A 60,948-nucleotide genomic window follows, 5' to 3' on the forward strand; every position below is an offset into this window, starting at 1 on the left:
CTCTGCTTTGTTTGCAGAAGACACATTTAGGAGGTGAATTCCACAGTGGTTGCTCCATGGGAAGAAAGCATCTGAGAGTAGAGAGCTCTGCAATCTATCAGGCAAAGCCTACTAAAAGATCCACTGGCTGGAGACTGAGGCCAAAAAACCTCAAATGGGAATGAGATACATGTTTCTAAGAGTAAGATTATTTCTTGTAACATCTTTCTAAGGGACTTTAAACCAGGACAAAATGTCCTTCTGAACAACCTGTGTCAACTCCACCAGTTATGAGGCTCAGCACAGAATCACTACGTGAGACTCTGTCCTGTGTTGCACAGAAAATCAGACTGAAAATGGTCACAACAATCCCTGTTGGCCTTTCACTTTGTCAACATATGGCAGCATGGGTCAAGTTTGAGAATGTCATATCCCCAGTAGCAGTGGTCAGAGTGGAAAAAATGTGGCTTTACTGTGTTTTGCACGCTCCACCCACGGTAACAAACTTTGGTTACAATTCTGAAGAATGTTTCTGACAAAACTATCAGCAGAGAACTCGCCACGCTTGGTGCACAGACTGTTCTCAAGATGCAAAAAAAGCACCCAGAAGCAGAAGGGGATGGTGGTGTCTCACCCCACTAGTAGGTCCAAATTCAGCAAAATGTTTGAGCATATGCTTAACTCTGGGTATGGAGAGATGTAACACTTAAACCAGTTTAAACTTGAAAGAGACAGACAGACAAGCCTATTAAATCAGCTCAAAGCTACCTAGCACGGTTTAAAAGTGTGCCTGGAATATTAAAGGTTTTTTTAAGTGAGAGCAGTGTGAACCAAGTTAGTGTGATGTGTGGACTCCAACCATTTTGTGATATGGCTCTGGCCAGTCCTGCTCATGTATAGGCACCGTTAGTTCTTAAATTTCACCCAATTACCAGGTGACCTTCCCCTTACCATCCATGCCCCAGCCCCTAACAACAAGAGTTTCTTAGACAAAATTGTTGTAAGAATTCTCAGTGTGTTTCCATTGTTGTTTCAGATGTTAGCCATGTTGCACAATATTTAACATATTAGTATAAATACTGGCTCTTGCAAATGTGAACAATTTCTGACTTGGCAAAACCGGCTGAACCTAAAACAAAACCCCACCAAGTATATATGCAGATTTGGCTGTGTTCTATCAAAACTCTCTCCAGGCTATCCCTTTCTCTTGTTCCCTGTTTGATGCTCAAAACCCCGGAGAAACTGGGAAGATCTGAATGGGGAAAAGAATGCCTTCCCTGGACATTCAACAACAGGTTTTGCTTTTATAGGTTTCCCCTCCCCTCCTTAGAAACTGAACATTGCACCCTCCCCATCATTCCCACCCATGTGATGCTTCCTGTGCCCCAAGTCAGTTCTTTTGAGGGTACTCAAAGTGGTTTTGCTGAAATTTAGGCAAAATCAAGTAAACCTCAAGACATCTTGCCTTAGAACTGTGTACCAGATTTCCATCTGAAGAAAGGGTGTGCATCTGAGTTACAAAGGCCAGGGAAAGGGGCTTTATTTTAGAGTATTTTTACTTTTATGCTACTATATGCTGCTATAATAGAGCCGGTCGAGATCCCACTGGAATTCAGTGGGAGTTTTGCCATTATTTTCAAGAAGAGAAGAAGCAGGCCTGTAATCAGTTACATCCTGTAATCCTTTTCATTTTACACACATGGAAGTTATCAGAACATGTGCACATCAATGCACGGAATAAGCCCTCATTGATTCTGCTCTGCGTAGGCTTCACTATAAAAAGAGCAAACATCTTAATTAAACAAGCAAGACTCGGTTTCTTTGTAAGCCCCACACTGGTCCTGATTCTGTAAGGAGATCCACCTGGACCAGAGCTACTTCAGAGCTCTTCAAAAAGTTTTGGGCCGCAAATGCTGGAAGTAAAGACTTGCATGCTCATTTCAGTATTGCCAGTATTGATGGCATTTGCTGTTCTACTTAAAGGCCCTTTCTCCTGGAATCCTGTGATCCTGGAAAAATCTAAGCTTTTGTTTAAATACTAAACATTTTCTAGCCCTCATGATGGTAAAGTTTTAAAAAATGCAATTGCATGAAGTCTAAAAGATCGAGACATAGACGTTCTCTCTTCAAGGATTTTTAAGTTACTCATGATTTTGGAATGGGGTGTTGACTCACGATTTTTTTGCACACTTTGGGTTGGCAGTATTGTTAGCCCTGTACCTGAGCTTTTCCAGTGGGGCAATTCATGTGAGTCAAAATTAAGGGAGTGCATATGTTTGCAAAATCTAGGCCTTAGTAAATGAACTTACCAGTGGTGCTAGAAATGATACTTCCATTTCTCTCTCTCATATACGGATCAAAAATGGGTTTATGAAAAAAGAAATAAATATACCGGATACTTATTTATGTCACTTTTTACAGTAATACACATTCCTATAGCAATTAATTTAAAAGCTTCCTACAATTCCTAAACATTCTGCATCTGTTAATATTAATATCTAAATACTGTAATATATATCCCACTATAAAATGCAAATAGATATTTTAAAATATTTAAGTATTTTTTAAAGATGCATGGAACAGAATATTTAAGAACAGGGCTGAAATAAGATCCGGTTATCAACAGTCAGATGCTTTTTCTATTTTCTTCTTGCAGCTCATTTTGGTTTGTGTGTGGGTGGTTCATGTGAACAGCAAAGTAACTGTAAATGTTTTGTGAGCCTAAAGCAGGTTGTCCATTAAAAATCAAAAGTTAAGTCTGACTGAATGCCAGATACAATAGTTAGCTTCTTTTTAAATTTGCTCTCAAGTACTGGACAGTATTTCTCCTTGAAGTCATGGCTAGAAGCTATGGTGGGGGGCATGTTCTTCCCTAAAGAGGATATTGTCACACATTTTGCATGGGAGCCCTCCCACTGGCCATTTGCGGAAGTCTCTCCTAGAATTCCTCCCTTGGGATAGGGGGTCCTTTGTCCTATCCCTAACGTCCCCCATCAGAAAAAGGCAGTGACTCTCCTTCTGCTAGGATCTCCTAATATCTGCACATCTTGAAGGACATACTGGAAAAAAGAATCATCATCCCTCTAGGCTACCTCCCAGCAGGGCCAGATTAATGCATAGGCAAACTAGGCACATGCCTATGGCCCTGAGCTGCAGGAGGGGCCTGGTCCTTCTCTCTGCAGCAGCGGCACAGTGTGAATGGCCTGGTCTGCCTCCCTTCGCTTCGCTTCGCTTCCCCTCCCCTCCACCAGCCTTGCTGCTGTCGTGGCTGCTTCCTAGTGGCAGCTCTGAGCCCCACTCCCCACAGGTGGCAGCGCTGTGGTGGGAAGGGGAGTCTTTTGCTTAGGGCCCCACTAATGGGTTAATCCAGCCCTGCCTCCCAAATTCCTTTACCTCTCCTGCAGCTCTCTGCACTCCCTGGCTCCCATGAGACTCCTCATTCATCCCTGATCATGCCTGTGCTTCAAGCATTCTCAAGGAGAGAGACTAAGTTAGAGGAGATCATGTGTTTGTTACTGAAGACTGTTTACAGCAGCTCATTCCTCTTTGTCCCATGGATTTGGGTATAGGATTAAAATGGAGGCACATGTTTAATCCCTCCCCACCAACTGGTTCCTTGCATGGCTCTTACAGAAGAATTCTGTCATAGCTTGAGGAAATACAAGAATATGTCCCTGACTTGGCCCTTCCTACTCCCCTCCTTCTCCAGGTTGGTCCACTATATTTGGCTTTTCTTCATTTGCACTAAGCAAGGGGAGCCTGGAGCCCCAAGTATTCTGGGGTAAAAATTATCTGCCAGGCCAGGGAGCCAGCACAATGACTATGCACCAGGAAGCTCAGGAGGATGCGAGGGGTAGGCTTTGTGCACATGAGAATTTCACTCCTCCCGAATTGTGAGAGCAGAAATTGTTCTGATGTCACTTTTCTCACATCTGCAGTCTGTATGTACTGAGTTGTGATAACCGTCTGTTTAAACTTCTCATTCTTAAATCACATTTTTCCTTGGTGAATCACAGTAACTTTTCTCTTAGAACAAATCTGTTTCGACTCTGTCCTCATCTCTATTGTTGTAAGCTATTTCAGATATTAAATTATGTTTATTTTGAAGCCTGATCTCAAAGGTCATATAACTTAAGCCATCAAGTTTTAACTGATTCAACATAATACTTATTAGGGGTGCTCAACCCATGGCCCATGGGCCTGATCTGGTCCATGAAATCATGTCATCTGCCTGCAGGGCTCTCCATGAGCCTGAAAATTTGATGTTGGGGAACTGGTGGCAGTGTTAATTGCTACACCCTGCTACCAAATTTCCATACCCATGAAGAGCCCTGAAGGCCGGATAGTGTGGCCCTGCATGCTTGATTGGGTGCATGGGGCCTGATCTGAGTAGTATGGGGTGGCATCTGGGTGGCATGTGGAGCCCAATCCAGGTGGTGAAGTAGAATCCAGGTGGCATGCAGGGCCTAATCCAGGTGACACATAGGACCCAATCCAGACTAATGCAGACCAGCCTAGGCCACTCACCCAGCTAGTGAGGCCAAAAGGTTGAGCATCACTGATTCTTATCAGCAAACAAAAAGCAGAGCCTTCATTGACTCTATTGTAGACTGAATACATTGATCTCAACTGAGCTAACAGACCAGCTCCATTGCCTTGGAGGTGACATGCATTTAGCTTCTGCCACTGTTACTTATCCCTGTGTGTCACAGGCCAAATAGCTCCCAAACTGCAGTGTATATTTATCACTGGGAGTAATGTACTTCTGAATTTGGCATCCCACTGTGTATGTATTCAGAGCCCATTCTGTGTTTACAACATTGCCCTGGCAGCTTTGTTTTTTCACCATAACCCCCAAGTTTTTTCTGTTACTGCTTTCCAAGTTATAAACCATAGTCCCAAAATGCAGTCCACCTTGTTTGACCTTACCTGACTTTTTATTAGGCTATATCGAATGTATTTCATTTAATTATGTTCAGTTTATCATGCCATCTAAATCTCTGTGCTAATCACCTACTTTCATTATCATTTGCTATCTTTTATACAGCTAACAAATTTGAAGAAGATATAACATCACTGTCATTACATATCTTTGACAAAGTATAAAAAATAGTCTTGGGACAAGAGCTCCCTTCTAGAGATCAGAATAAGAGCTAGGCACTGAGGGGAGGTAGGCTCTAAATTTCACTGTTAACAGCCTGCAAGATTTTGAGGGAGTAAAACTTATATCATAATAATAAGACTTTTCCCCGAATAATTAAAAGGCCACAAAAATTGAAGCCATCTTGCAATCTCTGAAATGCTTCCAATTCTTATGTATATCTATGATGCATCATTGAAAAGAAGGTGTACAGAAGAGGGGTTTAAATTTAGTAGGCTCTGGGGAACATTGTGGGGAAAGGGAAGTAACTTGCAAGGGAAGGGCTCCACTTTAATCAAAGTAGCAAAAACAAGATGTTGAAAGAAAGTTTAAGCTAAGAGGTGGGAAAACTGGCAGAAGCCAAAGAACACATCAGTCAACCAGAAATGGCTGTTAAAGTTGCTGGTATTGTATATCTATCTTTTATATATCTTTTTAAATTCAGGATGCAAATAATAAAGGGGCTGAGAACAAAAAAATGAATTAAAAACAGACTCTTGGTCAAGAATCAGAACTAAGTATCTATACACAAGTGCTAGAAGTTAAAAAACAAACAAAAGTGAAGTAGTGTTCCTGCAACAGACAAGGACTGTAATAAAAGAGGCATCACAGAAACATGGCAGAATGAAGGGGGTGGAGGTGGGGGATATTATACTTGCCTACAAACTGTAAAGAAGAGAGACAAGCCCAAAGATGTGAGGGTACAGTGCTGTATCTAAAGGATCTCACAGAATACAAAGAGGGAATAATTATGATGCCACAGTAGTATCTACACAAATACACATCCCAAGCTATAAATGGACAGAGAGCAGATTCAGATTAGACATCAGGAAGAACTTCTTTATGGTAAGGGTTGCCAGAATCTGGGATGGGCTTCCAAGGGAGGTGGTGCTCTCCCCTACCTTAAGAGGAGACTGGACAAGCACCTGGCTGGGGTCATCTGACCCCAGCACTCTTTCCTGCCTGGGGCAGGGGATCAGACTCAATGATCTGCTGAGGTCCCTTCCGACCCTAGCATCTATGAATCTATAAAAATGCAAAGATATCAGCAAGACTTTGGCCCCAGATCTTGACCAAGAAAAGAAAATTGAGTGAAATGTTAAGTAAGATCAAAAAAGCAGCACAACCCAGCAAAAATTATAACAGTGAACTTTTAAGTTGGCCAACAAGAAACTGAACCAATGGTCCAAACAGACACTGGAGAAATGATTGTGTGACACTGCCAGGCCTTGTTGGAAACTCCAGGAGTACTTCTGGAGCACCCCACAGAGAGTCAATTCCTGCCTTAATCTTCAGTGACATCCAAAAACTAGAATGCCAGTGACTGAGGCACCATACATCTACATAATTGAGTGAATTATCCCATATCTAGTGTGAGTTGCTTATCCCTTCCTTTGTAGTTGCCAGCGCAGGTTGCTGTTGGAGATGGGGCAAAGGGAAAGATAGGTGTGATCTAGTCTGACAATTCCTAGTGTCCCCAATTCAAAAACAGAAGCTAGTGCTAAGAATATGGTTTCCATTTCTGGTTACGCAGTAAGGGGAGGGTGAGCAAGCCAAAGATTAGGCTCTGTCCCTGCTCTATGCAACCATACCTCTGGGAAAAAAAAGCATTTTTTTTCAATATGCCTTCCTCAAAACAATAGGCTTGTTTTATTTGGAGGAGTGTGATGTGCAAGAAAATATGGTGTATGCATGCATATAAATGTGTGTGTATAAAGAGAGATAGTTAGCAGTGTTAATCTTAAGTCAGGCAGAAGGCAAGTTGATTTGCACTTTACAGACTAACTAAATCATTGATGTGCAGCATAAGCTTTGCTGATCCCAAGCTCACTTCATTAGATGCTACACACACGCACGTGCACATGCACGCACACATGCATAACCCCATCATCTTTGCCTGCCACCAACTAATACATTGGTGGACATAGGAGTAAAATGGGAATAGAATTCAGAAGGATTTTGATACATTAGAAATCTGGGCTAGAGATTACAGGATGAAGTTCAGTGCAGACTAAAGCAGGTGTCACTCCTCTGGAAGAACAATCAAAGGCGCAAATGCAAAACAAGTGACAACAGGCTGGGTGGCAGTACTGCTGGGAAGTATCTAGAGCACTGATTCTCAACCATGGTGCCACAGCATCCTAGGGTGCCATATAACCTTTTTAAGCGTGTTGCAGCATACTCAATATTAGCACTGTTAAGTGTGCAAACACCTAAAAATGATTCACAAGATAAACCTAGAGATTTCAAATAGGAATCCACAGTGTCAAAAATGTGATGCAGACTCGTTGTGGTCTTTCTGAGACTTTGCAACAAAATAGTTGCTCTATTACTTTTCTGTAGTTAAGAAATGAGTTAAAGTTAAGAGCTGGCATTTCCTGAAGGGTCCCTTGAGTCTAATGAGGAATGCCTTGAATCTAAAAAGGATGACAATCACTGATCTAAGGTTTTTGACATAGCACAGACTCAGTACAATTCAGCAATGATACAGGTGCAAAAAAAAGCAACTTCAACTTTGTGTTTCAGCTTCAGGAGTATTATGTATTAGACACTTGAGGTGATAGTGCCACTGTACTTGATACTAATTAGCGTCGACAGTACTGTGTGGAGTTCTAGGCTCCACTTTTTAAGAACCATGTGGAGAAGTTATAGAAGGTTCAGAGATAGGGAATAAAAATGATAAAAGGGTTGGAAGCAAAGCCATTTAAGGAAAGGGTCAGATAACCAGGCATGGTTAGCTTGCAGAAAAGGAGATTCAGGGGAAACATGAGAACAGTTTTCAGATGAAAGGCTGTCATAAAGTTCTCTTCTTCATAAGTCCATTGCAGTTGAGGATGACTGTCTTCCATGATTGTCTTATCTGTGGGTCTAAAGAGCACTGATGAGACTCTGCTGCAACTTAGGCATGTATTTCCATGTTGGATGCATGGCTCGATTCTTGATTTGGTCTGCAACACACTAGTTCTGCCACTCCTGCTTTTCCATCTCCTGTTCTCATCATAAGGTTTCAAAGTATGGAGATCTTTGCAGCAGACTCTTCCTCCATTTGAGGTGGTCCTGGGTGAGAGTCTCCCATCAGTTGAAGTCAATGTTGCATTTTTTCAAGTTGGCCTCAAGGACATCCTTGAAGTGTTTTCTCTGCCCTCCTCTTGAGCATACACCTTGACTGAGCTGGGAGAATAAAACTTGCTTCAGGAGTCTGGAGTTGGACATACAGATGACATAGGCAGCCCAACTAAATTGATGTGGGATGATTGTGATACAGGCAACCCCCACTTTATGTGTTTCACTTAGCACTGTTTCGCTATAACGCTCATTTGAAATTGATACCTAATTTCACTTAGTGCTCGGTGAGTTTTGTTATAATGCTTGCAGTCACTATCTTGGGTCATTAAAAACAATTGCGGTCCCCATCTTGGGTTGTCAAATACTTTGGGTTTCACTTAATGCTTGTTTCAATTGATGCTCAGTTTTTCAGTAACCAATTAAGAGTGCTAAGCGGGGGTTACCTGTACTCATTATGTTTGCTCGCAAGAGGAGGCTGATGTCTGTCTTCCTACTGGATTCAAATGATCTTTCACAGGCAGCATTGATGTACTTCTCCAATGACTTGAGGTGTTTCCTGTACATTGTCTATGTCTCAGCTCCATACAGTAAGATAGGGATCACAACTGCTTGATAAACCATGACTTGGTTTAAGATCTGATGTCATGATCTTCAAACACCCATTTCCTCAGGTGTCCAAAGGCTGCACTTGTGCATTTGAGGCAATGTTGGATTTCTTTGTCAATGTCATCCTTTGATGAGATTTGGCTTCCAAGGTACAGGAAATACTCAGTGTTCTCCAAAACCTCATCATGAATCCAAATTACCAGAGCTGGGGACTGCTCATTAAGAGGTTGTTGATGGAAAACCTTAGTCTTCTGAATATTAAGTGTCAGTCCCATTTTCTTGCATGCCTTGGCAAAGATATCAATGATTGCCTGAAAGTCTGCTTCCAAGCAGGCACAGACTACAGCATCATCAGTGTACTGAAGCTCAATGACTGAGGTTGCAGTGATCTTGGTTTTGGCTCAGAGTTGGCTGAGATTAAATAGCTTACCACCCATTTGATAGTTTAGCTCCACTCTGGCTGGAAGCTTGTTGATGATCAGATGTAGCATTGTGGTAAGGAGTATCAAGAAGAGTGTTGAAGCAATGACGTAGCCCTGCTTAACTCCTTTTTTAACCCCAAAGGGATCTGTGATAGATCTGCTAGTGAGAACCATTGCTCACATACTGTCATGAAGCAGGAAAAGAATGGTGACGAATTTAGGTGGGCATCCATACTTCAGAAGGATCTTCCACAGCACTTCTTGGTTGGCAGTCAAAGGCTTTCATGAGGTCAAAGAAGGCTATGTAGAGCGGTTTATATTATTCCCCACATTTTTCCTGCAGCTGGCGAGCTGTGAAGATCACGTCAGTTGTGCTTCTTGATGTCCTAAGCCTACATTGAGATTCCAGGAACCGCTCTTCAGCAAGTGGAAGTAGATGGGTCAGGAGGGTTCTTGCAACTATCTTTCCTTTTCACAAGAAAACCACTCTCTCTCCAATCTCTCAGTCCTGATCCTCAAAGGAAACTTACAAAACACTTCCCAGAGACAAGCCTATGAACTCCACTTCATCAACCTCCTGGATACTAAAAATCATAGACTAAATATAGACATTGGATTTATGACGCATTATAACCTGCCTAACATCTGACTCCCCAGGTATCTCTCCCCTTTCATCCCCCTTCTCTCTCTCCTCCTCCCCTCCCCTGCCTGTCTCTCACCCATTGACTCCTCAATCTACATTTTCACTGACTACCTGTGTTGTATGCATACCAGCCCAGCCGCTGGCTTCTTTACTTTTCATTCCATCCAGGAAGAGCACACACCAACTGCAGAAACTTCCTTAGCCTGATGAAGGGTTTTTGAACCCGAAAGCTTGCTTAATAATTATTTTCCAACTATTTGGGTTGGTCTAATAAAAGATATCAGATTCACCCAAGGAACCTTGTCTACAAGTACGTCAGTAAGAAGAGGAAGGTCAGGGAAAGTGTTGGTCCCTTACAGAATGAGGGAGGCAACCTAGTGACAAAGGATGCATAAAAGGCTGAAGTACTCAATGCCTTTTTCACCTTAGTCTTCACAGGCAAAGTCAGATCCCAGACTGCTGCACCTGGCAGCACAGTTTGGGGATGTGGTGAACAGCCAACAGTGGTGAAATAACAGGTTAGAGACTATTTAGAAAAAATGAACATATATAAATCCATGGGGCCAGACGGGATGCACCCAAGGGTGCTGATGAGATTGCAGAGCCGCTGGCCATCATCTTTCAAAACTCATGGTGATCGGAAGAGGTCCCAGATGATTGGAAAAGGGCATTTGGGATTTCCTCATCATTCCAAATCCTTAAGATGAGGACACAGAGCTGTGATGTGAGTTCCTCTACTTTGCTTGAAGGTTTTGTCAGGGATTCCATCAGCTCTAGATGCCGTTTCATTCTTCATCTGCCTGATGGTTTTCCTCACCTTTTCAAGGTTTGGTAGGATGCCAACATTGTCTCTGACTGGATGTTGCAGGATAGAATTGAGAACACTCTCATCAACAACAGATTCTCTATTGAGATGGCTCCCCTTTCGTTGATCAGCTCACCTCCATCCTTATGTCTCAAGGGGGTTGGTCCCTGAGTGCTTGTGCTGTAGATGGCTTTGGCGGTATTGAAAAAAACCATGCATAGTGTGGATGTAAACGAAATGTTGAATCTGCTTCACCTTATCTTCCCACCATCTGTTCTTCATATGACGGGTCCCCCTTTGGACCTGTGCCTTGGCTTATTGGAGATTCAATATCTTTTGCTTCGAGTTGATATTGTTTGCCAAGCATAAAAGGCTCTGTGCTTGTGATCATTGAACTCTTGGATCTCCCAGTCATTCTCATCAAACCAGTCTTGATGTTTCCTGGTAGAGAATCCAAGTGTCTCTTCGGAGGCACTCATGATGGTGGACTTAAAGGCAACTCAAGTGCTGCTGACATTCTCCCATTGTTGTTGATTGAAATTTGACAGTTTTTCATTGAAGCACTGGTGGAAGAGGTCTCACTTGACTGGGTTCTTGAATCTTTCAACATTGATCTTCTTTGGGCTTTGCTTCTGTTGCAGCTGTTGTTTGGGAGCCAGTCTGAGTGACATAACTGAGTAGAAGAGTCAGTGATCAGTCCAGTAATCATCAGCTCCTAGCATGGCTTGGGTGACACAGACATTTTTGTGATCCTGGGCACAAACAATGATGTAGTCAATCGGGTGCCGCTGCTTAGATCGTGGGTGTGGCCATGATATTTTGTGACTGTTTTTCTGGCAGAACATGGTGTTGGTAATGGAGAGTCCATGTTCCATCCATTTGGTCAGGAGGAGGATTCTGTTGGAGTTGACTTTTCCCACTCCTTCTTTGCTGATGGTTCCGTTCCAGAGGTTTAAGTCCCTTCTGATTCTGGTATTGAAATTGTCAAGAAGAATAAGTCTGTCTCCCTCCAGAATATCAGAAAGGCTTGGTCAGGGTTGGCATAGAATTCCTCCTTGGTTTCATCAGCAACATCAAGAGTCAGAGCATATGCGCTGATGACAGTGGTGTATTGGTGCCCCACCAGTTTAAGATGGAGAGTCATGAGGCACTCATTAACTCCAATATGATGCTCATTGAGTTGGTTTATGAGTTCATTCTTGATAGCAAGGCCAACTTCTTGAAGCCAGCAGTCTCCTTCCTGTCTACCCTTCTAGAGGAAGGTATAGCCACTTTCATAGTCTTTGAGCTGCCCATCTCCCACTGGGTCTCATTCAGTGCAGCAATGTCGATGTTGTGTTGCCTGAGGTCTCGAGCCATGATTATGGTGTGGTGCTCTGGATGTTCACTATTAGGATTTCCCATGAGGGTCCTGATCTTTCAGGTCCCTGATGTTTCAGGTCTTCATTGATTTTGACCACAGTAAGGATGATCCTACTGGAAGCACTTATCCAGTCAGGGAAAAGGTAGACAAGCTATGTTTAGGGCATCTTTTCTAACCTTGTCCCCATGCCGGTTGAACAGAGTGGATCTTGAAGAGGGTTGTTCAATTGCAGTTACAGTTGCTGAATCGTATTCAGCCTCATCCAAGTGCTAGATGACCTTCTTGTAACTACCACCTTCATACTAGTTCATGACTAGGAGCTTCCAGACCTCACAATTGGGATCTTTGGAATTCATGCCAGAAGTGCACAGTGTGCAAGCTTCTTTAATCTTGCAGTTTTCTCTATGTACCCCCTGCCCACCTCCCCCCCCCACCAACTGTGATTGGCAGAGGGGCCCTGTTGCTTGCCAGTCACACCTAATGGCCAGGATGTGAAAAACTGCAGTTTTAAATATGCAGTGGAAGTTCTAAAGACGGAGAGAGTGTCTGAGTGTGGGAACTAGAGGTTCAGGAGCCAGGGATTGGCTGACAGTCAGGCCAGAGGGTCCACAAGCCAAGAGGAGGGGCAAGAGCTGAACTATGATCCATGAGTCTGAGAGGGGTTGCAAGCTGGACCAGGGGTCTGGGAACCCAGAGAGAGGGGCAGTGCATGGCACCAGGGGTCTGGGAGCCCAGAGAGGGCCAAACATGGGATACCAAAGGGGTCCAAGAACTCAGGGAAAAGGTTGAATGAGGGACCTGGGGGTCCAAGGGCCCAAGGGCCCAAGGGGGGCAAGTGTGTGAACTTAACGTCATAGTGATAACACCCATGAGGCTTGGGATGTGGTGTAGGGGAGGAACAGAGCCACACAATTTGCCCTTAAGGCTACAGGTGCCCTACAGGTGCGTAGTCAGGCCAAGAGGAACCTGTCAGACCTGAGGGCTGGATTGAGACTAGTGGGATCCAGGAGAAACCCAGAGTGGGAACTGTTGGGATTAAGGCTCACTCTAAGGCCTTTGGGCAGCCTCCCTTACTCAGTTTTCAAAAGAACAAGGTGTGGCAGGAAAGCAATCTAGGGAGGGCAACAGTTGACTCAGAGCCGAGCAGGACCCACACAGCCACAGGGGGTGTCACAGCGCCCCTGTGACCACAAGCCTGCTATGCCACCGTTAAGGATTTATAGACCTATGGCTGAGGGCTGGGCAGGTTTAGTATAATGGCAACCTGTAGTCACTGTGTCACAGCACTGTCAAAGGATATATGTGGCTTTTCAAGAGGGAAAGCATTGCCATCCCCCTCCCCTACCATGTCCTACTACTGTTGCCACTGTGTGGTCCACAACTGGTTATTCATCAGAGTTACCCCTGCTTATTTTGCAGTTAACCTTCCCTGAAGGTCATGCCTTCACCTGCCACCTGTGGACTTCACCTGCCACCTGTGCCTTCACCTGCCACCTGTGGACACACTAGGTAGCAGTACAGCTCTGATGCCAGTGTCATAAAGTAGAGGGAGAGTGACTGTTCTTTCTTGTTGCAGAATGCAGGATATAAAGTAATGTCTTTAAATTGCAGCAAAGTAGATTTAGATTAGATCTCAGGAAAAATTTCCTACTGTTAGAACAGTGAGTCAGTGGAATAAAGTACCCAGGAAAGTTGCAAATTTTCAAGAAGAAGCTGGATAAGCACTAGATAGAGATGATTTAGAAGTTACCTTCCTGTATTCATGCAGTGGCTTGGACCAAATGACCCTTGAGGTCCCTTCCAACTCTTTGGAAATATGCATATACATAGACACACACACACACGGATTTTATCAGCCATCACATTAGCATGACCCCCACATGGAAAGGGGAGAGAATGATGCGTGTCATAGCCAGCTGGAATTACGTGACCCACTATGTCATCAATTAAAAATAAAGCATGAAGGAGGCCTCAGCTGGATACTCCTGGGACAGCCCTCCTGCATATCCACTCCTTCCTTTGAAACCCTCCTGGACACTTTGTTAAGAATTCCACATTGCAGCTTCCCACATCCCACCTAGTAATACTGACCTGAGGGCAACCACCAATATTGCTGCTGAGTTTTGATGAAGACAGCCTTGACATGTCCAGCAAATTTCAAGGTAAGATAATGAAAAATACAGACTAATGGCCAATTAGAAGTGTATCTGCTAGACACAGAAGTAGCCAAGCTACTCCTATCAAAGGGAATTTAACAAGCCATGGTTGTTCACTAAAGAGGTTTCTCTGAACTACAAATGACACATTCTTGTACGTAGTTTGTAGAGGCAGGTGTAAATGGAACACTTGGGAAGCTAGGAGAAAACCAGCCTAAAGCTAGCTGAATAGTAGCCATGGGACTTGGAACTTCAGGAAGACCCTTCAGAGAAATGTGATAAGAAAAGCAGTGAAACCTGGGAAAGAAGAGAGCTGTCAGTAAGCATTAAAGTGAAGGACCTGCTAACATTTGGGTCAGACTGACTTTGTGAGCTGTCCCCTGTACACAGGCTTGTTCTAATATGTAACTCAGCCATCATGGGACTTACCATTAGCACGCTGCCTAATGGCTATACCTAGGGTTGCTTGATATATGCAACTTCGAATGTGTTTCGTTTTCTCACTCCAATGTTTTAACTGATGCAGCAAAGATGGCTTCTCTTGACAGGGGTGACTTTTCTTCTGGGCTAAGAATCCCAGCTATTGCATGTTACAAGAAAGTACAAATGATACTGTGCATAGTGATTTGTAACTGGAATCAGTAAGGGAGATGCTGTTAAGAGCAGGCATGTCTATACAGCTCTAATTAGAAGCTTGTAAGATGGAGCCAGCTGGTGCCCAGGAGAAGGCCTGCCAGGGAAAAGTCATTCAAGAAAGTTTCATGGCAGGTGAGAGAAAGAAACTGTCAATTAGGAGGGAGCCTTGAGACTAAGCTGCAGCTGTAAGGACACAGGTGCCTACAGCTCCAACAAAAAGGTCTGGGTATAATAATCAACTTGTGTATGTTGTCATGGTGTTAGCAATTCCAGAGTATCTGCACCACTTGCCTGGTAAGTGCTTCAGCCTTGTGCCAACACACACACACACACCACAGCTGTGGTCACCCTAGCCATCCTGGCCTTGAAGATACATGTATTTATGAGCAATATCTCCACTAAGGAGAAGCACTTCACATACTCCAGCTGAATCAGGTGAACCTCCTCCATGGTTGCTGACCACTGTTCACATCCAGTCAGGATGCAGATGGATGGCATTACATAACATTCACGTATTGCAGAAGCCCAAGGCTCAGATCCAGATCAAAAATAGGCAATTTTTCTTGCTGCCTCAGACACAAAAAATGGAAATGGTCTTTTTGTGAGTCTTCCCCTCCAGCCTCTTAAGGATTCTCCATTCTGAACCCACAAGATAAAATCCCAACCACTTTATAACCAGCCAGTGGTTTGCCATGGGTGTCAGCATTGCTTGGGTTTCACCCACCCCATGCAAATACTGAGGAGCTCCATTAAACTATTAAAAATTAATTGTCTTAGATAATTCATTTCACCTACCTACACACTCTCACACCAGCATTTCATTTTGCTAAATCAGCCCACAGAAAGCTATACTATCTATGCTCTGACTAACAAAAAGCAAGTGTTTCCCTCCTTTTAAAACCTCAAAGCCTTGGCTTCAGCTCTGTTATCTGTCATGAGATATAACATTTGATAAATATCAAAGGCCTCATATATATTCTGAAGTGTGCATCTGCCTTCATATCTGGCAAATTTCTACATATTTGACTTGCATAAAGCATAGAAAACTCCATGCTCTACTACTACTCTCATCTAATAGTTATCCAAAAAATAATGTTTGAGCAGCAGTAATATACTAGGAAATAAGATTAATATAATTTCTTACATTAAAGATGACAACTGCACTAAGACAGAACCCTTTTTACCAAAAGTTAATTTTAAGTCTAGAAGTAGATACATAGGCATCTCACAGGAAAAGAGTCTGCTTTTTCAATTCTGATGCCTTCCCCCCACCAGTTTGGTTTGGGATTTTTTTTTTTAGAATGTACTCCAAAATTCTTTACTTTTCATTCCATCTAGGAAGAGCACACACCAACTGCTGAAACTTTCTTAGCCTGACAAAGGGTTTTTGAATCCGAAAGCTTGCTTAATAACTATTCTCCAACTATTTGGGTTGGTCTAATAAAAGATATCAAATTCACCCAAGGAACCTTGTCCCCAAAATTCATGCACTTGAAAAACCCAAGTCCCTTCCAACACCCCAGAGCTTCAGTACAGTGCAATTGTGCGTCTGTGAAAATGCCTGTATAGTTTCCCTGTTTGCCAAAATGGTCATATTTTAGACCCATGGACTCCCAACTCCCTCCAGTGGAGCCCCAATCCTCCAGTCTACACTAGCAGAGGCCCTGAATTACTGCCTGGACAATTCAGTCTGACTGAAAGGTGGGACGTCTGTTTGATAACAGAGCAGCACATAGATTCCCTAGGTGCAACGTAGGTCTACCCAGACATCAGTGGCCCTTAGTGCTATGTCAAAGGAGAGTTTCCCAGGGGCTACACCCTTCCTTCCCCAAACATTTAGGCTAAGAAAGAGAGCATGCACCGAGCAGCATACTAGAACCCTGAAGCTGTGGATTGGAAATTAGAAGGAATTTTCTAGCGATAAGAGGAATGAAGTTGTACAATAGCCTTCTAAGCAAAATGGTGTGGGCAAGGAAACTGCATCTCTAACACTCATTTGGACAAGTTTGTGGAAGGTAGAAGAGCACAGAGAGTTCTGACATAACAATCAGCATGTGGAGGATATGTGGAGTCTTGTCTATGGTTCCCAGATTGGGGTAAAAAGTAGATCATGTAGCATGAAAGGCATTTGCTAATTCTTTGCCTAAGGGTTTTTGCTAGTTACCAGTTGGGGCCAGGAGCACATTGATGCTCCTGCCGGCTTTTAGAAAACCTGTAGGTTCTTAGCTAATGGGTCTTGCCCTTCCACTCAGGGTCACATAAATCACCATATTTGGGCTCAGGAGGAATTTTACATCAGGATCAGGTTGGCACAGATTGTTTGTTTGTGTGCAGGGGGCTTGCTTTCCTCTGTAGTGTGGGAAGGGTCCTCTTCCTAGGACCTTCTGAGCATAACCAAGTGCTGACCTGTGATTGAAGGGAGAGGGCATTGGCAGTGCCCTCATCTCCCTTGCTTTTACCTATGGCATGAAAGGGTATTGTTGGTGCTTTAACAAGAAAAGTAAATGATATAACTTTTGGATATTTTGCTTCTTGCAGTTGTGTGTGAGAGAGGGGATTTTGGGGACTCTTATATCAGGGTGTTAAATTCATTTGGGTTGGCAGGCTAAATCCAGACCACTGGGCTTCTTGTGGGCTAGACAACCTATCTACTGCAGTGAGAAAGGCAGCATTAGCATTAACCCCCCTGTGTTCATTGCACTGACACAGAGGCTCAGGCGTTAATCCCTATGGCTGCTTGAGCTGCTGTCTCAATGCAAGAGTTAACACTGCCATTACTGACCCTGTTGCTGCATTCCCAATAGGGATCACAATCCAGAAATTTGGTGATGGGCAGCCAGAACCCAGTGGCTAATGCCTCCACTTCTACTCAACCCAGAAATTCTGCTGTGAGGTAATTCCCAGTCACCTTCAGCTGCTTCCCTGTGACCTAGGCTTATTGAACTTAGCTGAAGTGCCATTTCTATCTTGTGATACCTAGGACAAGGTGGTTCCATGTAACCTCCACAAATGACCCTGATTTTGTACAATCCCCTTGCACAAGCCTGGAGAATTTGGGTCAAAGGTCCAGGGCTGGGGGAAAGTAATGTTGCTGTTTTACTGGGGGAAAATAAAGAAATCCCCAAAGATTTCAGGAGAGCAGTCTTCTGGGTCTCTGTGCATCAAATGGGAAAGAAGGGACTGGATCTCTTGCCTCTTCTAACCCTGTGGCTTTTCTCAGTCAGCACACAGGCAGACTCTGCAGAAGGACTGGTGTAGCCCTATCCAGTCGCTACGTGGAGGACCTTCCTCACAGTTGCTGGCCACTGGCATTGGTGGTTGGGGAAATAGTCCCTGGCAAGCACAATGGTTACAGCTCTGTCCACTGTCCACTTCCTGTAAAGAGGCCTCTGACTTGTAGCTTTCAAGGGAAGACCAAGCTCTGGGAAAGGGCTGCCCAAGCTCTTGTGCCACCCCACTCAGAGCAGTCAGGGATGCTTTATTCCATTGGTCTGATCAGGAGCATGCGCCCCTGCAGCATGTGCCCTGTGACCCTAGCTCCATCCATGACTGATAGCTCACTGTCCCCTGAGCTTGTCATGAGCCTTTTGTGACCATGGGTACCTCCCCTATGCTGACAGGGCACAGTCTCTGCAAAAGAGCTGGGTGACACCCATCCACTCAAAGGAAGCAATCCCAGACAAAGCTGAGGGACTGCCATTTCCTATGGGCAATGGGGTCAGGCACTGGCATGTTATGGGTACCCCTTCCCTCCAAACCACACAGCTGGGAAAGGAGAAAGCCTAATAGAGCACCCTCAGAAAGGCCCAGGAAGTCCTGGGTCTTACCACGGTTCTTACAGAAGGGAGGGCAAGGTGACACTTTAGAAAATAACTGGTTCAGAAAGCCATGAGCTTTTGTAGGCAACAACCTACTTCATCATATGTTGAATCCGTTCATAGACCCGACAAAGTGGGTTGTTGCCTATAATAGTGTTGCCAACTCTCAAGATTTTTGGTGTTGTTCTTAAAGTCTATGCTTCAGGAATATGAAAAATGTATCTATTTCTTTTTATAGATTTATATTTAAATATATAGATAAAAGAAAGAGCTAAGTTTTTCACGTTCTCGAAGCATAGACGTCAAGAACAATGCCAAAAATCATGAGAATTGGCAATACTACTACAAAAGCTCATGCCTCTGAACCAGGCAACCTCTAAGGAGCCTTTTGCCCGACTTGGGCTGCGCAAAACTTTGGTAGCCGATTAGACTCAGAGAAGATTTGGCCCGATTCGGGGATCGAATCCAAATTGAATTGGGAGACCAAGTAAAAGCTCTGAATTGATTCGAAGCCTCCGAATCTTTTCTGAAGCTTTTCCGAATCGATTCAGCCAATTCAGAAATTCAGTCATAGACTAAACAGGCAGCTGACAGCTGCCTTCATCTGGTAAGTCTGTTGGAGTTGTGGAAGGAGGGTTTGGGGCTGAGGCAGGGACAAGCTGCCCAGCCGGGGCAGGGGGGTGCGAGATGTGGGCACAGCAGCGCTCTGAGCGGAGGCTCTGCCCTGCAGCCGCTTGTCCAGCTGGATCCTGATGTAGCTCACTCCAGGCAGAAAGGGGCAAGTATCAGCAAGGCATAGCCCCCAGTACTGCCATGCTGGCATCCTGCGCCCCCCTGCCCCAGCTGGCAAGTGGCAGTAGCACCTGCCCCCCTGCCCCAGCTGGCAAACAGCAGCAGGTCAGAGCCTCTGCTCCCAGTGCTGATGCAGACGCGGCAGTGCTGGGAGCGGGGGCTATGCCCTGCTGCTGCTTGCCCCCTTCTGCCTGGAGTGAGCCCACATCAGCGCTGGGAGTGGGGGCTTTGCCCTGTCGCCGCTTGCAAGCTGGGGCGTGGGAACAGACGCTGCCACCGCTTGCCAACCAGGATGGGGGAGCGCGGGATGCAGGTGCATCAGTGTAGGGGGCAGGGGCTATGCCCTGCTGCTACTTGCCCCCTTCCACTAGGAGCGAACCACGCCCACATCCTCCCCCCCCCCCAACATGCCCTGGCTGGGCAAGCGTTAGCAGGGCAGAACCTCTGCTCCCAGAGCTGCCATACCCGCATCCTGCATCCCCTGCCTCCCTCCGAGTCCTACGTTCCCTGCCCTGGCTGGGCAGCTTGTCCCAGCCCCAATCCCTCCCTCCCCCACATCCCCTCTCCTTTCCTTCCCCAACCCCAACACACTTACCAGCTGGAGGCAACTGTCAGATGCCTGTTTAGTCTATGGTTAAATCTCCGAAGCGGCATTGAATCTTCCAGATCCGATTCAGCCTAATTGAATCATGACAGTGATCCAAATGTCCGAATCAAATCACTGTCCTCCGAATTGGCTGAATCCAAATCAAATACTTGCTGTTTTGCACAGGCCTAGTGGCTATCTACCTCAGGGAATCACAGTACATGGTGAGATTGACAGAGGCAGAATAGTGGAGGCACAGACTGGGAGATGTCCCCACTGCCTTTCAGCTCTGTGTAATGGTTTAGGCATGACATGGCAGTGCATGGCCAGTCCAGATTGCACCAAAGAAGAAGCAGTGCAGCACTGTGGATTAGGAGGCTTTGTATTCACCCAGGCAGCAGCTAAAATGGAAGGATCTCCCCTTGGGTTACTGGGCTGGCAATGATTCCTGATAACAACTAGGATAGACTCACTTCAAAGCCCAGGGAGAGAAATACAGGTGGAGTGGGATAAACAAAACCCCTTGCATCACGAAAGCCTAGAGGCACCTCTCCCTGTCCTTGAGGACAGCTTGTTCCTCACCCAGGTGAGCTGGGTCTCCTGTTGCCCCAGAGCCTGTATCACATTGTGCTTCAGAGATAGCCTCTGTCACCCAGTATGAACTGTCCTCAGTTGGGAATTTGGATGTGGGCTTTGCCTTGGCTCCAGAAATCACCTCAGCTACTATCTTGCTCCACTGAAGCAGTGGAGGCTCCTTGCCAGGAGGGAAGAAATTTCTGTGATTCCAGCAAAAATGTACTGCTGGAGGAGATGCTGCTGAATGGCTTCCATCTTTCTTCAAGATACAAACAGCACCAGCTGTGGCTGGAGGAGCAGCTGTCCTGATGGTTGCTGCCAGGTATTGAAACAGAGGAGGGGAATAGAAGGCAAGAAAATCCTGAATTGGCAATTGGTCAGATTGGGCATGTGGGTGACAGTAATTTCATCTCAGTGCTGGCTCAGGTATGGTCCCAGGCACAAAGTTCTATAAATCTTGCAGGACACTATAATACCCACCTACGCATTACATTTTTAGCTATATGAAATAAAGGTCTGAAAAAGGGGACTTTTGCTTCACACTTCACAAACTCATTGTGACAGCACTAACATTTCACTTGAGTCTAACTGCAGATAAAATCAGTTTAAGCCACACATCTTAAGTATGATGCTTTATCTGAATCAGTTTTGGAACCTGACCTTTGTTGTAGTACAGCAACAGAGCCATGCAGTTTATGATAAATACTGTAATTTTTCTACATGCAAAAGTATAAACAAATACAGAGCTGTTCATGAATCATGTGGAACACCTTAGAGATATCACAGGAGCAAATATGAATTTAAAAAAATGAGATCATTATCTGAAAAGGAGAACATTTTTCTGATGTGTTTAAAGAAGAGAGAGCTTAAAAGGAGAAAACTGAGACAGTGTCTGTATATCTGCCCCTCTGATATGCTGATGCAAGTATGCTTACACTATTCCCCATAGCCATATAATGAGGCAAAGTAGGAAAAACACATTTTTAAAATGTCTTTTTGCTGCTTTGGATATGCTGGTTAAAAACATCCTTCACACGAGCTTTCTGGTTAATATGCTCCTCACAGTTGAGTACAGATGTGGCTAACAACATCTTGTGAAATACAATGTTAAACTGCAGACCTCCACCACAAGGCTCAGACACCTGCAGATGACATCACCCATTATCTCTCTCATACCAGAAGTCTATTAACATGCTGCAACAGGTGCCACAAACCCCAGAACTCTTAGAAAGCGTATGTTTCTTCTTAATAAAATGATGTGTACAATTGATACGATTCTGCCAGCCACTTTCTTTTTGAAAGAGGTCTGCATTAGCAAAGAATTTTTAAAAAGTCTTTCTGCTGAGCCTCCTGTGAATAGACACACAGATTTCATGTAGACATGTATGTGTACAGAGGGGCCTGATTCTCATTAACTGATTTGAAGTAAGTGTTGCTTTAAATGGACACTAGATTACTGAAGGAGTATGTTTACTTTTTGATGGAAGTCATTGGTTAGGGTTGTATGAACAGCTGAGTTTTTAGCCTGCACCAAAAAGAATTTTTTTTTTAAATCCAATTTGGATAATTCCCAAATCAGTCCTATTAACCTAGCAATTAGAGCTAAGTATAAACCCTTATCTTCCCTCTCTTCTAAAGATGGGCCCAAATCACCAGGCTGCAGGGTCTTTCATACAGTCTCTTCCTGACCTAATGAATATTCAGATAACTCAAGTAACTCATGCAAAAATGGAACAGTGTTCACAGGATAGACTGAAAGCAGTCTACTCCTGGCTTAGAGGTTATAACACTCTCCCTGGACATCTGAGTACGAGTCGTCTTCAGCAGAGCGACTTGAACTGAGTCACTCCATACAGGGCTTGCCTGGGCCGTGGTGTCCAGTTCTCTACATTCATAAGCAGCCATTTATCTAAGAATTCCCCGCTATCACTACTTGAAATGCTCATCCACAGTTATAAGGCACAATACCAGAAACACCAAGAACATCCTATGACATGCCCCAGGTAAAGGTAGGGAAGACAATTGGTAGAGGGTACTGCCAATTGCATCCTACTGCAACAATACAACAGTAGTAAATTAATATACATACAGAAGATCCCAGGAAGAGGGCCATGCCACACACTACAGAGGAAAATAAAATCTCCAACAGTCCGTGTCACTCTGTCCTTGAAGTAAAATTCCTTCCTGGCTCCAAACGTAGTGATCAGTGTGACCCTGGAGAAGCAAGACTCTAACCTGGAGACCTATCTTCTCCTCCTCTGGCAGTTTTGTGGATTTAGTTCTTTATTCCCTTGGCTTTTATTGCATGTGTCTGAAAATGAAGTGTTCCACAAGTGTCAGAACAGTCTTTTTTGACATTTCTAAATTGTTATTTTTTTCACTTCAGTTGAAACTGCTTGGCCCACATTGATAAGTAGTTTCAGCTGTCCCAAAACTGTATATTTTGGTGAGTAACTGATTCACTCTTCCTCCTCCCCTCCAAAAAATTCACCTAGGTCTAGGGATGATTTCAAGCTACCCATTCCTGCTCTTTAACACATGATTTTCAGCAGCAACCACTTGAAAGAAGATAATAACTCTTCCTTTCAGCTACTGATCTAACTACATTCACCCCCCTCCCACTTCTCATCAGACTTTTGCAACACACTGTACCCAAGGCTACTCCTTCCACCATGTGGAGGCAATTCTCTTATTCAGTGGAGTATTCCACTAAAAACACACAATCACAGTACTATAAAATCTGCACTGGATGCAAAATGATCTCTGGATGGAGTTTAAGGCATTGGTTATTATAACCTAAGAAGCTCCAAATGGCTAAGACAGGCCTGTCTCTCTCCCCAGGCCACACTGACATAACTTAAATCAGCAGTGGCACCCAATTTCAATCCTCCGTATTATAAAAGAAAGGGGAGGCTGGCAAAGCACTCTCTTCAAGGGCTACAATATTGTAGTCTTATTCCAACCTGCAGTATGAACAAGCCTGAATGTGATGAACCTCCGGGTGCAGACCAAGAGCCAGGATTTCGAACAGTTTTGGGGAAGGCTCAAAAATGTTCCAGGAGGAAGAGAAGGGCTCCCGAGGTTTTTTTTTTTGCTGCTTCTGATTTAGTGGTGGGTGAAGTTAATTTGTTACCTGTTTATGACTGTTTCAGGCTGCAGGCTGGGCAAATGTATTTGTTATCTCCATGTGATTGATTAATGCTGCTGCTGGCTATGTTAATGTGTTACCCACATAGGAATATTCAATGCTGCTGGGTGCTCATTGCTATGCTACTGTGAATCTAATTAATTATCAGGGTGCCTAGAGCTTTTGGTGTGAGCATTTTTATTATTGTTTAAATCTAGAATGACTACACTTAGAAACCACAGGACTAACGTTTTATTCAGAGGCACGAGTTGAAAGGGTCCAAATTATTCAGGAGGGGCAAAGCTGTCCCTGAGGTATGCAGCATGCCAATAAGACAGTGCCAACTGCATTGTGCTTGTCACTGGGTACCACAGAGAGAGCTGGTGAAAAAGTGTAAACTTAGGCTTTGTGAGAAAAAAGAAAAAGAAGAGACACCTACGCTCCAGGAAGTCTCTCCTCACTGTGTAGGTGGTGGAGGCCCCAAGATGAGTTATCTCTAAAGGGCGACTCTGGGGATACCTTATTATCTTCATCAATGTGGATTCAGTTCATGCAGTGCGAAGGAAATGCCTAACAAACTGGCAATGTTGACATCATGTTAAGATAAACTAACTAAAGTAAATGAAAATACAAACCAAAAAAAGTGGGCACTTGGTCTTTCTGATTCCCCAAGGCAGTAATTCTACCAGACCCCACTCATGCTGGGTAATGCAACACATCACTAATTTTACCCAGAAGTCATTCTTGCTTCCTCAAGAACTCAGTGAAAGCATAGTAGTGCTGCCTATCACACTGTTCAGAATGTCACCCAGTGCCCCACTGTTTGCTGTGCCCACTGGGTGTCTTCCCTGTAAAGTGTTGGGAAGAGTGGGGAGTGTAAGAGCAAACTGCTACTCCATGGACCAGGAACAGCCAGCATGGATTCACCAAGAGAAAGTTACACCTTACCCAACCAACTTGATTTCCTTCAGTGATAACTGATAACAAGACAGGTACTGTAAATGGAGGGGGGGGTGAGGAGACGAGCAGTGGATATGATACATACCTGAACTTTATTAACTTAAAAACATAGACCACCTTCCCAGCAACACACTCCTAGCCACCACGGACGTTACCAGCCTATATACCAACATCCCACACCAGGATGGCATCCAAGCCTGCCTCATATATCTACAGGAACAAGATTACAACTCAGAATACAGACCCAAAGATATTACTGAGCTTATACACTTCATCCTCACACACAACAATTTCACTTTTAATAATCAACACTTCCTCCAGATGATGGGAACAGCTATGGGCACTAAAATGGCCCCACAGTATGCCAACTTTTTTATGAGCCACCTGGAAGAAGACTTCCTCAAGAACTGCACCATCAAACCCTTGCTATACTTAAGATACATCGATGACATCTTCATCATTTGGACTGAAAACCTGCAATCTCCGATTGAGTTCCATCAGAAATTCAACAATCACCATCCCTCCATCCGACTTTCTTTAGAATACTCCAGCACCAACATCCCCTTTTTAGACACAATGATCAGTATCCAGAAGGGTAAAATACAGACCACAGTATACAAGAAACCCACAGACCAACATACATATCTGCACAGAACCAGCAATCACCCTAAACACACCAAAAAAGCTGTGATATACAGCCAAGCCCTCAGATACCACCGCATCTGTACTGAAGAGAACACCCGGGATTGCCACCTCACCAATCTTAAAAAGGCTTTCACCCAACAAGGACACTCGTCCAGAGATAGATCGCACGTTTGAAAGAGCCACCTGGATACCACGTGAAGAACTGCTGCAGTACAGAAGAAAACCCCCCACAAATCGCACACCGCTGGTTATGACGTATCACCCCTCCCTTGAACCTGTACGGAAAATCCTAAAAAAATTGCAACCCATACTAGACAGAGACCCTATTCTTAAAAAGATCTTCCCAGAGCCACCCATCCTAGCCTTCAAACAAGCACCGAACCTCGCCAACCTTATCACCAGAAGCAAACTTCCTCAAGCCCAGAACACACCAAAAGGATCCAGACCATGCCAGGACAAGAAATGCAAAACCTGCCAACACACCTCCACCACCCCAACTATTACTACACCCCACAACAGAGCCATCAGCATCCCTGGATCTTACAGCTGCACCTCCAGAAATGTAATATACCTCATCCAATGCACCAAATGCCCTGATGGAAAATATGTAGGAGAGACCAGACAACAACTGAGCACCAGAATGAATGCACACCGGAAACACTCAATTACCGGTGGGGGCACATTTCTCACAGGAGGGCCACTCTCTCTCCAATCTCTCAATCCTGATCCTCAAGGGAAACTTACACGACACTTCCCAGAGACGAGCCTATGAGCTCCATTTCATCAACCTGCTGGATACTAGAGATCATGGACTAACCATAGACATTGGATTTTTGATACATTATAATCTGCCTGGCAACTGACTCCCCAGCCCAGCCCAGCCCAGCCCAGCCCCTGGCTTCTTTACTTTTCATTCCATCCAGGAAGAGCACACACCGACTGCTGAAACTTCCTTAGCCTGATGAAGGGTTTTTGAACCCGAAAGCTCGCTTAATAACTATTTTCCAACTATCTGGGTTGGTCTAATAAAAGATATCAAATTCACCCAAGGAACCTTGTCTGCCTATGTCCTTAGACCAACACGGCTACAACCTAAACCCCTGAAATTTATTAAGGCTTTTGACAGTCTTCCATGACAGTCTCCTTGAAAATCTAGGGACATACAGACTACATGGTAGTACTGTAAAGTGGATACACGTGACTGGCTAGATTATTGTGCTCAAAGAATAATCATCATGTCTAATTGGGAGGAAGTATTGAGAGGGTTTCTCCAGGGATCTATCCTAGGTCTGGTGTTGCTTAACCTCTCAATAATTTGGATGATATGACTGAGTGCAGACTTAGCAAATTTGCAGTTGACACCAAGTTGGGTGGAGTTGCAGACATTCTGGTGGGTAGGGGTACGATCCAGAATTATGTGGACAAACTGGAGAAGTGGTCCAATATCAATTGGAAGAGATTCAAGAAGGACAAATGCAAAGTCCTGCACTTGGGAAAAATAACTGCATGCACAAATACAGAAAGGGGAATGAGTGGCTAGGTTGCAATACTACAGAAAAGGATCTGGGGGTTACAATGGACCATAAACTGAATATAAGCCAAAGGTGTCATGCTGTTGCAAAAAATATCCAGCAGCATTCAGGAGTGTATTAACAGGAGTGTCATTTGCAAATCAAGGGAAGTGATTCTTCTGCTCTATATGGCATTGGTGAGACCTCACCTGGGGTACACTGTCCAATTTTGGGTCTCACATTTCAAAAAAGATGAGGACAGATTGGAAAGAGTCCAGTGGAGAGTAACCAAAATGATTAGAGGCCTGGGAATCATGACTTATGGGGAAAAGCAGAAACAAAGGTTATCTAGAGTGCAGAAGAGAAGACTGTGGGGGAGGGGATTGAGAACAGTTTTCAAATACCTGAAGGGAGATTATAAAGAGGATGGAGATGGGTTTTTCCCTGGTGGCCACAGTGAACAGGTCTAGGAACAATGGACCTGAGCTACAGCAGACAAAATTTACGTTGGAGATTAAGAACTTCCTGCCTATGAGGGTGGTCAAGCATTGGAACAGGCCACCTAGAGAGGTTGTAGAATCTCCATTCCTAGAAGTTTTCAAGAGGAAGTTAGATGGACATTTGCCTGGGATGGTTTAGTCAGGGATGATCCATCTTTGAACAGGGGATCAGAACAGATTATCTCATAGGTTCCTTCCATCCCTTTGATCCTATGATATGTGCTTTGCATAGAGTTAACATTTATTTAACCAGTAGCTTTGGTGTATCCAGTTGTAACATAATCCTGTTTTCTATCTGTACAGTGGTGATATGTTGGGGCCCCTTGTGCTAAGCTTACATGAACACCACACAAAAAGGTAGTCCTACAAATGAAAATCATCCCTGCTGCCTGTGGCCACAGAAGTAAGAAATAAGGTAAAAGCTCATGCCTCTGTCTGCTCCACAATGCACTGAGGTCAATGAGAACCTTTCCATTGGTACAATGGATTTTGGACCCAGTCCTTAGAAATTCTCCTTGGCATCTAGCTTGGTTGCTTAGAGACAAAGCATTACTGAATATAGTAGGTGACATTAAAATATATGAATAAGCCTCCTCCAACAAGCACAGCGCTCAAAGAGCATCAGTGTCATTTGCTTCCAATGAATAGTTGGACCTAGGAGAATGGCTGACATTAAAATACCTTCTGCCCAAATATTTTAACATCTAAAATTGCCTGATTTCTCCAGACACAACACATATTTCAGTAGCACCCTTCCCCAAGACTGCCTGTGGTTAGGAAGCCAAACTACTTTAAAAGGTACAATTCCTAATGCTATGTCTTCCCTTTCTGGCCAAAACTTGGTAAGACTTATGATCAGCTCGCTAACTAGACTAATTAAATCATGTCCAGTTAACCTCTGAGGTGCCCAGCACTACTACTGGGACAACTTCCTCTTGCAAAATGAGCACTACTGTTAGCAGGTGGTAAGAAATCTATTCGTTCTGGCTGTGTTTGTTGTAAGGCTCACTTGCTTTAGCCTGTTGTGGTTGTTTCCTAACAGAGACCTTCTCAGGCAAAATGGCTAACTCCTTGCCTCTAATTTCCTTGCCTTCTGGGAAATAAGAAGGTGATATCTATTCTTGTTCAGTACATCTCCATTTGAGGGGTCCACTGAAGGTTGTTGCTTGTGAGGAAATCAGCACTCACTGCTGTGCACTATGAACTATTCATGACGTGGCAACAGTTCCTGGCAGAGTTATAACTAATAACATTTTTGCCCTGAGCCAGTGTTCTCCTTCTGCACTCTGCTCCAGGCATTGCTATTCCCCTGAACTATTTCTCTGCAGCACCCAAGGTGCCTGTTGCCACACCAGCCCTCTCCGCTCCATGCTGAGGGATGCGCTTATGCTCCCCTACTGCAGATGCCTCCACTGATGCTCCTTACCCATCATCATAGGCAGACCCAGGATTTACCAAAGTGGGGGTGCAACACACTGCCCATCAGAGGATGGGGGGTGGGGATGAATCATGGCTGGAGCCCCTGGGTTGGTGGGGGCACCAGGGAGCTAGGCAGGAAGCAGGCATAAAAAGAGGGGGACCTGCCCCCCATCCCCCACCAACACCACTACTGCTGTCCCCAGCTGACCTGGAGTGAGCAGGGGTCAGAGCCACTCTTGCCCCACTCCAGCTGGAGACTGTGGGGAGCAGCTGTGTGAGGAACTGGGCAGCAGCAACAGTTTCCTGCCACCTCTCCCTGGTATCCCCCACAGGCTGGGAGAAGGCACTGAAAGGAGGAATCTGCACACTGATGCCATTGTCCCAGGCTGAGCCAGGCTCCCTGCACAACCGCTCTTTTGAATGCAAGGCAGAAGTGAAGCAGGAATGTCTCTGGGGCTCCCCCTGCTCCAGGATCAGCTGATGACAGCAGCAGAAAGGTGGGGGTGTTTGCACCACTGCAGTCCCCTGGATACTGATGCTGGGAGTAAATTCAGCAACAAGAGAAGCAGCAGCTACAGTAAGGAGGTATGAGAATGGAACAGGAAGGGTTGAAGCAGCAGCAGTAGTTCATGGGAAGAGGAATGCATGGGGAAAGGGAATATGCTGCTAAGAGTTGCAGGGGCAAATCTGGCAGAGAATGCAGGAAAGAGGGGCACATAGAGATGCAAACCTTTTTAGTTATGCCTCTGCATTCAAGGGAATGCTAGGTGTTTGCAGGTGGAGGGGGCCAGGGCATAGCACTGCTAGTTACACTACTGACTTCTGGGTCTACAAATTGTATCTTTGTTTAGCTTTGTCAGTTGTATTCTACTTTTGTAAGTCCTCACTTCCTCTCCTGTCACTTTCTACCATTCCTGACTACTTGGTTTTCAGTTTTCTGAGGAACCAAGTGCCTGGAGGCGACAAACCATGTGTCCTAGATGCTGTCCTCTAATTTAACAGTGAGAAGTACAAACAGGAGCCTGACTGCACAGCTGTTGGCAGTGATCACTTTATTCTTAACAACATTATCCTTAACCCTCTGAACTGGGGATACTGGTGACCAACAGTTACCTAACTTTACTGCAAATTACTTAGACTCAAAACCTACCAAGTTGTGGCCTACTGTCATTTGATGTCAAACACACTAGTCATGCCTCTGCTGGTAGGTCTTGGGAGGGAATGGGACTGAACATGCACCATACACCTGAGACTGGTATGTTCTTGTCAGCCTAAGAGAAGGTACTGTGGATGAATGTGAAACAGCCTCATGAGTGAAATTCTGGTGCTGAGGACAGGGCATGTTCAGTCCCATCCATAAGAACTGCCACTCACTCAGCATAGACAAGTCCACCATGCCTAGTAGAAACAAACTTGGTATACACCATTACCTCTTTAGCCTTGGCATCTTCTACTACGGCTATTCCAGGGAAGAGACAATACTGGTCTAGAATGAGGACTCATTATACAAACTCCCTACTGGGACCAAGTCCCCAGACTGATTATATGTACTGCAAACTTGCTGCCCCAGGTATCCCATAATAGTAACTTAATCACTTCCTGCAAGGTCTCATCCTGAGCTCTAGTTCTGTCAATCCCCATCCATGTTCATCTGAGAATTGACAGTCTTGGGGGATGTTTTTTGTTTTAACTTAACTGACAGACTTGCAGACACTGAGGGCCAGATCCAAAAATGGGACTTGTGTGGCAGCAGTGACCATTCCCGCTCCAGCATGATCTTAACTGAAAGTGTCTGTGGATGCTGAACTCAAAGTCAGCATGTGTTAGGTGTGCTCTGAGCACAAACCTGGAAGAGGCCCCTCAGAGGACTCTGGCACAAGGACACCTTGCTTCTGAATCCCAAACAGCCTTAGGTATGAGAAAGCCAGTAGCGTAACTGGGGTGGGGTGCAAACATAGGTGCAACTACAACTACGGCCGATTGTGCTGCTGTGATCAGCACCTCAGCCAGCGCTGCCCTGGACATTGCATACGTGCTCTGGGTATGGAGCTGCACTGCTACACCTTGTTGAAATATTTGGCTCAACCAAGATGCAGCAGTTCTAAACTTTAGGCCTCTGAGTAACTGCTGGTGAAAACTGAGGAGCCCAAGCAATTAGGTGGACTTTCTGTGGATCACTTGGGTTTAAAGACCTGTAGTCCACCTAAGTATCACTTTAGACGGGTAGCCCCAAGTCTCTCTCAAATTTGTAGTCAAGTGATATGTTTGCCATTGGAAAAAAGAAAAAAAAAAAAAGTGTATTCTTGGCAGGTGGTACAGAGGAGCTACCAGGCCCCTTAGGCAATGGTCATAATCAGTTTATTGCCAATTTCAGCTAATGCTGGTCACCTGCCTACAGATTTTTTTTTTTGTAAACCCAATTTTTTTTTTTTTTTTTTTTTTTTACAGTAAAAGTGTAAAGCCTCCTTTTCTGAGTGCAGTGAAATCCTGTTTTTATTAGCAGCAGTGAAACCTATGCCACTAGCCTTCAGTTCATTAGCACTGTTGTAAGGGGACTCAGCTTGGAGAAATGTATGGATAACATAGTTTTATGCTCATTGTCCTGGTAGGTACCTCAGGACTAAGAACTTTTTAACTCCTGCAGTCCTTAAAACTCTTAATTAAGATTTCTCTCTTGTATTCATTGGGTATGTTGGCATATGAGACTCTCCAGTTGCTGAGCAGCCAGCTGGCCCTCAATTTTCTGGTAACATTCCTGTGAATGGTAAATTGTTTCTCCCCACTTTAACTATGGAGGCAGGGCAAGCTAGTGATTGTTGGTGATGCCCTCAATACTACTGTATACTTCGGTGTGTGGTAAAGCCTGCATACTAGGCCTGTGCGAAGTGGCTAGTATTCACTTTGGATTCAGATTCGGCCAATTCGAGGGAAAGTGATTCGAATCACTGTCCCGAATCAATTTAGCCAAATCTGATTTGGAGATTCAGCCGATCCGGAGATTCATCCACCGCTGAATCAGCCCCATCCCCCGCCCGCTCTCAATGCCCTGCCTGCTCTCCCAGCTCTTTTTTTTTTTTTTTAAAAAGCCCCCACTCACCGGCTCCTACAGGAGGGGGGGGGGTGCGATCCCCACTGCCTCACACCATGAGAGGGGTGCTGCCGTGAGCCCCCAGAAGACCCAAGGCTGCTACAGCATCTGGTGAGCCAGGGCTTTTTTTTTTTTCTTTTCTTTTTTAAAAGGGCCGGGAGCTCCCTGCAGAGGGAGTGGGCAGGGGTCAGGGGGTTCATGGCAGAGCACCCCCATGCAGAATGGGGCAGTGGGGAGCAGCAGGGATCACCCCCCCTCCCCCTGCCTGGTAGCAGCCAGTGAGTGGGGGCTTTTTTTTCACAGAGCAGGGAGCTGGGTTGGGTGGTGTAGTGGGCAGGGGATGGGGCCTGGCAGGGGTCCCCCCCATGGTGCCCTACTCCTTTACAGAGCTGAAGCTGCTAAAGGAAGAGCCCTAGCAGTGAGTTGGAAGCCCCAGCTGCAGGTTACCAGGGCAGCCAGAATGAACTAGTGGCCCATACCTGTCAGTGGTCAGCTGACCGGAAGGGGCAGGGCCTGGCTCATATATAAATCCCAGGGCTGGGGCCAGGAAGGCAGTTCCCTGCCAGCAGCCAAGGGGGAAGGAGCTTTCCTGGAGCAAGCAAAGGGGAGAGGCCTGATTTGTATGAGCAGCTCCTGATACTGTTGTGGGATGGGGTATTCCCCGGTAGGGTTTGAATGACATTATAGCTGGGTGGCTTGAGTTTATGATATAGCCAAGGGGCTTGCGTTTGGTTTATTGTTTGTATAATACTGGTGGTTTGGGTGAGGCTATTAGGGGAAAGAGGAGGCCTCATGGTGGGGCCCACAGCAGCATAGGGACCCGAGCGCCAGCGAAGGTGCAGTGCGAGACAGGGCTGCAGAGAGCCCAGGGAGGACGAGGGGACCAAATTATAACAAGGCCCAGACCGAACAACATCAGTTCTATCTGCAAGGCTTGGGGTGTGGTAAAGGGGTGGCTGGAGCCACGCATAGCCCATAAGGCTAGGGTGCCCCGAAACACCCATTGTGACATCTAGCTTGGAGCAGGACCCACCAGGGGTCTGGAAACCCACGGGGTCCAGAGAGCCAATCAATACTGTGTCCAAGAGGACTTAGAGGCAGCTCCCTATCACTCATACCATCAGAGACATGGTAGACGAGAATCAAGGGTGCCCATTGGGCCAACTTGGCATGGTAAGGGGCCTTGGGAGATCATGGCCATCCTGCAGGACCCCATCCCGTGACACCCTCCTCCTCCAGCCTCCTATCCCCTTACTTACCAGAATGGAGTCTGGGTCCAGCTCCCTGCAGCAGCAAGCAGGGACTGCCCAGGGGGAAAAAAAAAAATTGCCAAAGCTCTCCAAATTGATTTGGACCTTTTAATTGGTCCCCTGATTTGATTTGGAGATTTGGCCACTAAATCAGGACAAATCTCCAAATCGAAATCAGCACACAAAGCTTTGCACAGCCCTACTGCATGTCTCTTTATGTTACCATCCCTTCCTGGTACCTTATTGTTGTTGAATGGACTTCACATTTTTGCTTGTTTGCCTCTTAAGCTCTTTCCAGACTTGCTCAGAGAATGCTTTTCTGTTGTTTTCTCCACATCCATCACAATAATTTCTGTGTTGACCTTAATACTCCATGCCTTCAAGTAAATGAGGAATCTTTCTTGTGAAATATCTTGCATGCCAAACACAAATGGAAGCATAAGGTGGTAGTGACTTATCTCCAAGTCTTATGTTCCTTCTTCTTGCTCGACTATTGGACAGAAATCCCTATCCCAGCATTATTGTTTAAGGGATGATGTGACTCAAGGAGTTCATGGTCCGCTCCCTGTTCATCACCTCTAGGCCTGGCATAGCACAAACCACTTGGTTATCCAGTGGTGCCGTCTTCCCAGTGCTCTGAGAAGGCATCTGGAGGTAGGACAATTCAGGCCTGCTAGGTCTCAGCAGGCTTCTAGAACCCTGAGATTAAGTCACAGTTTTTAGTCCAACAATACTCTGGGCCAGTTTCTGCCTCTTCATTTCTTGGCCTTGTTCATGTTAATCCTCTCTGTCTCTTGCTCTCGGGATTTATAAAACCCATAAATAAACAGGCAGTCTGAAGAAGCAGGGTATCCTACAAGGAATGCTGACTTTGCACACCTGCCTACTCCAACTCCTCTTGGCACATCCAACATATAAAAATATTTTGCCTCGGCCATCTCCCAAAAAGCTTGTCTTCTTGTAGATACTAGGAAATTATTTAAGTTTTTACAGTTATTTGGTTATTTTGGGCCTGGACATAAGCAAAAGGCTTGGGAGAGGGGGGTTTCTACAATGACCAGCAAGTGAACTCACTCTTATGACTTTTTTTGTTTGTTTTGTTTTTTTAATTTACCATGTGGTTCCCAGAGGCTGAAAGGATTTGGATTAGTTAGCCGGGTGAAGGGAAGACTAAAGGGGGATTAGATAATAGGTCTCCAAGTACTTGAAGGGTAGTTTTACAGAGAATGGAGACAGGCTAGATTTTCTGGGGCAAGATGAAGAGTAATAATATGCTGGAGCATCTAGCTGCTCCATTCTCCCACTCATTACTCTCTTTAATTTCTCTTTATGAGTGGCTCTGGGTAATGTTCAGGAATCTCTTTGGGCCTGAGGAAACCCCTTGATTCAGAGAGATGGTCCTAACTGCCTCTGCTTACCTAATAACCATGTGCTCCTGCAGCACCCTTCCCCCCAACTTCCTGTGCCTGAGAAGCAAAACCACTTAAAGGTGCATTTCCCAATACCACACTCACCACACAAACATGTGACAACGGTTCCCCCACTTTCAACAGAACTGAGATCAATGCACCTCTGAACAAATGTTCTGAGATATAAAAGCATTGTATTATTATGATTATTAAATGGATCATGAAAGTCCCCTTCTAGGTAAGGAGGAGGCACAGCTGCTTATGACAGCTTGTCCTACATGATCTATGTATAGCAAATACAGCATGTCAGCATTCAGGGTTCTGAGGTCTGCACTGGCTATAAGTGCTTAGGTCTTGATCTTGCAAAGGACTTCAGCACATACCTAGCTTTATGACATGTAAGCAACCTCACAATTGCCAGCTCCTGACTATCCACTGTGTGTGAAGGGAAGCATGTGTATCAGTCACTGAGGGACCAGGGTCTTACTCAGGAGTTTCCACCATGTTTATAAAGTGGCCTTAAGCAGGGGAAAAAGGGGAAGGTATCAACTGAGGAACCAGCATGCCAAATACATTCTGCTTGGCAGACACTTGTCTGGATGAGGCACAGCTGGCTTCAGCTCAACTCATAGGAAAATTAAACTAAGGAGGAGAAAAAACATTGAATTGAATGTTTACATTTCCACCAGCTACAGGAAGGTTCCTCCAGCTGATCTGCCTCACAAAGCAAGTTGCTACAGCTGACTTGTTAACCAGATGTTTCACATCAAGTCTGAAGGCTTTCCATATGACACAGAAAGCTTAGATAACAGGCAAACCTTACTGCATTAAAAGGTAATTTGAGAGTAATTTGTCATTAAAACATCCAGAAGAGCACCAGCTGCAGTTAGACGCTTCCTACAAAATCACAGCACAGACTTCATGGTTCTTTAAAAAAAATACTGTGTTTCAGATTAATGAATGACATTTAAAGTATTCTAAAGAAAGTAAAACAACAGTGACATTTTAATACACAACTACTTTGTTTATATGAGGCTTTGGAACCCGACAGCTGGATTTCCTGCATGGGCACTCAGGCCTATATTCAAATATGCAGCCAAAACGCACAGCACTACTGCCGACGGGAAGGAGGAGATCCATCTTGGCAATGGATTGCTACCATTGAGCATACTTGGGCAGACAGAAAAGAAACAAGGTCTTAAAGGCTTGGGGTCCCTGAATTCCTTGCTACTGCTAGTAATGTAATGGTATTTCAGTGTGATGCCTTGGGCAAGGAGCCAAGGAAAATACTAACAACTTAGCATTCCAATTTAGTTCAGAGTTTCTTTTCCAGCCATCTATTAAGCATTATTTAAGTTAAGAAACTGTGAAACAAGCATAGCATAGCCACAAGAAGGTGGTTTAGTAGTGGTGCTTGCCTTAAATTCTATCCTTGTGGTTATCTGTCAAGCCTATGCTTCAGGCAACCTGTGAAGTTTCAAATTTGGATACTTCGTAACAATCGCATGGAGAGGTTTTGTGTGCTGATCTGACAGACTGTTGGAACACAGCAAGAGCAAGGTGATGAAGGGTACATCCTTATATTTTTCAGACTGGTAAGGAAGGGTCCAACTCTGCCACTCCTCCCTTCCGCCTATTTCAACAGACATAGTCTTTACACTTTGTCTTTGCTTATTGTATTGGCAGCAAGGGAGGGACAGCAACAGCAGCCCCAGAAGTAGCATGGGATGTCTGAAGACACATGCGAAGCCAAGATTTTAAAAAAGAAGGGACATGTAAAAAGTATAAGTGCATCCAACTAAGGACTGTGAATGATAAACAGGCAGTTGGGATAACAGTAAAGTGCACTTCCATCAAACGGGACAGAAGGCTTTTGTTTTATAAACTAGATAGAGGACAAACATTAGCCACTTTTTAGATGCAAACCACTCTCACTTTTTAGAGGTAAATGAGTTACCTCTTCCTGCCCTCACATTTTTTCTATTTTACACCCCAGCCTGAAGCAGTCACTGAGAATAGTTTTGGGGGTGCTGGCTGTAGCCATGTTGGTCTAGGGACATAGGCAGACAAGGTTCTTTGGGTAAGTGTGATATCTTGTATTGGACCAACTAAATAATTGGAAAATTGTTCTTTGCAAGCTTTCTGATACAGACAACCTTCTTCAGGCAGGGGAAGACTTTACCTCCCTCTGAAGGAGGGTATTTGTACATGAAAGCTTGCAAAGAACAATTTTTCACAACTATTTAGTTGATCTAATAGATATCACATTTACCCAAAGAACCGTGATCATCTCTGAGAATAGTACATTTTTCAAAAAAGTTCTCCATATTGAAGTTTTGGGGACATCTCGCTTCACTGTAAGTAGTCCTTCACACACAACTCCTGCTTTTATGGGCATCCAGATTGAGATGCAAATAGTTCTTAAAGGATATAGTTTACTGGAAAGTTTATCAGCAATCTGGGAGAGCCAGCATAGCTGATAAAGACACTTCACTGGTCAGAAGGAAAGGCACAGCAGTATAAGGTAGAGAGGTTTTTGAAAACCTGTTGTCTGCCACCCTCTTGTGGATAAACACACAATGAATAGTGATGCTTGAATCTTATATTTCACTTGCCATCTCAAATCACTCTACAGAGGTTAAGAGCATTATCCCCATTTGCAGGGGTGAAGGAGATGCAGAAGGCTGGTGGCAGAGTTAGGAATAGAACCATGTGCCTGGCCTCTGCTATGCACTGTTCCCTCAAAGATTTGAACCAGCTGGTTCATAACAGCCAAGGCAACATGGAGCTTTTCACTTCTACACCAGTGGTGCAGCTATCCCACCAAGTCTGTTGTTCCAATCATATCATAGTGCCTCAATTGTGCGAGGACTTCCAATTCTTCCTGCTTGTTTCCCAGGCTCCGTGCATTCGTGTACAGACACCCAAGGTGACTAGTTGATTGCCCTACGTTCTCAGGAAGAATCACGCCTCCCCTGCTTCTCCTTCCTTCGGGTCCCCTGCTTATTTCAGGGCTTTGCTCTCCAACCCCCAGAAAACCTAATTTAAAGCCTTCCTCACTAGGTTAGCAAGCCTGTCTGCAAAGATTCTCTTCCCTTTCTTCGTCAGGTGGATCCTGTCTCTTGCAAGCAATCCTTCTTGGAACAACATCTCATGGTCGAAGAAGCCAGATCCCTGCTGGCAACACCACCAGTGCAGCCATGCATTGATCTGCAGGATGTGTCCACTCCTGCCAGGGCCCTTCCCCTTGACTGGAAGGATTGAGGAGGATATGACCTGTGCCCCTGTCCCTTTCACCCTTGCACCCAGAGCCCTGTAGTCACTCTTGATTTACTCCAGGTCACCCCTGGCAGCATCACTGGTGCCCACATGGATGAGCAGCATAGCGTTGTAGTCAGAGGGTCGAAATCTTGGATCTGGGCTCCAGGCAAGCAGCAGAACACCTGGGACTACAGGTCAGGTCAGCAGATGGATCCCTTCGTCCTCCTCAGAAGGGAGTTTCTAACCACCACCACCCATCGCTCTCTCTTCGTGGCAGTGGTCTCCCCACCTCGTGGATTCCTGGCCTGGCCTTTTCCACCAATGGGATATGCTCTTCCTCCTCTGTTGCTAGCACTCTATATCCGTTTTTCAGGCAAACCATTGCACATGGGGGGCGGCTACTTCTTGCTGCCAGAAGATACAAGCTTCCTGCTTCCACCTTCCTGGGAGTCCGTGCTCTCTTCCTGTTCTAGCACCACCTCGGGCAGTCCTTTCTCCACAGTCCTAGAGGTTTCCTTCAGCATGGAATCAGTTAAGTCCTCATGGCCCAGGATGCTTTGAAGCCTTGCTACCTCCTCCTGTAGCACTTTTGTTTTTCCCTGAGGGGCCACCACCAGAAAGCACAATGCAAGTTGCAGGTCCCCGATCTGGCTGACACTGGAAGGAATCTGTAAGCCGCAGTCTGCACAGCACCAAACCAGGACCTGGGTGGAAGCCTCAATGGTGTGTGGTCCTCCCTGGACAGACATCTCACAGGTGGAAGCAGGGAAACAGCTGGAAGTGGCAGTGGCTCTGAGACTGCAATGTCCTCCAGCCATGTCTCCAGGTCTTCTGATCTGCTGCCTCTCACTTCAAGCCTCTTTTACCAAGCAGACCTTCCCTAGCAAACTCCTCTGTAACTGGCCTGTTTGCTGTTCCTTGATCTGAAGGGGTCCCTTTTCCCTGCAACCTCTTTCCTCCCAGCAAGCTTCCAGTGAAGGAGTGTGAGAGAGTTTCCAAGCAAACTCCTGCTTACTCTGGACACTAGTTAGAAAGGGGCTTAAGTCTTCATCTAGCTGCTGAGTTATAGCTGCTAAAATAAAACAATGTAGTTAGTCCTGATAACATATAAAAGAAAATAATCTTACCTTTCAGGCTCTCCTTCAAAGAGAGGAGCAGCAAACTGACCAGTGAACTGTTGCAAACTGTCCTATTTACCTCTCCATGTTCACTGCTTCCCTGGTTGCTTGGACTGCCTTCTTATCTAACTCTCTTGGGCCTGGACTTCATCATACCCAGGCAATATCAATCAGCAATCAGTTCACTCAGCTACTCAGAGCACACAACCGAGCACATAACCCACCAAAAAGCCCTCAGCAAGCCAAGCACACAGGCAACCCCGGATCAGTTACCTTCCCAGAGCAGGATCTGGTGCCTGGTTCCTCTTCCCCTTTCTCTTCTTGTTCCCAGCAAACTACTTACAAACTGTCCTCTTTGCTGTATTTGTAGTGAACAAATCGAAGAATTCCATGCAGATATAAAGCCAGTGTACCTACTTGGGTGCCAAAAGTTAAGCATGCATGTATATCTACAGAATTATTGGTTTGTCATTTCTTCACCTAAAATCAGACTGCATGTGTTCCCCCACCTAATCTGGGAATTTTAATATAAAATGCATGGGGTTTTCATTTTTAGAAATCCTGATTTTTTTTATTTTTTTTATTTATTATTATTTATTTATTTTTAAAATTTCAAGTAGTTTGAATGTGTAAGGCTTGAGCACTTACGTTTCATATACAAGGGTGTTTCAGAAGCTTATGGCAATTCTAATACAATAAAGGGCTTAGTCTTTCTGTGCGAGGTGGAGGAGAGCAGTGGGAGAGAGCCCCTGTGCCAAAGGCTGGAGGAGGCAGCAGCAGTAGAGGACGGTCTTTACATGGCTGGCCCTGAAGGGTGAGCAGGGCATGAGGGGGGGCCATGTAAACACTCCCTGAAATCCATCATTCTTGACGGGCAATTAGCTAGTTTCAAAATAAAACCACTTTGTGTACAAGATCACTTCCTGGATCACATCACTTTTCTACTTAGTCTCCCTGCTTTGCAACACAGGTATTCCAGCAAATCACAAGTTTCTTGCTACCATACTCAAAAAAACCCTTTGGCTGCTGTGACAGCCACTCCTGCACCACAAGTTCCACATCTGCATCACTGACAAGTCTGTCTACAAAGAGACTCCTTTAACAGTCTAAACAGGTGATAATCACTTGGCACAAGATCAGGACTGTAAAGTGAACATGGTAAGATTTCAACACCCAGTGCATGCAGTTTTGACAGTCACCCATACACTGTGCAGCCTTGCTGCAGGTGGGGCAGGTGGTCGCAACTCTGGAGGGGTGTTGCTGGGTATGCTGGATTGGAGGTACTGTCACTCCCTGCCCCCTTTTACTGTAGCTGCAGTGGGTTGCCCATGGATCCACTGACCAGGACACAACCTCCCCATGCAGCTGGCCTGAGGCTCACCCCTCAGGCTACAGGATTCTTTCTAGCCCCTGGGCCCAGGCCGTGGATCTGTAACCAAGAACAAAAAAAACAAAAACAAGTAGTGAAAAAAGGCTGCACTTATCTTGTGCTAGTCCTTTGGGGGAGGGTCGCCACGGTTGTTGCTCCACGCTGCAGTCAAGGTACCTCAACTGGATTCAGTTGGGCATGGGCTAGCCCCAGGTCTTGGCCAGGTGAGACAGACCCCATCCCGGGCCCCAGCTGGAGCTAATTGCCAGGGCTGTGCCCACCAAGCCTGCCTCTGGCCAGTTGCCACAGCCACACCATCACTGTGTCCATGCTGGAGCTGGGGGGGAGGTGGCTCAGACACACTCCCCCCAACACACACTCAGACACACAGTAACAGCGCCCAGCCCCAATACATTCCACCCTCCCCCCTCTTTGGCTTTTGGCTCACCTGTCCACAAAGCCAGTGGCTTTTCTTCTTTGCCCTTACAGGAGAAGAATTTGCATTGTGGTGCTGTCATCCAGGGTGATAGTCTATAGAAAAATCAAAACCCTGTAGCCCCAAACTCCACTGTAACAATGGGGGGGTTATCTAACTTGGCCTTTTTAAGCCATTGAAGTGGAGCATGATCTGTTATAACTGTAAACTTCTGCCCAGTCAAATAATAATGGAAGTTATTGATGACCCATTTTAGGGCCAAATATTCCTTTTCTATTATGGTGTACCCCTGCTCCTGCAGTTGCAGCTTTCTGCTAATGTATGTTTCTCATCTTCCCCTGGCTGAGAAAGCACTGTCCGTAGGGCTATATTAGATGCATCAGTTTGCACCAGAAAAGGTTTTGAAAAATCGGGGGTGTACACACTGGGCTGCATACACAGTACTTTCTTGACTTGTTGGAGGCTCTTTTGGTTTCCACTGTCTAGCCTATCTAGGTTTGTGCTGAACCTCTAATCAGCTGTGACAAGAGGGACTTTATGTCCAAAAACCAGAGTACCAGGAGGTGGTAATAGTTAGTTAACCCTAGGAAGGACCACATCTGTCTCTTTGTTCATGGCAGGCTATAGTTCTGGAGGGCTTTCACCTTGTCTAATATCGGTTGTATTTTCCTTACCCGTATTTGGAAGCCTAGATACTGGGTGTCCTCTTGTCCCAACATGCATTTCTTTCAGTTGGTGGTTAGGCCTGTGGCTTGCAATTCTTTCAGCACCATCCTCAGTTGCTATAGATGTTTTTCCCAGGTCCCCAAGTATATTACCATGTCATCAATATGTGCAGCAGCATACCCCCGATGCGGCTTCAGCACTTTATCCATCAGGCACTGGACCACTGCTGCTGCCCCATGCAGGCTGACCAGCATCTGGACACATTTCTACAGACCCCATAGGATGGCAAAAGCAGTCTTTGTGGGAGCTCGCTTCCAGAGGTATTTGCCAATACCCCTTGGCCATGCCAATGGTGGAGATAAACCAGGGCCCCCCATTTGTTCCAGCAGGTCCTCCACCTGGGTTATAAGGAAAGTGTCAAAGCAAGCCATGCTGTTGACTTTTCTAAAATCAATGCAAAATTGCATGCTCTCATCCTTCTTTGAGACCATGACAGTGGGGTTTCACCAAGTGCTTCTAGATTCCCATACTGCTCCATCCATCAGCACCTGGGTGCTTTCCTTGTGCACAACCTCTTGAAACTTCTGGGGTATTCGTTGCTATTCCTCCTGTACAATCTTCCCATGAGGGGTCTCTATTTGGTGCACCCACTACATTTTTACTGGATGATCCAAGAATACTGTCCCAAATCACACCACCAACTGAAGTTTTTTTTTGTGCCTCCCTACCTACCATCTGACACCTTCAGGGAAGGAATTCTACCTGATCAACACATCAAAGAGCTACTCAACACAGCTCACAAAGACACTCTCATGGACCCAGAGGGACAGACTTCCATCTTCAGCTCCCTCTGTGCAAAAATGAAGTTTATTTCCAACCTATGGGGACTTTTTACCATCTTGTACCATCCTCACTTTTCCAAGAGCCTGATGAAGGGACTTTGATTCCCAAAAGCTTGCAGAAAAGGACCATTTTCTTGCCATTTTCCAGTTGGTCTAATAAAATGTATAATTTTGGAACCAAGAGTTCTAGTTTTTTTGTATGTCTTTTTGTCTCAGACCAACACGACTACCAAGTACACACCCCTGAACCAGCAACTGAGTCACTTGTTGCCGCTGCACCAGCATCAGCCTCATCCCCATCTGGATGGGCCCACCCATGTCCTGTCTTTGCACCTCTGGACCAAACTCAACTGACTCTGGGGCACCTGCAATGAACCCCCTGTCCACCCATTTTTTAAAGGGGTTGACATGGTAGATCTGCTCGGCTTTACACCTCCCTGGTTGCCACACTTCTAGTCCACCAGGCCCATCTGCCATATCGCATCATACGGCCCCTGCCACCTGGCCATAAACGTAGAAGTGTCATCAGAGAGCAACACAAGCACCCAAATGCCCCTTACTGAACTGCCTCTCATGAGCTGGCTGGTTGTATATGGCAGCTTGCCTACCCTGGGATACCTGCAGGTTCTCTTGTGCCAGTGCTCTCACAGCACGTAGCCTCTCCCTCATCTCGAGCACGTAGGCAATGGGGATCTGTGCTGACTCCCTCTGTTGTTCTCAGCCTTCCCTGATTAAATCTAAAATCCCATGGAGGTGGTGGCCATATAACAACTCAAATGATGAGAACCTAGTAGCATTTTGGGGTGGTTTACAGTAGGCAAACATTAACAGCACCAGTAGTTTGTCCCACTGCTCTACATCTTGTCTGGCTACTTTCTTCAGTATGCTTTCTTCATCATGCTTTTGAGGATCTAGTTGAACCACTCATCCAGACCATCCAGTTGTGGGTGGTATACAGATATTTGGAGGTGCCAAATTTTCAACATCGCACAGATTTCCTTGAATATCCGGGTCATAAAATTGCTACCTTGATCTATCAATCTCTCTCTGGGCAATCCCACGTAGGTGAAGATTTTCAGCAGTTCTTCTGCCGCCTTCCCCACACTCACTGTTCTCATGGGTACTGCCTCTGGATACTGGGGGGCATAGTCCACCAGGACCAAAATATAATGAAACCCAGCACAACATTGGGGCAATGGCCCCACAATATCTATTGCCACTTGCTCGAAAGGCTTCTCCATGAGTGGCATGGCAACCAATGAGGCACTCAGCAGGCATCCTGGGTGTCCCAACTGGCACCCAGGGCAGGATCAGCAAAAGTGCCCTTCCTCCTGCTGGATCCCTGGCTAAAAGAACCTATCTAAGAGGCGCTCTTGGGTTTTATCCTCCCCTAAGTGACCTCCTATGGGGAGCTCAGGGGTAACCCTTAACAGGACCCTCTGGTACCGTTTTGACATGGATAACTTCATTCCACCAGATGAATCAGATCAGGCCACACCACCTCCTCTTCTACCTAGGTGATGCCTCCTTCATAAACCCATTGGAAGCTGTCTTCCCAGGATTGCTGTACTGCGAATTGCCCCATCTTTAGGTCCTGCTGCCAGTTCACGTTGGCCTCCATCCCACAGTCTGGTCCACCAGAGCTCATGCCTGGCAGAGGTTCACCCAGGAGCCCTTCTGCCTTGGTCCCTGGCCAAGGTGTTTTTTGCTGCGCAAGGGTATCCAGCAACTCCCTCAGGGAGGGCCAATCCTGACCCAGCAACAATGGGTAAGCCAAATGTTCCTCCAGGCAAGCCAACCCTTGGGTACCCCTCAACCATCAGTTGCACCCAGGTTCACTCATAGGTCTAGGGCTTGTCATGGAGGCAGACCAGCTTCAAATGTTCAACGTTCCAGTGATCTGCTTCCCGCACCAAATCCTATAACACCACCATCCACATACAGCCAGCATCAACTAAGGCAGTTACTTGCTGGCCCACAAGCCAGGCTTCAATGATAATGTGGGATCCCTCCATGCTGCATCCAGTTTTCCCTGATTGTGGCCTATCACAAAAGCCACACTCGATTTCTTCTATGGGGGCATGCTCCCATCTGTGGGATGGTTCCTTTCCCCACCTTGCTTCCCAGACTCCTCCTGCTCTTCCTTGGTGGCAATTACAGGGGTAGTGCCAAGGCCATCTGCATTGAAGCAGAGCCCGCCTGACCCCAGCAGGAGCAGTTGGGGCACTGCCTTACCTCGAGGGAAGGGAACCCTGAAATCATAGATTTACAGATTGTAAGGCTGGAAGGGACCTCGGAAGATCATTAGGTCCAGCCCCCTGCACCAGGCAAGAAAGACAAGTGGGGTCAGATGACCCCAGCAAGATGACTATCCAGTCTCCTCTTGAAGATTTCCAGGGTAGACAATTGCACCACCTCTGGAGGGAGCTTATTCCACAGTCTGGACACCCTAACTGTGAAGAATTTTTTCCTAATGTTGAGCCTGAAATGGTCTTCCAGGAGTCTGTGGTCATTACTCCTGGTTCTCCTCAAGGGCGCCCTGGTGAACAGTTGTTCGCTAAACCCCTGATGTACTCCCCTGACGTAGTGGTAAATTGCTACCAAGTCCCCTCTCAGCCTTTTCTTTTTCAGGCTGAAGAGTCCCAGGTCCCTCAGCCTTTCCTCATATGGCTTGCCGTGCAAGTCGCTAATCATACAGGTAGCCCTTCTCTGGACTCTCTCAAGCTTTACCACATCCTTGTTAAACTGCGGCACCCAGAACAGGATTTCATAGACATTTGGGCTGGAAGGGACCCCAGAAGATCATCGAGTCCAGCCCCCTGCCCCAGGGGCAGGAAGTCAGCAGGGATCATAGGATCCCAGCAAGATAAGCATCCAAATGTCTCTTGAAGGCGTTCAAAGTGGGTGCTTGAACCGCCTCCGCTGACCGTCTATTCCAAACCTTGGGGGCTCGGACAGTGAAGAAGTTCTTCTTAGGTCCAGCTTGAATTGGTCATGGCAGAGTTTGTGACCATTCGATCTTGTCATCCTTTGGGGCGCTCTGATGAACAGATGTTCCCCCAGATCCTGATGAGCACCCCTGATAAACTTATAGGTGGCCACCAGATCACCCCTGAGCCTGCGTTTTTCCAGGCTGAAGAGTCCCATAGCTCTCAGCCTCTCATCATAAGGTCTGTTTTCCTGACCTCTGATCATGTGCATGGCTCTCATCTGCACTCTCTCTAGCTTCTCCACATCCTTTTTGAATTGTGGAGCCCAAAACTGGATGCAGTACTCCAGCTGCAGCCTCACCAAGGCCAAGTACAATGGGAGAATGACATCCCAGGATTTGCTTGAGAAGCACCTATGAATGCAAGCGAGCGTTTTGCTCGCTTTACTAGCTGCAGCATCACATTGAAGGCTCATGTTCATCTTGTGGTCAATCATGACCACAGTGCAGAGGTAGAAAAGGATCTTGGAATCATTATTGATGCCAAAATGAACATGGGCTGACAGTGTGGGGATGCAGTCAGGAAGGCCAACCACACCTTGTCATGCATCCACAGATGAATCTCAAGCAGGTTCAGGGAGGTGATCCTTCCCCTCTACACGGCACTGGTCAGGCCGCAGTTGGAGTACTGCATCCAGTTCTGGGCGCCGCACTTCAGGAGGGATGTGGACAGCATTGAGAGGGTTCGGAGGAGGGCCACCCGCATGATCAGGGGGCAGCAGGGCAGGCCCTATGAGGAGAGGCTAAGGGACTGAACCTGTTCAGCCTCCACAAGAGAAGGCTGAAGGGGGATCTAGTGGCCTGTTACAAACTAGTCAGAGGGGACCAGCAGGCATTGGGGGAGTCCCTGTTCCCTCAAGCACTACCAGGAGTGACTAGAAATAACGGTCACAAGCTGGCAGAGGGTAGATTCAGACTAGACATCAGGATGCGCTACTTCAGTCAGGGCAGCTAGGACCTGGAACCAACTTCCAAGAGAAGTGGTGCTGGCTCCTACCCTGGGGGTCTTTAAGAGGGGGTTAGACAAACACCTTGCTGGGGTCATTTGACCCCAGTACTTTTTCCTGCCATGGCAGGGGGTCGGACTTGATGATCTGCTCAGGTCTCTTCCGACCCTACCAACTATGACCCCCAAATCCCTTTCATCTGTAGTACTAACCAGCATATCACTGCTGAGCCTATAAGCATGCTGCAGGTTTTTCCTCCCAAGGTGGAGAACTTTGCATTTTTCAGTGTTGAACACCAACAGGTTCTCAATCTGCCCATTTCATGAGCCTGTCAAGATCTGCCTGGATTGCCCTCCTGTCCTCAGGTGTGGATGCTTTACCCCAGAGTTTGGTGTTGTCGGCAAACTTGGCCAGTCCGCTTCTGATACCAATGTCTACATCACTGATGAAGATGTTAAACAGTAGAGGCCTTAGGACAGAGCCTTGAGGGACCCCACTGGTGACCGCGCACCAAGATGATTGGCTTCCGTGAACCACCACCCACTGGGTCCTACCGCGGAGCCAATTCCCCAGCCAGCGGACCGTGGTGAGATCGAGGCCACAGTTAGCCAGTTTTGCCAAGAGGTGATTATGGGATACCAGATTAAGGCTTTTTTAAAAAGTTAAGATATAGGACATCAATCTCTTCCCCCTTGTTCAGGCGATAGGTGAAGGTGATCAGCTCGTGGTCACTGTCACCCAGCTTCCCTTAGATTGTTAGGTCGCTGATTAGGTTGTCCCCGGTTGCCAGTACCAGGTCAAGCAGTACTTTACCTCTTGTCAGCCCACAGACTTCCTGCATCAGATAGAAGTCATCCACACATGAGAGAAAGCTTTGCGACCGCTTGGATTTGGCTGAGCACTCCTCCCACAAGATGTCTGGGTAGTTAAAGTCTCCCATTACAACCATACACCAGGAGCGTGCGGCCTCAGCCAATTCCCTGGCAAACTCCTGGTCAAGGTCTTGACCCTAGGTAGGGGGTCTGGAGTAGACTCCCACCATAGTATCCCCTGTGCCATGTTCTCCATGGATTTTAACCCAGAGGGTCTCAAGTCTTCCACTGTGGGTGCCAACGTTGGGGACACGTAGCTTTCCTTGACATAGAGAGCTACACCCCCACCCCTTTTGTCCACTCGATCTCTCCTGTATAGAGTATAGGAGTCTATACCTGTGGTCCAGTCATAGGTGGAGTCCCACCAGGTCTCTGTTATCCCTATGACATCATAGTTATTTGCATTTAACAGGAAGACAAGTTCCTCCTGTTTATTCCCCAGGCTCCTGACATTTGTGTATAGGCATGCAAGTGTCCCCTTGGGGGTCCTTGCCTTGCCTACAGTTCATTCCAGGGCTGGGGCAGGGGTGGGTTCCCTTAAGTGCCTTGGCCTGCTGGCTTTGCAAGGGTTGCTCAGCGGGCCAACAGTGGCAGTAGTCCCCTCATCCCCCGGCGGGCTTAGTTTAAAGCCCAGTGGAGCAGGTCAGCCAGTCTGGTTGAGAAGAGCCTCCTCCCCAGTGGAAAGAGGTGTAGGTTGTCCCTTCCCAGCAGCTCACTGCCTCTCTCGCCAAAGAGCAGACAGTGGTCATGAAAGTCAAAGCCTTCCCGATGACACCAGTGCCACAGTCTTTGGTTCACTACCTGGATCCTCCTCTCCCTCCTCAGTCCATAGCCCAAGACTGGGAGGATCAAAGAAAACGCCACCTATGCCCTCAGATCCTTTAGTTCCGCTCCCAAATCCCTGTAGCGGTTCATGACCCGGCTGGGAGTGCTCCGAGCTGTGTCATTGGTGCCCACATGGATAAGAAGCATAGGGTAATGGTCAGTGGGCTGAAGGAGCTTAGGGATCTTCTCCACAATGTCTCGGATTCTGGCTCCCGGGAAGCAGCAAACTTCCCAGGCTAAGGAGTCAGGGCAGCAGATTACCCCCTCACTCCCCCTCAGGATGGAGTCTCCCACGTCATACACTTTGCGTTTTGTCTTGGGGAGAGCAGGGGCGGTAGATACAGTAGCGCCTGTGTTGCCTGTGGAAGCTGGCAACTCAGCGGGCTCTGCTGGGGCTGCAAGAGGTTTGTACCTGCTGCAAAGCCCCAGTGGGGCAGGGACCTTGGTGCAGCGGGCCTTGAGGCCCTTGGCCACCTTAATGCAGTACTCCAGTTGGGGTCTCACCAGAGCTGAGCAGAGAGGAAGAATCACCTCCTTGGTCTTGCTGGAGATGCATCGATTGATGCATGCCAGAGTATTATTTGTTCTGCTGGCAACAGAGTCGCCCTGCTAGCTCGTATTTATGCTGCAGTCTATTACTACCCCCAGGTCTCTACCATTTGTAGTGCTGGTCAGGTTGGTGTTGCCAAGCCTGTAGGTGTGCAGGGGATTGTTTATCCCCACGTGGAGCACTTTACATTTCTCAACATTGAACTTCATCTGGTTCTGACTCACCCAACTTGCTAGCTTGTCTAGGTCTGCCTGTATCTGCAGACTATCTTCAAGCATGACCACTCTTCCCCATAACTTGGTGTCATCTGCGAACTTGGCCAGTGAGCTCTTCACCCCTGCATCCAAATCATTGATGAAGATATTGAAAAGTACAGGACCAAGCACCGACCAAGCACTGCTGCCCACTTCTTACCAAGATGACACAGATCCGTTCATTAGGACTCTGAGTCTTACCCCACAGCCAGCTTCATACCCACATAACCATCTTGCAGTTAAGCCCACTATCTTCCAATTTTCTTGTGAGAACATCATAGTATACCAGATCAAAGGCTTTTAGGAAGTCAAGGTATACAACACCCACCACTTCTCCCTTATCCAAGTGGCAAGTTACCAGATCGTAAAAGGAGATGAGATTGGTAAAACAAGACCTGCCTGTGACAAGGCCAGGCTGGCTGCAGTTCAGAATCCTACCTTCTGCAAGCCTATGGCACACAGAGTCCTTAATTAATTTTTCTGGGATTTTCCCTGGGATAGAAGTTAGGCTAATTGGCCTACAGTTACCTGGGTCCTCCCTTGTCCCCTTCTTGATGATGGGCATGACATTTACCCTCTTCCAGTCCTCAGGGACCACTCCAGAGTGCCACAAGTTTTGGAACAGTTTTGCCAGGGGCTCTGTGATGACATCAGCCAGCTCCTTCAGCACCCTCTGATTGAGTTCATTTGGTCCTGCTGACTTACATATGTCTTATTTCTTTAATTGATCACACACCAGTTCTACGGCAATAGTAGGGAGACAGTCATTTCTGCCCTGCTCATTCTGTACCCTATGTGCCATAATTTTCCCTGTGGCCCGGTGAAATACCGAGGCAAAGTAGTCATTCAGGAATTCTGTTTTCTCCTGAGTGTTGGTAACCAGCTGTCCTGAGTTGTTGAGCAGTGTGGCCCCACACTCCCATTTGCTTTCTCTTGTTCCCTACATACCTAAAGAAGGTTGCCAATCTAAGTTCAGTCGCTGCCTTGGCCTTTCTAATTTGTTCCCTACAAGTGTGAAGCGTTGTTGTATAGTCTTCCTTGGGGCCTGTCCCCAGCTTCTATTCTTTGTATGCCTCTTTCTTCTTTGTAAGGAACACCGTCCTTTCCCCGTTTAGCCAGGAGGGCTTCTCAGCCCCTTTGCTGCCCTTTTTCCATGTGGGAATAGACTTCCTTTGTGGTTCAAGGATTGCGTCCTTAAGAAGCGACCACTCTCCAAGCACATCTTTTGCCTTCGGTCCCTGGTCCCGCAGCACTTGCCCTACTAGTGACCTGAGCTTGTTGAAGTTTGCATTTTTGAAGTCCAAGACTTCAACTCTGCTATCAGATTTGTCTGCCTTACGATGGACTGTGAACGTAATGGTTTCATGGTCACTGTTGCCCAGGCTACCCTCTATTTCTAAGTCAGTCACCAGGTAGTCTCCTTTGGCCAGGACCAGGTCTAGGGGAGTGTTACCTCTGGTTGGTCCATGCACCTCCTGAGCCAGGAAGAGCTCTTCAATGCAGGTCAGGAAGGAACTTGATCAGTCAACTTGGCTGAATGTTCCTTCCAAGAGATGTCTGGATAATTGAAGTCACCCATGATGAGCATGTCACATGCTCGGGCGGCCTCTCTCAGTTCTCGGGTGAACTCCAGATCAAGTTCCTCCCCTTGATTTGGTGGTCTGCAATATATGCGTACAGTTAAGTCTCTCTGCACGTCCCCCACCTCCCCTGCAGCTTGACTCAGAGGGTTTCAAGCCGCTCTTTTTTGGAGCTGATGTCAGCCTCCAAGGAGGTGTATTGCTCCTTTACATAGAGAGCTGCACCTCCACCTTTCTTCCCTATCCGGTTCCTTCTATGCAGGGTGTAGCCCTCCATGGCTATGTTCCAATCATGTGAGGAGTCCCACCAGGTCTCTGTAATCCCTAGTAGGTCATACTGCCCATTAGAGAGCAGGAGGGCTAGCTCTTCCTGCTTGTTCCCCATGCTCCTGGCAAGGTGAAGAGGCACCCAAGTCCTCCTGTTGAGACTCTCAGCTTCCTGTCATGCGGAAGGAGTGTTATTCCCTCAGCTCTCTCAGAAGCGGCTCTCCTAGTGTCCCTATCTATGGAGATTTCTTGTATGTTGGTCCCCAGGCAAACTCTAGTCAGTGTTTCCCCGTCCCCCAGCAAACTTAAAAAGCCCTATCTCAGGGGTGGGCAATTATTTTGGGTGGAGGGCCACTTACCAAGTTGTGGCAAGCTGTCGAGGGCAGCAGGGGTAGCCCTGCCCCTTCACAGGTGCCCCGCCCCCTGGTCACCATCTTGGGACCCATGTCCCAATGTCTTGGGACCAATATCCCAGAGCCAGCACCGATGGGGCCCAGAGCAGGGTGCAAGCTGGCAGGGGTCTGTGGAACTGGGCTGGGCTGCACCAGCAGGGAGAGGGGGGGAGCTGGTCTGGCTCCATAGAGCCCCTGCCAACTGGGACCCTGTACCCCTGCTGCCCGGCTCTGGGCCCTGCTGGTGCTAACCCTGGGCCACCGGTGAGGACCCCACGCTCCTGCTGACTCCCTGTCCCTGCTGGGGCTTCTGGCTGAGGGGGGCGGGGCTGGGCAGGCTCTGCTGTTGCAGGAGCTCTCCAGGGCCTCCCCTGGGTCCTGTCATTGTCCGTGTGATTCCTGTCATCTTGGACAGGAACCAAGGACAGATAAGTTTTAAATTTTCTAAATTTTTTTAGGGGCCCCGCAGGTCAGATTGAATGGCCTTGCAGGCCATATTTTGCCCACCCCTGCCCTATCTAGAGGATCAGCCACCCTGGCTGAGAACAGGGACTTACCTCTCTGCATGAGATGGATGCCGTCCCTTCCCAGGACTCTTCTGTCCCTGAAGTGTGAGCTGTGGTTGAGGAAGCCAAAGCCCTCTCAGTGACACCGGAGTCATTGGTTGATTTCCTCAATGCAGCCTTCCCTCCTCAGACCATGGCCTGCAACTGGAAGGACAGAAGAAATGACTGTTTGGGCCCCCAATCCCTTAAGCCCAGCCCCCAGAGCTCTGTAGTGACTCATGATCCAGTTTGGATTGTTCCTGGCCATGTCATTTGTTTCCACATGAATGAGGTGTGCATAGGGTAGTAATTGGAGGGATGGACTAGCCTGGGGATCCTTGCTGCAACATCTGATGCAGGCCACAGGCAGGCAGCAGACCTCCCAGGGTAGGGGGTCTGGACAGCAGAGGGGACCCTCGGTGCCCTGCAGGAGGAAGTCCCCCACCAACACTACCTTGTACCTCCTCTTGGGGGTGGCAGCACGCTACTTACCTTCCTCCTCCTCCAGTGTCACCATCGGAGCCTCCTCCTGTGTGGGGAGGGGAACGTACCTGTTGTGCAGGGCCAGCGGAGGAGTAATCCTGGTCCTACATTTCTTGAAGCGTGAAGTGACCGTCGTCTAGGTAGCTTCCTAGGTCCTAGGTACGTAGCTCCCTGCTCCAGGACTTGTTCCATCCAGCTGCCAAAAAATCTTCTGCTTCAGGGCTGGAGGATAGCTTCCTTAACTTGCAATCTCCTGTGGAGTTGTGGGTTCAAGTCCCATTCCTGACACCACTTGTGGGTAGGGCAGGTGACTGTGACTCTAAAAGTGGTTTGCTGGGCATGTTGGGTTGGGGGTACTGCCACTTCCTGCCCCCTTTTACTATTGCTGCAGTGGGTTGGCCATGGCTCCACTGGCCAGGACCCTGGCCTCCCTGTGCAGCCAGCCTGAGGCTCACCCCTCAGCCTACAGCATTCTTTCCAGCCCCTGGGCCCTTGCCGTGGGTCTATAATGAAGAACAAAAAAAACCCACCCCAAAAACAAGAAATGAAAAAAAGCTGTGTGTCATGGCGAGGTCCTGCAGGAGAGCCATGATCTCCTTAAGGTCCCTCTCACCGTGTCAAGGCCGGCCCAAGGGCACCCTCTTCTTCTCGCCCACCACGTCTTTGATGTTCAGTATATGTTGGGAGGCTACCTTATACCGCCTTGGGCACGGCATATCGGGACCTCTGTCCCTGCCGTTTTTCCGGACTCTTGTGGTCTCCCCGTACAATGGGTGCTACTCAGGCACCCTAGCCTTATGGGCTATGCGTGGCTCCTACCAACCCCTAATACCATGCCCCAAGCCTCGCAGATGTACTGGACACTGGTCTGTCATAATACATGCCCGCTCTCCTAGGCCTTCTCTAGTGCTGCCCCCTTCTCCGGGTTCTTCTCTACATAGGGTGCTCCCCTCTTCGGGGCTCGCCGTGCCCACCTTGGGCTTCCCAAAATGCTGCCCCCCTTCCTGGGGTTCGTCACGCCCGCACTGGGCCTTCTCAATTGGGCCCCCTCTCTGGGGTCTCGGTGCCCTTTCTGGGCTTCCTCTAAAAGTGCTGTCCCGCTCAGGGACCCTTGCCCGCTTTGGGACTCTATGTCGAGCCTCTGGTCTCTCAGGCCTACCGCACAGCTACCCTCTCTGGTCCAGGCTCACCGCGCTGCTATCCCCTTTTGCCAGGGACCACCACAGCACCTTGCCTTTCTCCTGGGGTGTTGTACTACTAACCCCTTCCGTCGGGGTCCACCGCAGCACCCTGCCCCTATCTGAGGGCTATTGCCGTACTAGCCTACAACCAGGCTCGCTATGCCCGTCTCAGGCTTCTCAATGGTCCCCCTTCTCTGGGACCTTACATGCCCGTGCCGGGCTTCCTGATACTATCGCCCCCTCTCTGGGGCTTGCTGTGCCCACGCTGGGCACCGGGGTCCTCCCACTCCGCTGTGAGGCCCCTTTAAGTAAGTTACGCCCTTACTGGCACCGGGGTCCTCTCACCGCTGGGGTTGCCCCTGAGAATACTGTGCCTTCCCAGGCGCTAGGGCCCCACACCCTGTGGGTCCCTATGAGTACGCTGCACCCTCCTCAGGCGCTGGGGCCCCACCCCTCTGGGGGTCCCTATGAGGCCTCCTCCAACCCCTTATAGCCTCACCCTAGCCACCGGTGTAATAGACCGCCACAAAACAAACACAAGCCTCTTGGCCACAACTTAACTCAAAGCTGCCTGGCTAAACCATGGTGATCAACTTCTTCGAGCTGCCCTCCTTCACTCAGCTAGAGCAGTTCCTGACGTGCTTGCATCCTAGCTCCAAAAGCTCCTGCCTCGCTAACAGGGAACCACCAGCCTGGCCTTGGTTCTAGGCTTTATAGGAGCCAGGCCCTGCCCTACATTACCAGCTGACTGCTGTCAGGTGTGAGTCAATCTATCTGGAGTTGCCCTGGCAACTCATAGCTGCGCTCATTATCCCTGCTAGGGCTTTTCCCCAGCAGTTTTGCCCTCTCTAGGAGTGGGGCAGCAAGGTGCCCCGCGACACTGTGCTTATCTTGTGCTGATCCTCTGGGGGAGGGTTGCCACAGTTGTTGCTTCATGCTGCAGTCCAGGTACCTCAGCTGGCTTCAATCGAGCACAGGCTAACCCTGGGCCTTGGCCAGGTGAGACGGACACTATCTGGGGCTCACGTTGCCAGTATGAGTACACCCCTCTAAGCCCTGCTGGCCCCCCATCCCCAAGAGAACCCCTCAGCAATTGCCCTGGGATGCTCTTATTTCCCCTCTCTTCCAAGGACAGGCCCTTCTGCCTGACCCAGATTGCTGGGTTTCTAATGGCCCCCAGCTGGAGCTAATTGTTCAGGTTGCACCGGCTGAGCCTGCCTCTGGCCAGTTACCATAGCTGCACTGCTGCTGCATCCGTGCTGGAGCAGGGGTGGGGGGCAACCGTCCCAGATTGGAGGCAGCTCAGATGCACTCCTTCCAGCAGTAACGGGGCCAAACCCCATTACACTTGCCTTGTCATGATAGAGAAGACCTTGCTTGAGCTTTCCATACCATTTGGTCTGAACAACTAGCTGCAGGTAGCTTTGGAGAATGTGGTAGAAGAGGTACAGATAGCTCTCCAGTCTAACTTACGGTGCTTCACAGAAAGCCATGAATTAGACTGATCCTCCAAACCCAACAGACGTTAGCCAATTTGGAGTCGATCCAGGGATAGAGGCTGCATCTCTCCAGCGTCTTCCCCAAGCTCCCCACCCCTCTCCCAGGCCCCTCAGGATGAGGGGGAGAAGGCAGGGGATGGAAATCCATTCTGGGGTTTCCCCACCTATGCTGGAGTTGTGGGGGGGGCGGGGGGAGGAGTGCAGTAGAGCCCCCCCCACCTCAGGGGGATTCCAATCCACCCACCTCACCCTTTAGCATCAGCTGGGCAACCCCCAGAACAAGATCCCTTGGTTCCTTTCCACCCCTCCCATTCTGAAAACAGCACCAGGAGCAGGGCTGAGCTGTGTCAGCCCAGCCCTCCTTCTGGCACACACAGACACAAGTTAATGAAGGCACTCTGCTTTAGAGCACCTTCATCTGAACCTTCGTGTAACGAGGGTTCAGACTGTCATGAGATCAGGCCCCTTTAAAGTGCTCTGCAGTCGTGCACTTGTGTTAGGCCATGGCTCTAAAGTGCTTTAAGGGGCCACATTGGGTGAAGATTGTCACTTCTGTCCACACCTTAGTAGCTGTTGATTGTGACCCCATAGCCCATGAAGTAGACAAGGACTAGTCCCTTGCAATCTCAAAACAGAATGAGCAAGACCTTGTCAGAGGATAGTGGAGTGTGGAATTTTTTGGGTGGTGGCAACAATGTATGCTTCCATTGAGGCCTTTTGCTCTCTGGCTTTTAATGATGGACCTATGTCTTGTCCCCAGTGACAATGCATGAGAGAAGCCTCTCTCATATTCATCCCATACACATTACAGAAACTAGGTACACACTTCCACACATTGTCATGTATGCACATCTGTTAGTTGCTTTGGCATCCAACAGACACAATTTCTAGTAATTCAGGTGATCATACAAAATGGTGTAGATATTGCCAGCATTTACACCTACTTATACTGCCAGCATTTACACCTACTTCTGTCACAAAGAATGCTCGCTCAACTCTTTACAAGTACAGCAGCATTAGCCTTGGTCACGTTGTCCTCCACTGTAGCTGTTGGGTCATCCTGCTCAGGGTTCATTCACTACACATGTGCAGCCACTTTGGAAATTCTCCACCCACTCATAGATTTCTCAATGAACCATATGGTTCTCACTATATTGTGCCACAATCCTATGATGAATTTCACTAGGTGGCACACATTCAGCCCACAAAAAAGGAATGACAGACCCTGTTCTTTTTTAATGCATGCTGACAGAGGTGTGGCTGTGTTGTTTAAGTGCTCACTTGTGTGTTCAGTGCAAAATGATGATTTTGTTCAACGGTGCTATCATCAGTGTTCCCTACTGCTGTGCAAGTTTCCCATGTTTTCAAAGATACACAGAATGGGCAGCCATTTGGCTGTTAATTTCTGAAATACTCATATTTTCATTAAAAGGTAATTCTTGAAGGAGAGTTGAAGAGCTTGAAAGCAAAGTGGAAATCTGAATAAAGTCCAGTGGAATAAGGAAGAAAATGAAAATCTTCGGCTGTTAGGCATCTTGGGTGAAACTCTAGTTTGGTAAATTTGACTTTATTTATATGCTACCCTTCCCAACAAAGGCTCTAGGGAGCTCACAAAAGAGGAGACAATAACTTATAAAACAGGAGAATGAACAAGGAACCAAAGCAACTTCAAAGGGGAACTAGAGCATCAACATAAAACAAAACCCACCCACCCCCAAACAATATTTCACCCTAGCTTTGTTTGCCAAATGCCTGTCTAAAAAAGGAAGGTCTTAGAGTTTCTGAAAAACATCCAGGCTCTGGCAGGCATCAAGAGGGAATTCCAGAGCTGAGGAAAAACTGCTGAGAATGACTTCTTACATTTTTTTTGGGCAAGTGAATTTGGAATATTGATGGTAATTACAGGAGCCTGATTTCGGCTGACCTTAGGGATTGCAATAGGGCATATGGGAGAAGACAGTCCCTTAGGTACATAGAGTGAGACCATTTAGGGCCATATACATCAAAACCAGTACCTTGAATCACTCCCCAAAAGTTACTGGGAGCTAGTGCAGACTCTGGAGTGTTGGAGTTACATGCTCCTGGTGACCTGACCTGCCAGACAGTGGGCTGCTGCATTTTGAACCAGCTGCATCTTCTGGACAGTTTTCAAGAATAGCCCTACATAAACTGCACTGATGTAGTCTAGCTTTGAGGTTACAAAGGTAAAACTGATGATGACCAGATCTGAAAGAAAGGATTACAGCCTTCTCACTAGATGGAGGTGATGGTCCTGTGGCAAGAAGCTTAGTGCTCCTGCCACTTTAAATGGCCTGCAGGTGTGGCCTGGGCAGATTGCAGTCATCTGACCAAGAAGGAGGGTTGGTCTTAGGGAGGATATAAGCCCAGGTCCTGAGATGAGCCAGAAGTAACAGCTTGGAGCCTGCTGAGAGATTGCTACCTCAGCAGGATGATTGCAGCTCCAGAAGATCTACATGGAGGGTAATACTTGAAGCAGTCTGCAGGTTTGGGGAGGAACTAGGGAGAGGAAGAAGTTACTAGGGATGTAGGGAAGGGTCTGGAGCCCAGACTGAGGGGCTGAGAGTGTGGGACCAGAGAGGGAGAAGGTGCTGAATATCAATGAGGGGCATAGTGTAGGGGAAGAAAGGAGCTATTCAATTAGCCCATAAGGTACTGACCACAGGCACCTGATGGTCCTTTGAGAGAGCAAAGCCCTGGGGTAGCCTCCCTCACATAAAAATAACATCAAGGTATGGTGGGTGATTGGCCCAGAAAGTGAGGGCTCTAGGGGCTTCATAGCCACCCCTGGAGACTGAGGTGGATCTGGGTTTTAATAGCATATTGAGGGCATCTCACTCCAAACTTCTGCATAATCTTACCCTGCAGCCTCATATACATATTAGAACAGGAGGGGTGACAAACTGGATTTTGGGGGGGACCCCAAGAGGATCACCACCATCTGGGAACTCTGTATTAAAAACGAGCAGAAAAAACAGTTCCATGAATATTCACCAGGTCATACAAAGGCTTTATTAGCACCTCATGGTCAATTGAATTAAAGCCTGCTGAAAGATCAAGTAAGATTAGCAGGGCACAATTTCACCTGTCAGTCTCCAAGCAAAGATTGTTGGCTAAGGCTACGAGGTATAGTCTCTGTGCTATATCCAGGGTGAAAGTCAGACCGACAAGTGTCCAGTAAACTGATAGCAACCAGATGCTCCTAGAGCTGACAGGTGACCGATCACCTGTTCAATTACATTTCCCAGGAAGGAGAGGTTGGAGATGGGAAAAATAGCTGGGGGCCAGACTATTGCAGACTTAAACATGTCTGACACACTGCCCTCCCAACAGGAAGCACTAACAATCCCTGTCAGCAGTGGCCCAGTCTCCTCCAACTTGCTTTTACAAACCAGAATGAGCATGGGTCCAACTCACAACTGGTTGCCCTTATCTTCCCAAGCCTATTTTCTGCACCAGTGAGTAATAGCAGTTTAAAACAATCCATATAAACAGGACAAGACAGAGCCTCCTCAACTCCAAACTCTGACTGCAGTAAAAGTGGTGACTCCCAAGCTGTGCTTGATATTGGCAATCTTGCCTGTAAAGTAGGAGTCAAATTTGTCACGGTAGGCTGAAGAGGCAGTTTCTAAGGGGGAAACAAGCTGGGATTAACCAGGTCATTCACCATAAGGAACAGTTCACCATTATGAATCCTGCAGTGTCAAACCTTCTTCCCTACTGCCACTGCCACACTGCAGTCTTTTAAGAAAGATCTATGATGCAATCCATAGGCTTCAGGCTGGGTTGAGAGCCTGCCAGGGGAACTGTGCCACCACAGTGGTCAGAGCAGACACACGGGGGCCCACTGTGTCTATGGCCAAGATCAGTGTGCTATTCCAGAAATCAACCAGGTGATCTACAGAGTAATCATCAAAGACAGTGAGAATACCCTGCAGAAGCTCTGCAATCCCACTGGCTTCATGAGTCTCTGGGGGAAGACAAGCCTAGTTGTCAGTGGCAAAATTTGCAAGTCAATGGCAAATTGTCTGTTATCATTTAAGCATGTTTCTCTTTTTGGGTCACTTTTATATCCAGTACATTTTCTTCTCTGTAAAATTATATATCTGGATTTTTGTCTCACTGTAAATCAGGGCATGCACGAAGGGGTGATGCTGTTTAATGCACAGTCAGAATACTTCCAGCTCTTAAGACTAATCGTCTTAACAATAATGCAAGTTGAAGCATTCTCCCAACCCCCTTCTCTCACTTCCACTATTTCCCAGAACCAGAGCACACATGTAAAGCATCTATTGCTAATGTGTACTGTTATAAGCAGTTGTTGGCAACTATGCTGAAATAATTTGTTTTCTTTCCCAGAGTCAATTGTTTGTAGCTTTAATAAAAATGGTCACAAATTCTCTGTATTATGTTGGGCAAGACTGAATCACTATGCTAAAAACACAAGGGAAACACATGAATGTTGCCCAGACAACTTTTATTCTGGCTCTTCCCAGAGGCTAGGAACAGATGTTACATTTGTCCCTGGACAAGTGGTGCTTGCATTTGTTTTGGAACAGAAATATCCTGGAATTGACATGTATGCATATAGCCCTTCTAATCAGGGTTTAGTGACTGGCTGAATGAACTGCTGTTTTTTCTGCCACTGATTCAGTGATGCAATCCCAGGATAACTGTTTAGATGTACTTTGCAAAGTCCCTGGATAAACTGCTAGTACTTCTTATCCCATGAACCTTTTTAGGATTTATCCCAGAACAATGGACATGAATATGTGGATGAGTGCACTTTTCCTGGGATAAAATGACTTATCCTGAGATAAATGTGACATCTATTTGTAGCCAGAGTGGCACAAAAAATTATCTTCCTGAGGACTGCACTGCTGTAATCTAAAGAAGTTGGGCTTGTTGTAGGGTATTTGTGCATGGCTATATGATTCCCACAGGCTTGCCTTGAGGATCTGGTGGCCCCTTCTAGCCTTGGACTCTGAAACATTGTGCACACTTTGCAACTAGGGCTGTGCAAAGCTTTGGTTGCTGATTCGACCTGGCAGAGATTCGACCCGATTCAGTGGCCAAATCTCCAAATCCAAATCGAACTGAAAGACCCTGTAATCTCTCCAAATTGTTTCGGAGGATTCAATAATTCAGACATAGACACAGCTTTAAATGTTTTTTCTACATACCTCAAGGTACCAGCTCGTGAATGCTGAGATGGTGGGGCGGATGGAGCACAGGGAGGCATGGAGCATGGTGGGGCATGGGAGCACAGGGGGATCCCCAGCGCGCTTGGTGGTGCCTGGTACCTTGAGGTATGTAGAAAAAACATTTAAAGCTGTGTCTATGGCCAAATCACTGATTCTCCGAATCAGCATCGAATCTTCAGATTTGGATTTGGCTAAATCAAATCAGGACAGTGATCCAAATCAACAAATCAAATCACTGTCCCCTGATTTGGGCCAAATCTGAATCAAATACAGCCCATTTCATACACCCCTATTTGCAACCTTGCCATTGTTTCTGTGTCATTTTTGTTTATTCCAGCAAAGGTCTTCCTGCACATGGGATATACAAAGCTAGTCTTACGTTTCCAAGTTTTCTGGGACAGCCACTGTTAATCCAACATCTTTTTGTGCTGAAAGATATGGCCCCCTCTCCTAGGACTGAAAACTCGGATACTATATAGACACCATAACCCAACTATTCTACAGATGCATCTGGCTAAGGCCCCAGGTCCCTAACAAACTCCATGCAGACTGGCTCTACAGCCCTCTCTTATGCAATAGATCTTTTGAATGATAACAGTCACTTATCTCCTTAAATGCAGATGGGGGTGGGGAGGGGAAGTTTTGAATCAGAGGGCTTCCGGCAGAAAGAAAGATCTCTTTAGGTTTAGCTCATTGCAAGATTAGGGCCCAATACATAGCCTGCTAGAAACACTGTGTCATATATAGGATGGACCTGGAGAAGAGAATAGTTAAAAAAAACACAGTCCTGCATTCTGAAGGACACATCAGTGATCATGTACATAAGGTCATATATATATAAAAATATATATGTTCCAGCAGGCTGTAGAACAGGAGTGGGCAATTGTTTCGAGCGAAGGGCCACTCACTGAGTTTTGGCAAGCTATCAAGGGCTGCATGAGTAGCTTCACCCCTTGACAGGTGCCCCACCCCCTGGTCATGAACTTGTGACCGGATGTCCCAACCTCTAACCCCTGACCTTTGTCACCAGAAGTCCCTCCCCTTGTCCCCAGAAGTACTCCTTTCAGCAAGGGGTTTTGCTGTCTCCAAACCAGAAAAATACCAAATTATATTCTAAAAATTGAACATCTACAACATTCATTAATTTGATTTC

At 46.8% G+C, this 60,948-nt stretch overlaps 1 long non-coding RNA gene across 1 annotated transcript; it reads right to left on the reverse strand.

Annotated features, from left to right (window-relative positions):
• Window positions 1-35,422: 35,422 nt before the first annotated feature.
• On the reverse strand, window positions 35,423-59,909 carry LOC132247672 (uncharacterized). Its single transcript, XR_009458950.1, has 4 exons — window positions 51,962-59,909; window positions 51,423-51,575; window positions 40,694-50,287; window positions 35,423-40,305 (listed from the first exon to the last, which is right to left on the reverse strand). It is a non-coding gene; the product is annotated as an uncharacterized LOC132247672 (long non-coding RNA).
• Between the last annotated feature and the right edge of the window lie 1,039 nt (window positions 59,910-60,948).

This window comes from Alligator mississippiensis, chromosome 1 (assembly GCF_030867095.1).
Source record: "Alligator mississippiensis isolate rAllMis1 chromosome 1, rAllMis1, whole genome shotgun sequence".
NCBI classification, from domain to species: Eukaryota; Metazoa; Chordata; order Crocodylia; family Alligatoridae; genus Alligator; species Alligator mississippiensis.